At 37.8% G+C, this 72,089-nt stretch overlaps 2 protein-coding genes and 1 pseudogene across 5 annotated transcripts; all 3 read right to left on the reverse strand.

Moving 5' to 3' along the window:
* Positions 1-18,189: 18,189 nt before the first annotated feature.
* Positions 18,190-20,461, reverse strand: LOC145572417 (uncharacterized; annotated as a pseudogene).
* A 1,146-nt stretch (positions 20,462-21,607) lies between these two features.
* Positions 21,608-24,709, reverse strand: LOC145572418 (nicotinate N-methyltransferase 1-like). Its single transcript, XM_081631392.1, has 3 exons — positions 23,810-24,709; positions 23,385-23,449; positions 21,608-22,155 (listed from the first exon to the last, which is right to left on the reverse strand). Exons 1-3 carry the CDS (start codon positions 24,597-24,599, stop codon positions 21,856-21,858), a joined length of 1,155 nt encoding a protein of 384 aa, XP_081487518.1. The 5' UTR covers positions 24,600-24,709; the 3' UTR covers positions 21,608-21,855.
* Positions 24,710-35,060: 10,351 nt separating this feature from the next.
* LOC145572419 (carotene epsilon-monooxygenase, chloroplastic-like) lies at positions 35,061-42,582 on the reverse strand. 4 transcript variants are annotated; one of them, XM_081631394.1, is made up of 10 exons: positions 42,080-42,582; positions 40,997-41,293; positions 40,712-40,909; positions 38,263-38,364; positions 38,013-38,153; positions 37,815-37,922; positions 37,052-37,134; positions 36,729-36,891; positions 35,876-35,935; positions 35,061-35,259 (listed from the first exon to the last, which is right to left on the reverse strand). In XM_081631394.1, the coding sequence occupies exons 1-9, from the start codon at positions 42,554-42,556 to the stop codon at positions 35,882-35,884; spliced, it is 1,623 nt and encodes a 540-aa protein (XP_081487520.1). In that variant the 5' UTR covers positions 42,557-42,582; the 3' UTR covers positions 35,061-35,259; positions 35,876-35,881. The 4 variants fall into 4 exon arrangements, with proteins under 4 accessions (XP_081487520.1, XP_081487519.1, XP_081487522.1 ...); XM_081631393.1 differs by having other exon boundaries at positions 35,061-35,327; XM_081631396.1 differs by having other exon boundaries at positions 35,061-35,376.
* Between the last annotated feature and the right edge of the window lie 29,507 nt (positions 42,583-72,089).

The following is a 72,089-nucleotide window of genomic DNA, read 5'->3' on the forward strand; positions in this document are numbered from 1 at the left end:
AAGTGAGAAGCCATTTTGCCCAATATGGCTTTATTTTGATGAAATGGAGCCAAAAACATAGAAATTAGCTTCTTTTACGTCATTTCAACTCACATTAACTTATAAATATGTAATTATGAGTACAATGAATGTACAATTATGAACTACCCACTTGAGCTCAATATGTAGTCCTCAAGCTAAACTCGTGCTTCACTTCACATATGAATCTATTAAAAAAAACAAAAATTAGCAACGTCACTAATTCTCTAATGTATTCACAATTCTCTAATTTATTCACAACTAATTAAGTGGCAATATCACTATTTCTCTAATTTATGCACAATTCTCTAATTTAATCACAATTCTCTAAATTATTCACAATTCTCTAATGTAATCACAATTCTCTAATTTATTCACATTTCTCTAATTTATTCACATTTCTCTAATTTATTCACAACTAATTAGTAGCAAGGTCACTAATTCTCTAATATATTCACAATTACCCATTAAAACAACCTAAAATTATACATTAAAACATACCAAAATTCAACTAATTAAGTAACATTTTTACTAATCTCTATTATATTCAAAATTACTCATTCAATCAACATCAAAATAACCCATTAAAACATACAAATTTTTCAACTAAGGAACAAGGTAACGCAAAATTACTCTAATCTATAATATGTATTCAAAATTACTCTAAACATACAAAATTACTCTAATCTATGTATTCAAAATTTCTCAATAAACAACCAATGCAAAAATTAAAAAAATTAGGGTAAAATTATATTCAATCCTTGACTTTAATTTGCTTAACAATAATTGTTCAAAATGCTATTGAAAATAATAGAATAACATATTTCAAAATAATTGTTCAATTTTTAACAAAAAAATAAAAACTTACCCTAAACTAGTTGGAGCTGGAAGAAGCTAAGGGGAGGAGAGATTGAGGACGACCCTCGGTGGTGGAGGTAGCAGCGGTGGTGCGCATTGGTGGAGGCAGCGCGGCGGTGGAGTGGTGGAGGCGGTGCGCACTGGTGGAGGCAGCAGCTGTTGTTTTCGAACAATGCTGGTGGAGGCAGCAGCTGTGAAAGAGAAAGAAAGGGGAAAGAGAAGGGCAGGGGAGACTTGAAAGAGAAGGGCGGTGGTTTTCGACAATGCTGGTGACCGGTGAAGGTGGCGGCTGTGGTGGAGGGAAAAAGGGGAAGGGTTCGTTTCTCAGTTGATGAAACAGTGAAGCTAGGAAGTCGAAGAAGGGAAATGAAAGAGAAAGAGAGGAAGGAGAAGGTAAAGGCGGGTTTTTTTTTTTTTTTTTTTTTTAAAGGCACCGGTTCATTTGGCACCGGTTCAAACCAGTGGTCTTTACATTTTTGCCACCGGTTCAAACTGAACCGGTGCCATATGTCTAGCCCGGTTTAAAGCTGCTTCATTCTTAGCCTTTTTGCCACCGGTTTGCCTTGAACCGGTGGCAATATAGGGGTGCCCTTTGCTATTTTTCTACTAGTGCTTGACCGTCGAAATCAGTCTAACCACCACCCCTAAACTGGTGAATCCACCCTTTCCCCCTCCTCAAAAACCACCCTAACCCATTTGGCCCACTGCGAAACCACCCTCATTTTCCCACCCATGAAATGGCCATCAACATCAATCATAGAAATCGACCATTCAAGGGCTACCATGGTCGAATTCGGTCGTTTTGAGGGTGAAGGGTAAAGGATGGGTGGTTTTCGACTGTTTAGGTTGTCGGTTTTCCGGTAGTGGGTGGGGTAGGGCTTCTCGGGTTGGGTTGGGGTGGGGCGGCGTCATGTTGTTGGTCCACTCTGGTGGGTTTCACTGGTGTTGGGGGTGCCAATTCAACGGTGGTTGGGGTGGGATGGGAAGGGGGCTACCCTGGTAGGGGGTTAGGCCACCAGGTGGCCAGTGGTGGGGTGGGGCTGAGATCGAGTTAGGGTTTAGGTTTTAGGTTTTTTTTCTTTATTACATGGTGGGTCCCACTAACGGATTCCATCTAATAATCCATTAATTGGTGTTGAAATCAAATATATGATTTTTTTTTTTTTTTTTTTTTTGTGTGGTGTTATAATAAAAGTTTTGGATTTTGTGTTATATATAATCAACTAGTTGTGCGTTGCATAGATTAAATAGATATTATTTGTTTAAAATAGTTGTCAACATTTTTTTATTCGAAAAAGTATAATTATAATCTCATTAATTAATTTTGAAAGAAGTATTGTATTTATGTAGTTTTGGAACTTAAATTAGGAAGAATTCTTTTTTAAAAAAATAGAGAAAACATAAATGATGATGTCAAAAAATGTTTTGTTTTAGTAATAGTTAATAGATTTTTTGATAATTTTGTGGTGTTATAAGTCAAAATTTCCTAATTTAAATGAATAACATATGAAAAGTCAATTATCATGTGCACAGTAGTGAATTTTTAAATAGATACATATGTGGTATTTAATAATAATAATATTATTATTATTATTATTATTATTATTATTAAAAGGTTTTTTATTTTTTTTTTGAAAAACTTTTTAAAAACTTTTATATTTACGACCACAAAATCTTTCCCACCATGTTCACGTATAATCTATCAATCGTCTTAGAGCTGAGACAAGGTATTCATCCAATAACCACATATTCTTGTTAAAGTTTTATTTTTACAACCCCAAACCACCACTTCACATATTCCATTTAAGATTATGTTAGTGGAGCCCACCATTTTCACGTGTGTCGTGGTAAAAGAAAAATTAAAAATTAATACCTAAAACTAACTCTGCAAGCCCGCCCCACCCAGCCCCACCACCGAGATCCGTCCCTACTTTTCTCCGACCCCAAAACATCTAAAATTGAGGGGAGGTGATGGTTGGGTGTTTTTTGGTGGTGGGGTTAGGGAGGAGGGTGGTGAAGGTAAGCAATAATAGCGGTGACTCTAGTGAGTGTCCGGTGGTGTGGTGGCGAGGGTATATTAATTAAAGTATGGTTAAGCCATTATAGGTTGGTTATGTGAGAATTACTAAAATATTGTCATATTAGAGAAAACTTAGAATTTCATATCTAGGGGAACATAGAAATAGAGTTGTACGCCTGTACGGTTGTACCCCCATTCCCAAAAAAAAAAAAAAAAAAAAAAAAAAAAGTAAAAAACAAATGTTAACAAAGAGAACGCATGTAGCATAAAACATGACTCTTAGGTATTGTTATAGAAACAAAACCGATAACCACTGGCCCAATTTGCTTATATTTTTTGGTAAAATCAAAGAGATTGGTTATTACAAAACCCTGTCTCTTAGATGTTATTCATACTGTATAATTGTATGTTTTCCTTTCCTGTATTCCTTTCTTAAGCTATATATTTCGACTAGAGAGATCGGTTGTTAGACTTGTCACAAACAACTAGTCTTTTAGATAAACTTTTTTCATCCGAATATTTTAGTGCATGGCTTAAGAAGGTACATCAGTCATAACTAAAAGTTACCTTTATATTGACCGTTTACAATAAAATTAATGTAAGTCTACCTTATATAAGACTGATTATAATAAATTATAGTAAAGAGTCTGAAGACACTATTGTGGATGGATTATTGGGTCTACATCATGATCGACATTTTAGTGTATGGCTTAAGAAGGTACATACAGTCGATACGACTAACACACATTATAAACATGTATTGTGTGTAAGCATGTTATTTAACTTCCAAACCAACCAATAAGAAGACCAAGATAGCTGCGTAGTATTGACTCTTGAATAATTAATCAATAACCTTAGCAGTAGCAGCAGGAATAAAGGGAGTCGTTCAAGAATTGTCAATACGAAGTACCACTGTTCAAGTATTAAGTAAATCTAGGCTTGTTCAAAGTTCCTAATTTGCATTTGTAAAAAAAAAAAAAAAAAAAAAAAAAAAAAAAAGAAAATTGCAATAAAAAACCACCTTTTATAACACTTTTTTTTTTTTTTTCCTGAGAAAAAAACAATTTATAAAAATTTTCTTGTGAAAGCACACCTAAAAGCACTTTTTTTTTTTTTTTTTTTTTTTTTGCGCAAAGTAACAACTTAACCTAGTTTTCGGTGTTTGACTTTGGTTTTCAAGCATTGACCCTCACATGAGTCACACGTGGTCCGGTCTAAACTCCTATTTCTTAATTTTTCCCCTTTTTTTCCCTCCAATCGAACTTTCTCTCTCCTCTAATCTTCCAACCAAGCCTCAATTATTCTCAATTGAAGAAGGAAACTCCATTGTTGAGCTCAAATTGCTGCAATTAATTAACTTAATTTCGAGGCTAGTAAGTTTAATTAATGAAATTGCTTATTAATTTTGTTAGGTTTTCAAAATTTCATAAATTAGGGTTTGTAATTGAAAATTTAACTTACTATTTTGGGACTGATTTATGCCCACTAATGTGTTTATGATGAAATTAGCAGTAATTTCGAAGGGCCAATGTGTTTAGTATGCCACCAATATGGCAATATGGTCTTTGATTCATTTTTTTTTATGGCAATATGGTCTTTTTTTTTTTATGTGCTTGTTAATATTGGGCTTCAATGGAGGGAGTGAAGAGGTGGGTGGGTTTTTGGGTGGATGGGGGTGAATTAACCAGACTGGAATTTTCATGGGAGTAGATTTATGGGTGAGATGGTGTTAGTGAGGGTGGCAATGAGGTGGTGGTGAGGTGGTGTTGGCGGGGGTGACAGTGAGGTGGTGTTGAATGTTGATAAGGAAAAGGGGAAAAATAAAGGAAGACAGTTTTATGAGATCACGTGACCCACACATGCAAAGTCAATGCCGGAACACCAAGTCAAACACCAGAAACTAGGTTGGTGTTATTTCGCAAAAAAAAAAAAAGTGATTTTAGGTGTGCTTTCATAAGAAAATTTTTATAAGGTGTACAAAAAAAATATTATAAAAGGTGGTTTTTTGCAATTTTTCCAAAAAAAAAAAAAAAAAAAAAAAAAAATTCCTAACTTGCTATATTTGTATACAGTTTCTCCACAGTAGTCATTATGATGTTATGCCTTATGCTTGTCAACAAAAAGACTTTGACCATTAATAACATGTATGAAGTATAATATATTTTAAAAAATTTAAAACATACATTGAAATAACCTTTTTTTTTCCTCTTAACAACACTTAGAATCGGGAATCTATTTTACTACTCATATTAATAACAATACTTCAGTAAAAACTAGTATAAGTATATAAATAGCGTAAAAATTAAACTGGTGCATTTAATGTGAATTGGGAAAAAAAGGAATTCTATCTCTTTTTTTTTTAATATTTTTTTATTTTTTATTTCTAATTGAAATACTAGTATTGGATTTGGATCAACAGAATACAATATCCTTCTACAACTTTAGTGAAACAGACTGACAGTAGATAGGATCAACAGAATACTAAGAGAAGCCATCAATTCATCAAACAAACACTATTGACCAATTGAAACAAATTAAATAGCACACAAAACAAAAACAAAATCACTCAATTAATAATCCTCTAGAAATTACGAGTACATCGCATAGCCACAGGCTTACAAGTTACAATTATTAGTACATGAGTTGATAAAAATAAAGACAAAAACACTCTTTAACCCAAAACATTTAGAATACATGGCTCTTTATTTTAACATGATTTAAAATTAACTACATTTAGTTTTATAAAAGACTACGATAACAGTATAGAGATAGAAGGTGTAGCAGAGGGAATAACACATAATCTGCCTTGCCCTTTTGAAAATTTCCTCGAGGCCCACTTCATTTGAAGCATGAAGAGATAATATGATTTGAGAGATAGAGAAAAATCGTCGGAGGAAGCGAATAATGCCAAAGGATCCAAGTTGCCCTATATAGAGTAGGAAAAAAGTCGCGATCCTCACCAGATAAGGTGAGAAGCACGGTTCCTTATTTGAATCAATTCCAGCTCAAATTTCTCCTAGTCCATCGTGGACTAGGAGAGGACAAGAAAACATCAACACCGTCACCAGTACCATCCTCCGAAGGAGATAATACCTATACCTCCATCGTATGTACACCCCGGCCAAAAGAGGCCGGGGTGGTACCATGGAGTTATTAGTTGTACGTGGTGAATGAAGAGGTGTGTGTTAGAGGGTTTCTCCATAGAGGGATAGAGTGAAGATATATAAGGGAGGGAGTCTAAGTCTCCCCCTTGATAGGTCATGACAATGAGAGCAATGTAAAAGAGGGTGACAGGTGACTTATGTAGTGGTGTGTAGACACTTTTTGATTTAAAGTAATACATGAAAAAGCAAAGTGTTGAGAGAAGTGGGGTTTGCTACTTAGCATCTTCCCAAGCATATGCCATGCCCCTATGACAACACCATTCTTCCTCTCAACTCAGCATTTGTACTTTATTTCTATTATTATAATTATTAATATTATCATTACTACGTCGTATTATTGTTTGGTATTCTCTCTTTTTTAAATTCTTTACTATTTCAACCCCCCATTATTCTTAAATTAATTACTTGGAAGATCTTAGGATGGATTAGTCTAGGTCCAACATCCATACTATTTTGTTCTTTCTACTACATCCGTTAAATATTAGTTGCAACTTTGAAATATTTTATATATCATAAATAATACCGCAAAGTTGCAACCAATATTTAACGAAGGTAGTAATTTATTTTATATTCATACATATACATATATACCATAAAACCATAACAATTGAAACTAGGGAAAAGTGGAAGTTAAGGGTCTGTTCTGATTTACTGAGCTGAACTGAATTGAACTGATTGGAGCTGAACTGATAGATCTGAAATAAATTGTTTATGAGAGAAGGAAATTAGGAATTGAACTGAACTGAAATTAAGTTGAAGAGAACATGCCCAGTAGAAAGTGGGTCTTATTTGACTTTCAGTGTAGGAAGGAGAATTTTGTTTAGAGGCATTGATTGATATTACTAAAAATGGAATAAGAATTCTTTGTTCACCACTAGATTATGGTGGCATGATTTTTCAGTTCCATTAGATTGTTCAAAACTTCAAATTAGTTAATTAGTGAGATTTGAACTTCTAATTAATTTAAGTTTGTAACGAGTTTTTTAATTGGATTAGATTTAGTTGAAAACATATTTGAATAACACTCCGTAAGTTATTCAATTTGGGTTTAATCATACTAATTTTGAATTTGAATTTTGGCTGATTCGAGTTGGACTAGTTTTATAAAGTCTATTTATCACTAATTAATTAGGAAAGCTAATAAGAGAAAAATTTCATGATCAAGTGAAGTGGGGGATGGGACAAGAAAGCATAAGATGTGGTCCTATAAACTGTAGCATCACTCCATACATAAGTAAAACTAATTATCAAATCAGCTAGAGTATTTTTCAAAAAAAAAAAAAAAACATTTCATAAACTTTCTGCTAAATATAAAATTCTATTTAAAACCTTTTCATCAGCAATTTTTGCTGTTTTTGTTCCATTGAATAGATTTTCTCATTACTTAAGCATATTTTCTGTCGGAACTTTTTTTTATTACTAGTACGAGGGTATATCCTGTTAGTATTTGGTGCATTTCTTGATTACGTAATGACTTATTAATTTAAAAAAAGAACAGAAAGCCCTTGCATTTTCATTAGAGCTTAGACAGTCCATGTGATATAATATATACTGCTTTCTAAAATGTCAGAAACAACCCTGTAAAATTCTAATATGATGACCGATGGCCAATCCAAATCCGGCAGATTATGTGCATCTTTCATTCATCTTTTTATTAAATCAATATAGTACATGTTTTTAAGGTTTTTTTTTTTTTTTTTTTTTTTTTTTTTTTTTTTTTTTTTTACAGAAAACGCGATCATCTAACTACTTTGTTGCCCTTTGGTTAGTCCCATAAGTCATCGTCCAGAAGAAGCATCATCATTCCCTACCTTAACTATTTGAATTTGAAGTTTAAACTGCATTTTATAATATAGCTTTTGCCATGTTTCATGACTTTTTGTTGCTTTCTTTTGACTCATTTGTAAACTACTCTAGCTAGGTATATTCTTTAACTACAAATAAACTACAGAGTAATAAACGTGCAACCTGTGTAACAAGGTTAATTGTTCTATGAAATGTGTTGGTTGAATAGGATTCTACTCTTTGAAAAAAAAATTGTACTAAGACCATTTCTTACCAACAACTACGGTAAATGTACGTGTTGGTTCAATAAGGTAATATAACACTAAATGATGCTTCTTCTGGAATGGTTCTCAATTGGATATTCTAGTTTACATTTGTTATACGAGACTAAAACAATGTGACAATGGCTACGAATGAAGAAGGGCACGCCACAACTAATTCCGAATAAAGGGCAGTCACACTGGATCGAAAGCGTGAAAACAACAAGAACAAACTCAAAGAAAAATAAATCTTCAGACACTGTAATTAACAGTTAAAGTAGGTAAAATTAGTGCCCTTTTTATCCCCTTTGCAGTACAAAATTAGTGCATTACTGACAATTGTGGCACTAATAGTGTAATAGGAGGGGAAAAAAAAGAAAAAAAAAACACAGAATTTGCTAGTACATGCACATTTATTTAACAATTAAGGAAGGAAAACAGCAAGAAGGGGAAAAAAAGTTTAGATTTTGTATATGGTAATATAGAAAATGAAATAGATAAGACAAAATTCAAAAAAATTTCAAAAAAGAAAGGAATTAAGCATCTTTAAAAGTTGGGTGAGATATACCTTGGTACCTTAGATGGCATATTACTTGATACCAGTGGAACCTCTCTGCTTATCGATAATTAATACTAAAATAACAACTGCTGATATTATTTTTTTTTTATTTTTTTAAATTGTGCACATGTCAGCTTTTCCTTAAATTTTTTCCCGCCTAAACTTTTTTTTTCCTCTTCCAATTTTCTTTATTTATTTTATTTTTTATTTATTTTGGAAAAGCTAAATATTGACCGCAAAATACTTTTATCTTAAGTTACATATAGCTAATCTTAAGGAAAACAAATATTAACCCTGTATATATGTGATTACTCCGTCTAATTACAATTCCACTGAATTTTTTTGTAAACATGATTTTTTTTTTTCATTGTACAGAGTACTATTTTAATTTTTGTAGTTTGGTGTTGATTAATACAAAGGTTTTACATATTTTGAGTGATAATATGACTTGAAAATGCATATATACAATTATAAATTCTTTTTATTATATTCGTGCATCGCACGGGAACTAATCTAGTTCCTAATTGTATGCTTTACCAAAAATGTTAAAATTAATTTATCAAAAAATGTTAAGCAAGATTATCTTAGAACTGTCGGCTGAAGAAGGTCATTTTCGATTACACATCTTACAATATAGTACTAGTGTATATATATATATATATATATATATATATATATATATATATATATATATTACTTCTAGAGTCATTAATTAGTTGCAATAGCAATTTGACTAGGCTTAAAGTAGGATTATATTTGCTCTTTTAACAAAAGCCAAAGGCCCAAAACGTCACTATTTTTTATTCTTTCAAAACGTCACTAATATGTGATGGTTCATTGACAAATTACATTTGATGGTATGAATAATACTTAATCGTTCCTAAATACTTGTAACACGTGTTTGCAATTTGCACTGTTTTAGAAAGGCTTGCAGGTATTACAAGTGTGTTTTGATTTATGTAAATTCTCATAAAAAAATTGTTTTTCCATTCTCTCTCATTTTCTGTTACATGGTCATGAAGGGGTTGAAAACAATTTTCAAAATAGTGAAAAATCACACATTATATATGGTGGAAAACATTCCATTATTGTGCATTTCTTCCCTCCTCTTTACTAACATTGTACATCGATTCTCTATCGCTTTTCTTATAAAGAAACAAACAAAGAAAATTTAATTTGTTGCTCTAGTTTTCCTTGAGAATATGTTTTTTTAAAGAAAATAAAACATGTTTTATCGAAAATGTGTTATGATAAACCAAACGAACCTTACATAAATGAATAGATTAAGTTGGAAGTGGGATGAACAAACATAGATATTATTAATTGTTTCTGAGAAAGGAAAATGATGCAAATTAGGCTATTATTCTGATTTGATTAGCAACAATAAGTCTACCTACACGTTAATTAGTCACTTAGTGAAGAGTAAAATAAGGTTAAAGGATGCAAGGAGAATAGCTCAATATTTCAGAAAGAAAATAGAGAAAACAGGCAGAGTAGAGGAGAGAATATTAGGTCATTTCTCATTATTATGTAAGAGTAGTACATGGCAGAATATATAGAAGTTAGAAGACAAAAATAACAGCCAATCCTTATAGCTAATCATTGGCTAGAAAACATTACAAACTATCATGCAAAATATCAAATAATCAGCTGCTATGACTGTGATGCCCTTGAGTAGTATATAGTGACCTCATTACCTCCCCTCAAGCTGAGAGGCAGGTTGAGAAGTGTCTCCCAGCTTGAGCAGAAGATCATTAATTATGCTGGCCAACAGATAGGATCTTGGTAAATATATACATCAGCAAGTTGGATAGAGGAGGAAACATGCTTGGTCTTAATATCTCCAGTTTTAACCATGTCCCTGACACAGTGACAATCAATTTCGACATGTTTGGTCCTCTCATGCGTCACTGGGTTTGCAGCTATTGCCAGAGCAACTTTGTTGTCACAATTAAGAACCACAGGATCCAAATGAGACAGTGTTAAGTCTTTAAGCATAGCTTTAATCCAGGTGACCTCACAAGCAGTTAGAGCCATTGCTCGATACTCAGCTTCAGCTAATGACTTGGCCACCACAAATTGCTTTTTGGACTTCCAAGAGATAGGAGATTGTCCAAGAAGAATGCAGTAACCTATGGTTGACCTTCGAGAAGTAGGACAGCTTGCCTAATCACTGTCACAATATATAGTAAGAGTGGCTGATGATGCTGAAGCAAGCAGAATGCCTTGAGTTCTTGTACCAGCTAGATATCGAAGTAGCATTTTTGTAGCTTGCATATGGACAGTAGTAAGAGAATGTATGAATTGGCTTAGCATTTGTACAGTAAAAGAGATATCAGGCCATGTGGCTGTAAGATAAATCAGTCTTCCAAGTAGTTGCTGGTATGGAGCAGGATTGGGTAGAACATCACCCTTGTCAGCACACAACTTTAGATGAGTATCCATTGACAGTTTTAATGGTTTCACATGAAGCATGTTATAGTCACCCAGCAAGTCTGTGATGTATTTCTTCTGAGATATGAAAATCCCCTGGTCAGATCTGTCTATTTCAAGCCTAAGAAAATACCTTAAGGCTCCTAGATCTTTCATGTGAAACTGAGAGGACAAAAAGGACTTCACTTTATCAATTTCTTGCTAATTGTTCCCAGTGATCAACAAGTCATCAACATAAACCAGAACAGTTGTAAATTTCTTGGAATCAGTCTTTGTAAAGAGACTGTAATCAGCTTTTGATTGAGTGAAACCAAATGATATGTGTAAGGAATATTTCAAGCATCCCACACTTGAGCCCCACTGTGATCATACACTTAAACATGGTGGCGTCCAAAGGGAAGGAAGCTAGAGCAAAAGAGTCGCCAACAAGTTTTAGGAACTTGTAAACCGTTCCCAGGGTAAAGGTTATACCTCTTCACGATCCATGAGATCACTAACTCCATAGTGGTCTGGAACCATGACTGGATATTCGGGGATGAAGGTACAAATCCAACCTAAAAGAGATTGAACCTGCCCTAATAATAGACCTCTACTTTATTCTTCTCATATTCATGTGCGCTTTCTGACTAACATACAATCAATAGATTAACCTAAACCTGTTTAATCTATGTTGGTTGAATATTAATGCACAAACAAAACTATTATTGGCGATCACTTGAATTATAATCATATTATCCTAAACAAGATTATTATTTATCTTATTAAGCGTGATTACAAGTACAAATTCCCTTTAATCCTACATAAAAGGCGTGATCAAGCAATAACAATAATATATATCAAGCAACAATAATAATATTGACAACAAAAAATCATCAATCATAATAATCTCAATCTCATCAAAGCATGATAATATTATTAGCAAGATCCTAGGCATGATACTAACAAGATTAATAACAAATCCTAGCATGTCACTAAACATTAAGAATCAAAGCTTTATCCCTAACATGATACTAACATGATAGAAGAAAGAAATAGGAAGCAACCTAAACATGATATTAGAAAGCAATAAAAGCATCCTAACATGATACTAGGAATTATAAAGACATCCTAACATGGTACTAGGAATTAAAATAATTAAAGCATGACTTCTATATCAAAAGAATAATAAAAGTAATTAAATTACTTACTTCGATGCCTCGTATCTCTTTCTAATAACAAAATACACGCGTTAGTAACTTCAATGAAAATATTAAACAAACAATCAAATCAAATAATTGAAATAGAGATTTGTGACCAAATCCTCAGAAATTATCAACCTTTCACGCCGAGGACGAAGGCAACTTCGAACTTGGCTAGGTGTGTCTAGAACTTGTGAATGTGAAATTTTGTAAAAGGGAAGGTTTAGAAAGAGGGAGAAAGAATAAGCTTCTAGCTTTTAGAGAGAGAGAATAGAATTAGATGATTGTGAATGATTATGAACGGGGAAATACGACCCCTGTTTATAAGAAAATAGTCCGAAATTGATCGAAACAAATCAGAATGTGAATTGGAATAAAACTGCTCCTTGTCGCGAGCGACAGAGTCTGTCGCCATGCGATAGGAATCATGCATGGCGACAAGCTTTATCGTTTGGCGACAGGCTTGTCGTCTTGCGACAATTAAAAGATAAAACGCGCTTTGTACGGAATTCTTTTCTTAATATAATTAAGAAATTAAAACTCCGTTTTAATCAATTTCAAATCAGATTTTATCAAAATAAAACACTTGTTTTTATTTCAAACCAAATTCATCAATTATTAAAGATATTAATCATAAATCCTAATGCTGTTAGAACTCAAAATAACCTTCTAGACTATTCTAGAAGACTATAATCCTAATAATTTTAGGAATAATAATTAATGAGCCCTCTACTAGATCATTGGGCCATAAAACCATTTCAGATTCAAATTAGCATTTGAACCATAACTTCCTCATTATTCATCGGAATTGGGCTTATAATATATCGTTGGAAAGCTCTTTTCAAGCCCCATCCAACTACAAGATTATTGGACCCTTATCATGGACCAAACTAAATTAGACTGGCTATTTTTATAAAATAGAGTAAGAAAAGAAATATTTTCAAAACAGAAAGATTTTTATTAAAACAATCGCATCACATGGCTTTTCACATTTCACGTTGTTCGATAATCAAGCGACGTGAAAAGTATTCATCACTGGGTTTGGTTTTTGGGGAGACACATTTGGGTGTCTATAATATGATTGTATTAAAAGTTATGAAAACCATTGCTTTGGTGCTTGCTTCAATCCATATAGAGATTTCTTCCATTTACACACTAGTTGATCATTTTTGCAAGGACCAGAACCACTTGGATCAACATGAATTCTGTTGCCAAAGGAAGTGTAACCAGGAGGCATAGTCATATACACATCTTTTTGCAGATCCCATTTAGAAAGGCATTGGTCACATCCATTTGAGTGGTGTGCCAATTGTAAACAGCAGCTGTAGACATCTACTTTTGGCCTCCTGTCCCGACAGGAAGTGTTATGACGATAAATAAAACCATCTTTGTGTTGGATCAACGTGAGAAATGCTTATGAACAACTGATTAAGTCACAAGAATGCAAAAATGACTATTCTAACCCAAAACAAAATGAATTAAGGTCCAAATTAACTAATCTCGATCATAATCAGGCTTAAGCCCGAGGTTAAAACCTAATTATGACGGATTTAGAGGTGCTTAGGTTAAAAATCAATGATGTCGCAGAGAAATCCGCACGCATCTCAATGAGTCGTGCTGGTCTGGCGCGCGCAACTCATAAGGTTGCGCGTGACACTCAGCGCAACCTTTAGTGATGCACTTGCGGAAGATTCAGAATTTCATAAAAATATAAAATTGAATCTTACCATAATACCGCGCGCAAGAAATTCAGTTGCGCTGCTCATAGCAGCACATCTAAATCACTTGCGCTGGGCTGTGATGTAGATGCGTGCGACACCTGCTACGGAAGAACACTCAAAACCCTAAACGCATTCATTCCCTATAAATAGAGGCTTAATACGAGGCTTAAACAGACAGAAATTAATCTAAAACTCTGGTAGAAACTTTGTGAACTTGTGTACTCTTAACCCTCTTGTTCTAAACGAAGATCTAGCAAGGAGAAGTGGTAAATTTCCGAGCACTTAGATCAATCACCTTTATTTTCTTGTTTAAATAACTTTTAATTAATTAATTAGTGTTGTTTGATCACTTTAAACGAACTTTTAATCAATTAATTCCACATAGTATCTTGTGTTAAATAAAGAATAGATTTGAATAATTAATTTTTGATTGGTCCCTTAAGTCAAGGCGAATTTTGTTTATTTATTGTTCTTTTCACGAATATTGATTAAATAAGAATAACGACCTTTACAATGTAATTCCTACGTGATTGATGCTTGTTAATAAAATCAACTAACTTAGATTTTAGGTATCGCGTTGCATATATTGTTTGGTGATGAAATTATGAAAAAAGGAAGAGCTAGTAGAGGCCGTACTAGGGCTAGGATAGCGATTCCCCCCTAAAGGGAGCGTTATTTAAGTACCATCGCTCTCGAACTCATTTCTGGTACATGTAGACCAATTTGGGCATGGGTAAACTTATGATTCATGCTAAATATCCCTTGAACTCTACTTGGGAGAAAGACATGAACGAGGTTTATCCTTTGTTTGGTATAAGATAGAAAATTTTGGGTGGAATGGGGATTAAATAAAGTGTTATCCTTTGTTTGGTATAAGTTAGGGATAAAAGTAGAATAAGTAACAAAATTATGTATATACCCTTACTAACCCTATCTTTCTCCTTTATTTTTTTTCTCTTCATTAAGGGTAGAAATATTATTTTAATTATAATCCCTATCCTTCATTCATATTCCAACCCACCCTAGGTATAGAAATTGAGGGATAAGAGGTGATTTAATCCTTGTCCCATCCCTCTCTCCAATCCTAATCCCTAGAAACCAACGTAGGATTTTAATATCCCTTCCCCCAATCCCTATCCCTGTTCATTTATCCCCCTAAACAAACATGCTATTAGAGTTTGGAGCTCTTCACTACCCCTCTCTCTCTCTCTCTCTCTCTCTATATATATATATATATATATATATATATATCCTCTATTGAAGCGTACTCTGATTTCTCCAAACAAGCGACTATTATTACCGCGAAAAACTGCTCTATAATTTAGCAAGTCAAGTCTTTGAATGATCAAAAAATTTCTTAGCACAGAGCTAGCTAGGCGTATCAACCAGGCCAAAAAAGTATATTTGTATCTTAAGAATTCACATTAGCTAAAAATCAATAACAAACTGATTATTACAAGACTGAATAAAAGGTAATTTAAGCGCACCATCTGATACAACTCTCAATCAATCAATCAATCAATCAAAGCCTTAATCCCAAAAGTGGGGTCGGCTAACATGAACCAAATTTGATTATTCCGTGTAGTCATCAACATAAATCTTTCTCCTCCATCCCTTACGATCCAAAACTTCATCCTCACGTAAATCCATGCACTTCATATCCTTCCTCACTCCTTCCAACCAAGTCATCTTTGGTCTCCCTCTTCCTCGTTTAATCCCTCCATGGTCCCACTCTTCCACTCTTCGCACCGGTGCACCCTCGGGTCTCCGTCTTACATGTCCAAACCAACGCAGACGATTTTCCCTTAATTTATCTACAATGCCCGCCACACCTACTTTCTTGCGAATAACCTCATTTCTGATTCTATCTCTTAAAGTGTTTCCACACATCCACCTTAACATGCGCATTTCCGTAACCTCCATCTTTTTAATATGCTCTTTCTTAGAAGCCCAACATTCTGTACCATAGAGCAACACTGGTCTTATGGCAGTCCTGTAGAATTTTCCCTTCAACTTTAAGGGAATGCTGCGGTCGCATAGCACTCCCGTGGCCGCTCTCCATTTAAGCCACCCTGACTTAATCCTGTGGGTCACGTCTTGATCAATGTCACCATTCTTCTGGATGATCGACCCTAGGTACTTAAAACATTCACTCATGGTCAAATCCTTTCCATCCAAACTCACCACTTCATTGCTTGTCCCCCTCTGAGTGCCAAAACGACATACCAAATATTCAGTCTTACTCCGACTTAGCTTAAACCCTCTAGATTCCAACCTTTGCCTCCATTGCTCCAACTTGACATTAACCCCATCCTTAGTCTCATCCACCAAAACGATATCATCTGCGAACAGCATACACCATGGAACCTCATCTTGAATTGGTCTAGTTAATTCGTCTAGAACCGTTGCAAAAAGAAAAGGGCTTAATGCAGACCCTTGATGCAATCCGATTGTAATAGGGAAATCTTTTGTCAACCCTCCGCATGTCCTCACATTTGTTGACACATCCCGATACATATCCTTAACTAGGTCTACATACCTTCGTGGGATACCTTTCTTCAACATTGCCCACCAAAGTATCTCTCTTGGCACCTTGTCATATGCCTTCTCTAAATCAATAAAGACCATATGAAGATCTTTCTTCTTTACCCTATAAAACTCCATCATTTGTCTTATCAAATGGATTGCCTCCATAGTAGATCTCCCAGGCATAAAACCAAATTGGTTATCTGAAATGCTTGTGCATGCCCTCAACCTTTGTTCAATCACCCTTTCCCACAACTTCATAGTATGGCTCATAAGCTTAATTCCTCGATAGTTAGAACAATCTTGAGCGTCTCCTTTGTTTTTATAAACCGGGACCAAGGTGCTCTTCCTCCAATCTTGTGGGATCCTTGTAGCCGTCCATATCTTGTTGAAAAGGTTTGTTAACCAATCAATACCAATCTTACCCAAACACCTCCACACCTCTATCGGTACCCCATCAGGGTCAACCGCCTTCTTAGGTTTCATCTTCCTCAGTGCAATCTCCACCTCTACTCTCCTAATCCTTCGCACATACTCCATGTTGATTTCTTCATCACTCATAGAGGTATCTCCTATCACAACTCCATTACTTCCATTAAATAATTCATCGAAGTACCCCTTCCACCTGTCCTTGATGCCCTCCTCTTGCACTAGGACCATTTGGTTCTTATCTTTGACACACTTCACCATGCCAATATCCTTCCTTGCCTCTTGTCTTCTCTTTGCCATCTTATAAATGATCCTTTCTCCCTCCTTGGAATCAAGCTTTTCATAAACCTCCTGATATGCCTTTTCTTTTGCTTGGCGAACAGCTGCCTTTGCCTTACTCTTAGCCTCCTTATACGCTGCAAAGGTTTCATCACTCCTACATTTTCCTAAGGCTTGATAGCATTCCCTTTTTTGCTTAATTACTGCTTTCACCTCTTCATTCCACCACGAAGTATCTGATACAACTCTATAATCTATTAATTACTCACCATGATCAGGAGGGAAAGTGCATGTCTTATACATGAATTAGTAATTAGTAATATCAGGAATTATAGCCTCAACACTTATAGTTTCACTCTTGGTATGGAAGAAAGCATAACCACGGAAACAAAGGGTCGGGGAGGGGGGAGGGGGGCAAGGGGCAATATAAATAGAAGACACATGCCAAGAGTGACAAGTATTAAAAGCTTGATGCAACAATTACTGAAAGAAAAAAAAATGATACATGATATTATTGGCAAGCCTCCAAATGCAATACTCCACTAATGTTAAAAAAAAAAAAAAAAAAAAGGTGTGAACCATAATCATAAAGTTCAAATTTCAACTTCAGTACTACACAATACAAGTAATATAGTAACATCGTAATATCATATATATAACTATAGATAGTCGGAGAAGCAGAATCAATCACCAATTACATACTACTAAAAGCGAATTTAAGAGATACTTGTCAATGTGTTATTAAAAAAGTTCCCGCCAAAATTACTTTCTAAAAAAAATATTATTACATTAAAAAAAAGATTGCATTTAGATTATGAGTTTTATTTTATATAAAATCTAAAGCAAACTTTCTAAAATATCGATTTGTACGTTATAACTATCACATATTTAAATATTTTCTCTCTCATGTTTTTATTGTTTTAATACGAACTGTATTTCGTACGGTTTAATACTGATCAATCAATTTAGTTTTTTAATATCTAATTATATTTTCATTATAATTAGTCAATATCTGTGCATTGCACGGGGTTTCACCTCGTCTAAACATAAACCATAATTTAAAATTATCAAAAGCCAAATACCTTACAATTCATATCTCAAAATACTTACGAAGCAAAGCCTTGTCTGAATCGCTAACAGCATGATCAGTAATGAAGCTGAGAAATGAAGAAGCCGTGTGAGCATCCGCAGCAAACCCTTTATTTCTCATGGTACTGACTAGTTCCAATGCCCTACTGACATCCTTGCCATAAAGATAGTGTTGTAGGTACACTCATCAGGTGAACACCCTTTGTCCTCCATTTCCTCTACAAGACTAGTAGCTTCATCAAGCAAACCCTCTTTGCAATATCCTTTTACAATTATATTATAACTGAATACATTGGGCTGTAAGCACTTCGCGGGCAGAGAAGTGAAAATATCCACCGCTTCTCTAAGGCGATTAGCTTCACACAAACCATCCATTAGGATATTGTATGTAATAATATCAGGGACCACTCCAGTATTCTTCATTTCCTTCATTAATGCAATTGCCTCATCTATTTGTGCATTCTTACACATGCCATGAACCAATGAATTCCAAGTTATTACATCTGGCTTTAGTCCATGAACTTCCATTTCTTTGAAAAACTGGTGTGCAAGCTTGAGCTGATTGTCTTTGCACAAAGCATCTATAAGAGTGTTGTACGTGATATCATTAGGGGTCAATCCGTTATAATACATCTCTTGGAGCAGACAAAGAGATTTGTCAATCTTTTTAGACTTGCAATAGCCATTGGTTAAGCTGCTGTAAGTAACTATATCAGGTTTGCAGCCATTTTAAACTATCAAATCCAGAAGATTTTCTGCCTCATCCATCTCACCGCGTAAACAATATCCATCTAACAAAGTGTTGTAAGTGATGATATCGGGAACAAATACTCTCTCAGTCATGTGAACAAAAATGTCCTGTGCTTCACCAACCTTGCCATATTTACAATACATATCCATCAACATGTTGTAGGTCTCAATGGTAGGAGTTATGTTGTTCCTCAGAATCACAGTGAGCATTTCTTGAGCCTCCTTCTGTTGCCCTAAAGTGCACATACCTCGAATTATGGTATTATAGGTGATAACATTAGGGGAAATTCCCTTGACTTTCATCTCCTTGAAAAGATGGAGAGCCTCAGGTAATACTGGTCTTTACAGAGACTATCAATCATAGTGCTATAAATGACAACATTAGGCATACAATGTCCATAAGACTCCATATTTCTAAGAAGTTTGAGAGCAGCGGCGTTATCACCGGACCTACAAAGACCTTTGAAGATAGAAGACTAATGTGGATTGGAGGCCAAGCTTGAGAATTTTATCCAACAAATGAACAGCTTTGTCCAACTGATTAGTATGAATGAAGCCGTTGATGAGAGTAGTAAAGGTGACAATATTAGGTTGAAAACCAAGTTTAATAATGTTAGCGAGAACAGAGAACCCCAAATCAACAAAGTTCAAACGACAGTAGCAATTAGCAAGGATGGTAAGGGAGTAATCATTTGGGCGAAGACTCAAGAACTGGAGTTGTCTGTAAAGCAAAATGACAGTGGAGAAAGGAGGGTTGGGTTTAATCTTGGACATGGCACTCAATAACATACAGAAATCAATGATACAAGGAAGAGGTCGTATCGATTTCATATGGTGGAAATGGGAAAGGGGGATTTCAACATTAGTAAACCCTAATTTGGATTGTTGTCTAACAAATTTCAGAAATAATTTGGGGTCGTCATCATCAACATCAACATCAACAGCAAGGAATTTAGAGCAATTGGAAAAACAACGAAATCCAAGTAGAGAGGTGAAGAAATTATAATAATAATTGCAGTAAAGAAGATTACCAGATTTTGTCGCCATCTTCATCATTGCTCAGAGTATCAGAAAGACGGAGTAATTCCTCACTTTCTCACTCGGATTGTAGCCTTATTTTGTGTATGTTTTCTCCGTAGTAAAAAAGAATAAAAAATAAAAATACAAAAAACGGTTACAGTCATCAAAGATCAACGGCCAGCTCACTCCATTTCTTCACAGTTTTTTTTATCAGTTTTGAGAGCTAGGGGGAAGGAATAAGGGATCCCGTCAATTTTCGACCTGGTCCGTAAACTCGACCCGTACTCGATCCGTTTTTCTGAGTCTTGAATAAAAAAAATTGACTCATAACCCGATTTGACTGTTGTTTAACCCACAAAATTTGCGAATCAAACCCGACCCGTCAACCAATAATATGAGGGTTTTTTTTTTTATTTTTTTTTTATTTTTTTTAAGTATAGTTTTGTACAACTGTAGTATTATACACATATACATACCATCAACATTCTAATATACATAATATTTTATAACTAACAACCTTAACATTTTATTACTTATACAATCTAAATTTGCTTTATTTTCTCAAAGAATTGTAAATTTGATTTAAGTAATAGTATGTTTTTAATTAGTTTAATATTCTTGTATGATATTGTGATTACAAAAACAATTATAACGTTATTAATGTTATCTTAATGCATTATCCTTTGAAGCTAAGACTTAATTAAGACATTATGAGAATAATTTTTAAAAATTGTTTGAAGTATATAATATTTTTAGAAATAAATGTTAATTATATCGAGTTTCTCACGAGTTTTCGAGTCGAGTAGTGGCTTGCTCGACTCGACTCATTAGAGTTCCAAATCGAACTTATTCGACTTGAGTGTTGACCGAATATTGACCGAGTAGTCCACGAGTTATCTCGTCTCATAAGCAGCCTATAAAAACTCACGATGATATTTCAAATTCAAATGTTCTCTAAAAAAAAAAAGTTTTGATGATGAACACAAAAAAGAAATCTATTACTGGGCCCCTCACTAAACTTCACCTGACCAAAATCTAAACCAACACCACACTCCCCTACACCTCATGGCATCACTAAGTATCAGGCACCCACTTGCGCACCACCAAAGCTCTCCTATGCTACCCCCATTTGCCACCATTTAAAATGCAAACACTTCGTATAACAAAGAAAATCCTTCTCAAATCATAAGCTTAACTTTTAACACCCATAAATCGAGTTAATGACTCTAGTATCCAAACCCAAGTGTGACTCGCCAACTCTGCACTCTCAAGGGATATTATTGAGAACACAACTACTCCTGGGCTATAATTTATAACAGAATGTTAAAGACTACTTCTCTGTACTTCATCTACTAGGGGTAAAATTAACTATTGTTCGATACTCTGTAGTTAATTTAAGTTGTCTCAACAAAATTTTTTGTTCGTTCACTTTGATTAATTGCAAGTCGTGTTCTTAAGTCCCCAATCAGATTAGTTCTGCACGATAAGTCGATAACAAGTATAGAAACAATACAGAAGTGAAAATAAAATTCAGACCCAAAATAAATTGCATAAAAGGCACTAAATTCATACATTTCACATTGTATACATAAACTGGGAGTGTGATAGAGCCAACTAATCAAGGGACCAATGCTCCAATAGTGCTATGAAAAGATTTATGACTAATGAAGAGGATGACAATACATCTGGTCTATTATTTAGGCAGTTCCACTGTGTACGTAACATCTCTTAACATGAAATGTAACCCCAATTACCTATTGCAAGAATCATTTTTGGAATTCAAGGACGGTGAAGAAGTAGTCAATGTGTACTGCCCTGAAATGTGGAAAACCTGCAGAGATTCCGAGCTGTCGGTACTCTTCTTCCATCCTGTGCCTGCCTTTAGCCCCATAGATTGTCATGACAAATATGTCTCCAGAAAGAAGAGCCCGTGTCCGATGACTGTCATCTGAAGTATCAGGTAACACGGGCTCACAGGCAATCAATTTCCCTCCTGCAGGAAGAGCCTCGTAACAGTTTTTCATGATCAGCTTGATTTCATCGTCACTCCATGTTGTTAGTACCCACTGCACAACATTAGCTTATGCCATATTCATATTCCAGGCCAAGTTTGATCCAAATTAGGAGTATCTTGCTTAAAGCAGGTTATATCATGCCGAAACAAGGATCATATATGTGCATTCTGGTGCATCAATCGCTTAAAGCAGGTTATATCATGCCGAAACAAGGATCATATATGTATATTTATTAAAGGGAGCAGGCAAAACTATCAATTTACAGAGTAGGTGAGTTTGTACAAACACTAAAATTCAGAAACCAAATCATACAACAACAGAAATTTGGTGCCTTTTCATGGAATAAGCTAAATTAGAAATATAAGAACAGTCAAAATTAGAAATATAAGAACAGTCAAATAAGTTAATCACCGCTATATCCTATATCACAATATTTTATACAGATTTTTGGTCCTCATTCCTACATCATGAACTCACCACTTCTACCATCAAAACTAGCAGCCGCAAAGATAAGATATTAAAAGGCAATAGTTCCAACCAAAACATGTGATACTTCGCTAGATTTTCATTTTTCTAGTCTCATTATGTCAGATACTAAACAGTAAGATTTAAATAATGCAGGCAGTGTAAGTTTAAGCATCTAGTTCACCAACGCTGCTGTCAAACAAACTAGTTACACACTTACACTACATGTTATGTCAAATCGAATATCCTATTTTGATTGTAAACGATAATATCCAAGTTTATAACATCACTACACCAAACAGCCAAAAGATTCCATATATGTTGGTTGAACTCAAGGATTAAAGAGCAAATAGCTTTATAGCTAATAGGCCAAGCAGAATGTTAGCAAATGGCATCACCCTCACAGAACTAGACTCGTTTATAAAGAATTCCTTCTACCATGGATACATTGGCGAAACTCCATAGTCTATGATAAATCAAGAGTACGAGAATTATCCTACAATTAGACATCTTACATTTTTCCTATTGTTATTTTTTGAGGAAGTAGATCAACCACAATAAACATACATAAACAGCACACCCTATAGTTAAGCAGTCCCCAAGACCCCAACAGTTTAAAAAGCTTGTCTCTTTCACAAATTGTTCATACCATGGACCTCACTAATATGCACACGTCTAATTTCAATATTAAATGTTGCAAGGACCATGTAATAGAGGTAGACAACTCATGTCAACAAATTTGTATAGATGGAGAAAATTATACAAAACGGATTTTAGTAGTCTGTAAAAAAGAGGTCCAAGGGCAGAATTGATACCTTCATGAAGATTGCATCACCCGAAGGAATCGACTTGAACATGTCTCCACCAACATGCTTCACACCTACAAACTCACAAGTCACAATTAACAATTATCACTTCTTTCGTCGCTTTAATATAGTTACAAACACCATTATGATAAAGTGTAACTATAATGTATAATCCCTTCTTAACACTGCACTATGACACTAAATTTACTTTTTGTGATCAGTAACCCGAAATCGAACTAAATGATTCTATCATTTGATTATGACTCAAATGACTCCTTCAACAAATCAATTTGTCAATGATTCTATCATTTGATTACGACTCAAATGACTCCTTCAACAAATCAATTTGTCACATACATTTATGTACCATGATTAAGACTAATTATCAATTTTTTAGTTTCTATCAATTCAAAGGCTAAAATTAGAGAACCAACCTGGGATTTGAGGAGCTTGAGCAACAACTTCAGGAAGTTCAAAGTTAATCCCTTCTTTTATACAACTATACTTGCTCATAATCATCTTCAAACAATCACCAGCACTCCCACCCACATCCACCAATCTCACCACCCCATCAAACCCATCATACCCACCACCAACAACCGCCTTCATAAACGGTACCGACACCCCGGCCATTGCCCGTTGCATCAGCTCATTCATCTCATCATTCCTCCCGTAGTAATCATACGCCGGCTCCCCATTCGCAACCTCGAACGGAGTCTTCGACGTAGGCCCCACCACCGCATGATCCACCAACGTCCACGCCCGCACCAACGCATCCTGGTGGTGCTGCAGCACATACTCCCCGTACGACAACCCATCACCACCACCGCCGTCGCCTCCACCACCTCCACCGCCGCCGGGGACCAAAGTCCGGCCAACGTCCGTCAAAGAATATCGCCGGAGACCGTCGCCGGCTAGCGGTGGATGCTCGGAAAACACGCCGTAGGTGGTGAGAAGGCGGAGGAGGCGGCCGAGATTATCAGCATCGGCGTGGGGGTTGTTGGGGAGGATAAGAGGGATGATCTCGGCGGCGGTGAGAGGGGTGTTGGCGCCGGATGACCAGATTGCGGCGGGCACTTTGAGTTGTATAACGGCGTTTAATGCCATGGGGATACTTATCATGTTAGCTAGCTCCATGATTTTTAGTCTTGCTTCGTTCCGAGTCTCGGATGTTTCATCAATCTCCGGCTGTACTGCGGTGGTTGTGGGTTTTTCAGGCGACATTATCTCTTTTGTTAACTACTCCGTATGATTTCGTGGGAAATACTGGAAATAGTGTAGGAGGAAGATGTGAAAATGGAATATTACTAATGAACGAAGAAAGAGATTCATTAGATGAGATGATGTAAACAGAAAGATTTTAAGATTTTCGCTCGTGTGAGATGTGGTAATCAAAACAAAATGTTGGGCCTCTGTGTCAGATGGTCAGCCAATAGATGTCACGGATTTACAGTTGATAGTAAAGGTGGGCACGGGCCGTGCCGGCACGCGGGCGGCACGGGCCCAGCACGACTCCGGCACGGCGGCCCACCTGTGGGCCGTGGGCCGTGCCGTGAACAAAAATCCTGGGTCTGGCACGGGCACGGCCCGTGGCACGGCGGGTGGCACGGTGGCCGGCACGCTGGCACGACCCGCCGGCACGGCACGTGGCACGGCCCGGCACGAAGCCAGGCAAGGCACGGCACGGCCCGTGCCTTATGGCCGTTGGAAAGTAGCCGTTTATGGCCGTTTTCCAACAGCTTTTAAACGGCTACTTTTCCACCCAATTGCCCACCCAAATCCCCTATAAATACCTCATATTTTCCTCCAAAATTTTCACAATTCAACTCATCTCTTCTCTCTTATTCTCTAATTTTCTTACTCCCAAATTCTCAATTCTCAAATTCCTACAAATCATACAATCTTCCTCTCTTTTGTGAAAAGAAAAAAAAAATTCCTACTCTCTTATAAATTTTACATTTTTACTATTATTACTTTTATTAGTCTACTACCAAAAAAAAAAAAAAAAAAAAATTGTTATATTTACATTCGGGAAATTAAAAATTCGGGAAATTATAAGTTCGAGAAATTATAAATTTGGGAAAGCATTGAAGCGTCATTGTAAGATCTAACTCAACTTTATTTTAATTTGTTATTGTTATTGTTATTATTATTGTTATTATTATTATTATTATTATTATTATTATTATTATTATTGTTATTATTATTATTATTATTGTATTCTTGGAACTACTTAATTATATAAAAATTACTTTCTATTTTAATTGTGGGTTATTTGGATTGTTGAAATCTGTCTAAGGCGGGATTTGGGCTCTGGACAACGTCGATCCTAACCTCTCCTACCTGGGATCTCATTGATCCAAGTAATCTACTATTATTATAATTATTTTTGAAAATTTAATTTATATAAAAACTACTTACTAATTAATTCTCATTGATCTAATTGTTGTTAATTGTTACTTTGTTATTGTTAGTTGTGTTATTATAATTAATTAATCATGGCATCAAACCAGAACGTTTCCTCCTCCTCTAGAAAAGCCAAGTCAAAACGTAGGGAATCACCAAACCCAAACACTTCAATGTCTATGCCCTCCCCCCCCCCCCTAACATGCCATTTCCCTCTTCTAACATGCCCTTTCCAAACACTTCCACCCCTTTCTTTCATCCCCAAAACACGGGAGGGCAAGAACAAATGGATGATATGGCTGCTTGGACCCAATTTCAACAAACCCATTTTCAACAATATGAATTTCCTTTTCCTCCTCCTCCTCCTCCTTCCCAAGGTAGCCAAACACAAGCCTCCGGGTCGAGTGAACCATCCACCCAAAATCCTAACATATTAGAGTGGTGTACCGAAGAGGATTTTGCTCAAACCAAAAGAAAGAGTGAATGTTGGGCACATTATCTGTAACACCCCAATAATTCTCTCTTTAAACCTGTGAGGACCCTGAACAATATACAAGAGAATTACTGGCGTGCTACCGCCACGTGTTCAAACGTTAAGGCTTTATCAGAAAATAGCAGCGGAAAAACTAAATCAGTTATAAATAAGTTTCAAAACCAACGAATGAAACCAAATTAAGTCATACAACTTGGAACCATTAAGGCCCTTATTCAAAACCCAATAAAAGTAGTAAGTGATTAAATTCAGTGTTCAAATAAATTCAAACCCAAAAGAAATAGTGTCGAATAAAATCGAATTAAAATAAATTCAAACTTGCAAAAGAAATAAAATGCAAACAACCAACTCTCTACTCAAGATCCCACAACCCTGATGAATGCTGCATGTGTAAGAACCTGTGGTAATTCTGCTCCCCAATATTACAAGTGTAAAAATTGGATCGTCACAGGGTCATTGAAAGGCGAAGGCCATGACCAAAGAAAGACACACAAAGCACGCAATCAGCAAAGCTGAGTACATACAAGCTGCAAAATAAATTAAGAAATCCATAACATGCTACTTATAATCAATCATCATGCATCATTAAATTATAGACTCAACACACGACTCAACTATTTATATTACTAAGACTCCATTAATTAATAATAGGTAAATCATTATTTTTATTCATTGGATTACGCAATAGACAAGGTTGTCCAACCCATGCTCCATTTGGAACATCAATAAAAGAAAAACCCCATGCCTCCTTTCGGAAACATCAATAAACATCCAACGACCACGGGCGCGACTCCGTGACCGTAGTTAGTATGAGATCTCACCTAACTCCTAGTTTTGAAAAATATTTGAAATAAGAAACTCGTAGATCAGACGGCCTCGAGAAAAGTACACGGCTAATACCCCATGTACCCCAACCCCTGATTGTCATTACTCCAGAAGTGCACCAATCCAGAGTTTTATTGCTCATCCATCTTGCACTTTACGTGATTTACAGGTTTAGACTTGGTGATGACTCATATGCATAACAATACAATCAATCCAATATCAATTCAATCAAGTAAAACAACTTTTCAATTTCAATTCTTGATTTATTAGTGGCAAGCAACATTTATTATTTATTCCTTTACTACCTCGGTGTATAAACACCTTGAGTGCATAAGGCACCCCAAAACCTCAACCTCGTCTTAGAAGACTTAAATTCTTCCTTTACTCATCCTGCTTGCATAATCATGAATGAGTAATAAATTAATCATTACACCAATCATATACCTTTGCCTCTAAGCGCACCTTGCATAATTAGAGCACAAATAATACTTGCAATATAAAATAGTGCACGTCATACGAAATTCACAATGTATAACCAAACAATTTAACTCAGTCATCCCTATACATGATACTAAGTTCTCGATCCGTCGTCCTTAAACATGCACCTAAAAGAAAGGTTTCGTAACTTGTACGTACCTTGAGCAAACGAATTGGTATGCCACTTTACTAACTAGAAATCACCTTCAATAAACTCCTCTCCTAAGTCAAATAATAACATCTCAATCAATACCCAATCAATCAAATTTACAGCAATACTAACTTACTTTAAAACCTTCAAAATCCAAATCAAACAACACTTTAAAATCTTCCCTTTAGTTAAAATTAAAGGCTTATATATAGTTCTTTAAATTTTCTTCGTAAAAACCTTAAAATACACTCTTATACATGAAATTACAGCAAGTTCAAAGTCTAATAAAAATCTAAAAATTATATAAAAACCCCTAAAAATCTCCCTTTTAATAGGTAATCACACCCTTTTATTAAAATCACAATTATACTACTTTAAATAAAATTCCAGCATTTTAAACTAATCGAAAACCACTTCAAAACTTCATCAAAATACATCTTTATACTTGAGTTATCCATAGAAAAATTAAATTATCTCTTACCCTTTAAACTCAAGGATAAAATTTTAAAAAACTTCGTTAAAAACCAAAAACTGCCCGAAAATCATAATTAGAGGCTGAATTTGGCCACGAGAGGGTGGTGCTCACTACCAAAGGTAGTGAGTCTTTCTTAAAATGTTGTTTTCACATGGAAAACACTACTTTTTTGTCAAAATCGGATGAGTTTAGAACCTGATCGGGATTAAAACGGGATTAATATTAACGAACGAAAATCTAAAAATTAAAACACGAATCTATGTGTTCAAAATAATCTGGAATTAATTTAAACTAATCAGTAGTTATAATCACCAAAATTTCAAAACATCATTACTATCAAATCCCTAAATCAATTGTTCATAAAAACCCTAAAATCATGATTTTCAATAAATTGAAACCCTAGGTTTATAATTCATAAAATATGAAATTTATAACATAAATATAATCTAAAATTTATAATCTTTATACCATTAAAATATAATTTGATACTAAAAATATAATCTTTATACTAAAATCAAAACCCAAAACAATTAAATTAACATTAAGCAAAATAATGAAACAAAGGAGGATGAAAATAAGACTAACCTTTTTGTGTGGGAAATTTTTGGAGATTCATGGGGTATTTATAGGAGAGAATTATTGTAGGGTAAAAAGAAAGATTGGGCCTCATAAAAATAATGGGTCGATTAAGTAAACAAATGGGTTAGGCTTGTGTGATTGGACATAAATTGTAGAATAAAGGTGCATAAAATAATTTGTTCAAATAATTTTCGACCCAGATTAATAATTTGAAACTTTTAAAATTAAATTATGAAAAATAACAAATAAATATTATAAATAAAATAAATTTTCATTTATAAAATATTTAAAAATACGGGGGATTACATTATCAATTAAGTAAAGATGGAAAAAAAATGCAAGTGTCGGACTTGTGGTAAAATTTTCTCGGCCGATACCAAGGGAGGGACAGGACACCTTACTAGACATACAAAAAAATGTGGTGGACCATCTAGTGATCCAACCCAACCTAAAATTTCTCAATTCCATCCACAAGGTTTCATTTACAATTACGAGAGAGATAGGGATGAACTTGGGAGAATGATTGTACATGCAGAACAACCTTTTCTTTTCGCCGAAAATGATGCCTTCAACAACTATATTAACCGAGCACTACAACCAAAACACAAAAAAATCTCCCGAAAAACCGTTCGATCTGCTGCCATGAAGACTTATCTAGAGTACAAATTGAAATTAGTAAATGAATTAGCTAATCTTCCTAGTAGAGTTTCTTTAACCGCCGATGCATGGGATGGTGGGTACGGACTTCACTATTTATGTGTTACTTGTCATTGGTTAGATAATGAGTGGATGTTACAAAAACGCATCATTCATTTCAAAATGCTTGAATACCCTCATACCGGTCTTAACATTTCACATCATTTAATGGAAGCTATTGATGCATATAGTCTTAGGGATAAAATCATGTCTATGACTTTCGATAATGCAACTTCTATGACATATAGTGCGAATTTGGTCAAATCCCAATTGAACGATGTTATATTAGATGGAGATGCACTTCATGTTAGATGCATTTGTCATGTTCTTAACTTGTGTGTGAAGGATGGAACACAAGCAATTGGTCCATTTTATCACAAAATAAGGAATGCTATTTGCACTATTAATAGCTCTAACATGAGATATCAAGAATGGAAAGGTTTTTGCAGGCAACAACGGATAAAAACCATAAAAATAGCACCGGATTGTCCAACTAGGTGGAACTCCACCTATGAAATGTTGAGTCGGGCAATCGAGTACAAGGTTCATTTAACACTTTTTTATAATATGAAATTTCCACAAAATGCTTTACTTGAAGATGATTGGGCTAATTGTGAAAAATATATGCAGTTTTTACAATTACTATATGGTATGACACATTGTTTTTCTTCTGTATATAATCCTTGTGCTCATTCTTTTCTTAGCAATGCATGTTTACTTGCACAACTTTTTGCGGAACACCGATCACAACATGTTTATCGTGGATATCTTCCATCCATGGAGGATAAATGGCGTAAATATTACACCGATATTCCTATGATTTATATTTTTGCTTCTATTTTAGATCCTAGACAAAAATATGATGGCACCTTTTTATTAATTGATATTTATTATAGTAACATGAATTTTGAAGATGATGTTGAAACTTTTAAGAATAAGGTGACGGATGAGTTTTTTAATTTATATAATGTTTATGAAAGTAAATATGGAACCGTGTCTCGATTTGCCCCTTCTCAAACATCCAAAAATGTAAGTAAACGGGCCAAAGGTTTATTTGCACAAGCTGCTAACTTGATGTCTAAGTATTCAGGTACAGAATCATCATCATCTAGGAGAACACAAAGCGATGTTTCGGAGTTGCAAATGTACTTAAGTTACGACTTCATGAAAGGCATGGACGATGAAGAGAAGTTTGGCCTCGACATCCTCGATTGGTGGAAATCACAAGCCGTGAAACATCCAATTTTGTCGGCAATGGCTCGTGATATTTTTGCTATCCAAGTCTCCTCCGTTGCTTCCGAAAGAGCTTTTAGTGCGTCGGGAAGAGTTCTAGACGATAGAAGAACAAGACTAAAACCCGAAACACTTGAAATGTGTGTTTGCTTCAAGGATTGGTTGGATGCCGAAACTTGTTCTCAAGATCGTACTTATGCACAAAACGACGACGATGAAGGAACGTCGACTTCTTTTAGTTCTCATACTTCTCAATCCACTCAATTGGCGGATGAACTTGAACCTCTAGGAGACGAAGACGAAGATGAAGACGAAGGCGAAGACGAAGACGACCAATAATAATTACATGATTACATATTTACATTATACACTATTGTATTCTTTTTGTATTATCGAACTTTGTATTTCGTATAATAAATGAAGTTATTCAATATTCATACACTATTGTACGATTTTTAATTATCATTACTTATTTTGTAATTTTGTATTATTGAATTATCGTACATTCGTACCGGCTACCGTCATATAATAAAATAAGTTATTCTTCAATTTTTTGTGTTTTCGGATTATCGCACTAGTATTTTTTTTATTATATGCATTTTTGTTTTTAATTCGTTTTTTTAACATTTATTTTTTTTTTAAAAAAAAAAAATAAAATAAAGGTAGGCACGGTTTGGCCCGCGGCCCCGCACGGCACGGCCCGCTAGGCACGTGGGCCGTGCCGTGCCGTGGGCTGGGGTGTGCCAATTTCAGGCACGGCACGGCACGGCCCGCCGCGGAGCCGGCACGGCCAGGCACGGCCCGCGGCGGCACGGGCACGGCCCGTGCCCATGTTTAGTTGATAGTACAATTTATCCAAAAAAGCCAAAAAAATATCTTGGTTAAAGAGCTTAAATTTGATTACAATACCGCCCTCTAAATTTATCGTCACTGCCATCATTTCAAGTAAATTGACAATTTTGTCCTTATTTTTTTTTTCCATTTTCATTCTTTAACATTAGTCTATCAACCACAACCGTATCAACCACCATCTTCTACACCGCACATCCACAACGACGGCGAAAGTCGACGAGAAATGGATGTTGATCAAGGTGGCTTGATGTAAAAAGAATCAAGGATCAACCGGAGCTCCACGGTAATCAATTTTGACCTCCGGTTACCGTCGACGTTAACCGGTTTTGGGCTTCGGTTACCATGGTCAACCGGAGGTCAAAACCAGTTACCGTCCACGGTACCCGGAGGCCAAAACCGGTTACCATGGACTGTAATCGGAGCCTGATTCAAAATTTGCTCAATTTTCTTAAAAAAAAATTTAAATATGGTGTGGCTGGTAACCGAAGGTGAAAACCGGTTGCCCACCACCGGTAACTAGAGGTGAAAACCGATTACCGGCTGCGGTCAACCGGACTTGGTCGTCGGTTACCGGTGTTGGCAACCGGTTTTCACCTCCGGTTACCAACCACTTATTTCATAAAAAAAAAAACAAACAAACAAATCGGAAACTACTTACCTCCTTTCCACCCATTCCGCCGTAGCCGTCGCCGCCGCCGATGTCTAAGTCCGCGCCGCCTCCACCGCCACTGCCTAAGCTCACCGCCAATTGCTTCCCGGTAAACCCCAAATATGTGGTTGTGGAGGTTGTGTAGTAAAAAAGGTGGGTGGTTGGTGTTTGAGGAGAGAGAAAAAAAAATAAGGGTGAAAGATGGGTTTGGGTTTAGTAAGGGAAAAATTGTCAGTTTGCTCGAAATGATGGCGGTGGCGATAAATTTGGACGGCGGTATTTAGCATTTCACGTTATAAATTCTAAACGCCAAAATTAAGGTACATGTATCTGTTTCGATGTGTAATGCTATATGTAGACCTTAGGATTATAAATAAGTATTTAATAATTTTTTTATTCGATACAATATTAATATAGGAATGCATGATAAAATCACGCGCAAATCAGTGTAATTAATGTTTAATGAGTATATTCATACTCCATATGCTTTTTTTTTTTTTTTTTTTTTTTTTTTTTTACTCTTCATATACTCCGTATAGCCCTAACTCTCTAAGGGATATGTATAGTATTTTTTATATTATAATAATGTAAAAGTTTTGTATAGAACAAACTCACGTGAATCCGGTCATATAAAGGGAAAAAAACTTGAGGAAAAATAGTTTTAATTGTTAGAAATTAGATAATAATAGTCAGATATTAGATTATAAATATCATAAATATCGAAAATTAGATAATAATGGTTAGATATTAGATTACACCTATCAGGTATTAGATTATAATTGTCAGATATTAGATCTTAATTGTCAGAAATTAGATTATAATGATCAGATATTAGATAATAAATATCAGAAATTACATTATAATTGTCAGTTCATATATATCAGATACTATGTTAGTTTTGCCAAAGCACAGACCCTCCGTTTCTCGGCCGCTAATTCGTCCGGTGTAGTACTGCACGCTGACAACGATGGGAAGACAGCGATTGAGGAGATAGAAAAGGAGACAAAGCAGAGAACAAAGCAGAAGGTAATATGGTATCTGCAATAGCAAGGAGAACAGGAGCAAAAAAAAAACAAAAAAGAAATTAGTAAAGTAATTTAGAAAAACCCACCATGTAAGTTTTAATAGGAAAGAGAAAGTTGGGGGTCCGTGAATTGGTTTTCTTCAATTATGAGAACTTGATGAATGAAGAACAAGGAGTATTTGGGTTCTTGAAATCTTGTTGAATTTAGAGAGTAATGGGGTTTGAGATAATCGAAACTTTTTCTGGGGGCAACTTCAAATGTTCTGTTTCATAATTCAGAGTGACGATAAGTTTGAAAAGCCAGAAAAGGTTTGGGCGGGGGGGGGGGGGGGGGTCGCCGGCACCGGGGGCTGCGAGGGAGAAGGTCGCTGGCAAGGACTGGACAGTGACAGTGGGTAGGGGATGGGAGTTTGCATTATAAATCGAATTCACGTAAAACGGACTCACACAAAATCTTTCTCTATAATAATTTTTAGAATTATGAAATTATTATTATTATTATTATCATTATTATTATTTTTGTCTTAGAGAATCACAAGATCATGTGATAAGAATCGATACTAGAGTCTCTTCAAATCAGAAGGAAAGCTCTAACCAATATTCCTTACATTCACAAAATCAGACAAAATGACAATATAGAATATGAAACGATAAAAAGAGAGTAATGCACTAGTTTTGGTGGCTGTTAATAATTAAAACTAGTTTTGGTTGCAAACGTAACAAATCCATCTTGTTAGGAGTACACAGTATGATTTTTTGTGCAATTGAGCATTTAAAACGTGCATGATCCACAATTTATTCTACACAGCATGCATATACTGATTGAGACACATTGGGTGAGGAGACCAATTTGAACGTTTGAAGTACACACAGACACACTATACCAACTAATTAAATCCAGTAAATATATATTCATCTCTAGAGTAAGTTTTACGTCATTAGCTCAGAATATTTGAGATTGATCTTGATTCGTAGAGAGATTTCGAAAAATAAATGCATCAACTCCATAAATATATGATGTATATAAGAAAATGTGGTCAATTTAGATAGATTATTGAAGAGGGTGTCGAGGATTATAAATTCTCTAATACTTCCTATACCTTCGTTTGTGATCTCTAATGTTTGAAATAAATGAGCACTTGTATTTTATGATAAAAATGTAGCTTCACCCTAAGAATATTGGAGAGAGAAATAATTAAATTGCTTGCAATCAATTTTAGTTCAACATGACAAATTTGGAAAAAGTAATATCCAAAAAGAAATTGTTGGATAATTATAAGTACGGATTATTACATGCAAGCTATAAGGTGGTGTAGCCAACCAATGAGAGCATTTGTAGTTTAGAATACTTTAAATTTCTAAGGTAGCAAGTCAAACGACAATACCTTATACAAGCAGTCGAGTTGACTTCAATGGGTGGAAAAGAAAGGGCTTTATCATATAAGTTGGAATTTCATTGTGAAAACTACTTGAAACAACCCATTGAAAGGGCATTTTCATGCAAGTGTAGGAAACAAACAGCGTGAAAAGTCACTCCCTTGATCTTTCTACTAGGATGAATCTGCCACCTTCGCAAAATTGTGTTTCAAATCTTTGTCCTTGGTGAGTTCAAGCTACGTTCATTGTCTCACGCCTAGTCCTTTAGTCCTTTTATGCTTAGTCATTAATATTTGAGATCAATAAATATGTACGAACTATGAAGATAATGCAAGTAGGATTTTATAATGTACCCTTTATGTCCTAAATTTATATTGTATAAACTATAAAGTATGTACAAAGTATGTCACATTTCTTTTATGTTCCATGACTTGGGAAGACTCAGATATAAATATATAATTATGGCTGAACTATTATGAATGTAAAATATGTATACAAGAATCTTATATTATGTAGTTATTTTCTATTTTTTACACATCTAATCCGTTCGATGGGATGTAATCTCTTATTGTCCTCTAATTCAACTGTTGGTAGTTGAGGTTACTCCGCTTTGCTGCAGCAATTGAGATTTAAAAGCTCCAAACGGTCTGACAACGCAATAGAACACTTCAGTTGTAAGATGGAAGAACAAATGCATTCCACGGCATGAAACAAGCTGTTCATTTGATGAAGAACATCCAAGAAAATGACAAGCTTGACGTGTACTGATCTTCAGCAGAATTGCAGAAAGCAGGAAATAATAAACAAAATAAATGAAATGGAAAGAGAGCTGGGGAGGGGAGGGGGAGGCCAGATAGCACCATGGAAAAAACTATAGTTTTAAAATGCGAGGTGCAAAAAATTGCATGCAGCTCATAATACATGACATACAAGTAGTTGAGATTGTTACATAGAAATGAAACTGAACTACTCATGCATGCACAAATGTAAACATCAGTTTAAATATTATGGAGCTTGATACTCCACAATCAATACTCTAGTGGATCAATTGGCAAGGATTTTTGAACTTTTGTGAGCATTCATGAATCCAATCAAGGGATAAGTGGAATCGTGAAAGATCTAGTGAAATATAATTACAAGTAAATAAGAGCAAGGAATAACTAAATCAGGAGACCAGCACTTTTTCCCTTAGGCATAAGCATATTGATTATTATCAATCTGACATCTATCCACTAGCTCCATTATATAACAGTATGTTATTACCTATAATCATGTAGCAAGTTCAGGTTCTTTTGCACGTTCAGTCACTCTCATGTACAAGCCCTGCAACAGAATTAAATTACTTGTATTAGTCCTAACACAAATGCTATAAATGTCGGGAAAAACCACATAGTTGTAATGAGGGTTTTACACCAAAACTTCACATAAAAATTACTTGTATTTTTAAGATCTTATGAGCTCTTATATAGATCTAATGCGTCAGATATGTCAAAAGACTATAAACTACTGGTTTAACACTCTTTTCCCAACACCAGCAAAACAAAAGACCCCTTATGTTGAGTAAGTGAATACCATCCCACAATTAGATACAAGAATAACATCTTTTGGTAGGCAGTCACAGATAAGGAAGAAGCCGAAGAGCATGATGCTTTATAGGTTACACTGTTAACAGACCATGATACTTCAGCAAGATTTGACCAATCTATGGAATAGTAAGAAACAAATTGATTTAAATAACTGAATAAGATAACACCGACTTACAAGGTTTTTAAATGTGGCTGTAACCAGAATTTTATGGACATACAAGCGTGTAGAGTGCCGAATTTAGTGTCTTTCACTTAGCAATATTGATATATATCAAGCAAATGTTAACTAAGTTTTCCCCAGCAAGGATAAAACATCATCATGCAACTTGTGCTTGGCCACAAGAAAAATATTCTCTGAAAGATATAGTAAGGTCATGCATGAATTAGGTTTTTAGGACAGCAGATGTCTCAGTCACAAAATTCCTGTCTTTTGAATACTAAATTAATAATTATAAATAAAAAAAATAAAAAAAAGTAATTTTGCAAAATGATTCCAGCATGCATATGTATCTATGGAAGAAGAGAATTACATTTGTTGTATGGATAGTTGCTCCAGTGGTCATAGTAATGTCCTGATCTGGGATCAGCTCAAAATCCATGTTCTGAAGAAGGATTGCAAGAGCTACAATTGCTTCCAACAAAGCAAACTGATCACCTACACATTTACGAGGCCCTCCACTAAATGGTATAAATCTGAAAAGAAAGATCAGAAAATGTAATTGCCAAATGTCATCAGTTATGACCAGTGGATTTTGATGTGGAATATACTATATTCTTCTAGCTATTTTTTCTGAAATTTAAAAAGCTATAAGCATTAGAATCATTTTAATGAGAAGGCTAACAAGATGTGTACCTGAAATCAGTGTTTGTTTCATTAGGAACTGGACCCTCCAAATCAAACCTTTCTGGAACAAACTCTTCAGCCCTTTCCCACACCTTTTTAGACAGAACACATGAAACAAATCCAATAAGTAAAAATACTGGATTGCTAAGGAATAGCTACCTTTTTTTTTTTTGAAACCAAAGTAAAAGCTACCTTAATACAGTAATAGCACAAAGTAATACAAAATCACAATTCACATTTTTACCACACATTGTTCAGAAGCAAAGCTGATAGAGTGATAGACATGACCAACTGACCACAAGGAAACAGAAGTTCACGTACAAAGGAAGTACTTAACTTCTATACAAATAAAAATTGTTTACACAGCAGCTAAATTGTTAAATAAATAATAACAAAAGTGCTTCAAATTGATTCAATATACATGGGGTTTGAGAGTGTAAATATGAGTACAATAAGGAGGTTAAGGCTGAATGCATTCTTTCATGATTGAAGTTATAACTTCTCATGCTGAATGTAACTAACTAAAACTCAGAGCTGGAAAGGCTTGATATTTTAATTTCTTAACATCAACTGAAACGGTGTAGCTACTAAAACAGTTAAAGATAGTCCATTACATTAAGTGTGCATTTCCCAGATAAACAAGAAATATAAAATTTAGCTTAACTATGAAAAATTAAATAAAATAATCAAGTGAAAAATTAAATTTGTTGTACTGTGTACATAGAGTAACTGGTGGGTAAGCATTGTCCACAAAAAGAATAATAATCTATACCTGGGATGAATGATGGATATTGTATACTGATATCATTATATCTTGACCTGGATTGACCTTGTAGTTTCCAGGAAGGGTATCATCAACTTGAGCTCTTCTGATCAAAACCTTAACCAACAGTGATGCAGAGAATTCTTTAAGTAGCCTATTTACATATTAGGAATGAGTCTATATTGCATGACCAGATTGAGGACCTACTGGAGGATGTGGATACAGACGCATTGACTCTAATATGCAACGTGTCAAAAACTTGAGTTCTTTGGTATCTTCGTAGGAAGGAAGCCTTCCTTGGAGAACATTGTCGACTTCTTGTTTTGCTTTTGACAAAGATGAAGGATCCTGAAAAAGATTAACAGAATAATTTCTTGATTGACCCCTCAACCAAGTTTGGTCTATAAAAACATTTCATCCCAGATTTGTCTTAAGATAAACAGATGCAAGTTAATACCTTACTTAAAAGATACGCTGTCCAAGTTAACACTGAACCAGTGGTTTCATGCCCAGCAACTAGCATTGACAAGAGGTCATCTCGCAGTTGTATGCTTGATACCTGCAGTCATGTATCATACATGAAACTTGAGAAAGATTGGAGTCCGAAGATAATGTATTAATAAACTGAGGTGGACTTCCAGATGAGCTCGAAAGAATATAGACGAATAAAGCGCTGTCCTTAGTCCATGCATCCAAGAAACTTTAAAAAGCTTTCTTTATACAAGAAGATATCTTCATTTAAAATTGTCATACTCACATTCTGCCTTCAACAGGAACATATTAAATCTATTAACCTTAAGCAGAGCACGGTCATGACAATGAAACTATCTACTGAGAGGACTCCAAACAAAATAATCAATATACCCATGCAGCCATGCCTATAAATATAATGCTCATAGATAAGTAATTTACGAGAAGGGTGGGAAACGAAAAAGTAGTTCACACCATTAGTTGGCGGCTTTTCTAGGGTATATGTATCAAGGAGTTGAAGAAAGAGCAGCAATTAGCAGTGAATAACTTTATAGTATGTTTGGCTCCTAGAGTAATCACATAGTTATGAAAAGAAGAAACCACAAGAAAATGGCATATCGCCTCTAACATTGCACTTATGCCTACAAAATTTCAAGCAACAAAGGTTTCTTGCCTGAAATTAAGAAGATAAATCTGAAGTGTAAAATACTTGAATTGAAGGATTTATGTCTTCGTCATGTGCAATTACTAGATATATAAATGGATCAAATTATGGAGATAATTAAGTTCGTTCTTTTGGATCGTTGTTATGTCATAACTAGAGGTACTAACGATCTTTGGGCTAGTAAAATAGGCCAAAGTCCAATTGGACGGATCCTATAAGGTCACGCAAAGGGCCTAGATCGAGCACGAGAGGACGAGGCCCATGATGGGCCTCATCCCCTATAGTGGCCGGCCATGTAGAGGGTTTAGAGAGGTTTCGGGCTTCCTAACCTAGTCTAATTATAATATGATTATAAATAGACTAGGTGCCTAGGTAATTAGACAGAACAGTTTTACTGTTAAGTTGAAACCCTAATTAGCAAACACAAAACCAGCTTCTCTCGAACTCCTCTCTCTCTCACGGCACTCTCTCTCCTCCTCGGCGAGCAGTGTGGTGGTTCGTGGTGGTCGGTTTAGTCCATTAAAGGTGGTGATTGCGGTTTTCCTCTTTCACTCGACCAATCTAGTATTGGTGGACGGCTCGTCTGAATCCCGTGGACTAAGTAGAGGAGCAACGCTTGGGGCTCTATTCTCTCACTGATTTGCTAGTCGAATTGTTTCGTAGAGATCACGCTTCAAAAGTATGATTATGTATCTTGTGTGTTATGCATGCGATCTTGGGATTAGGTGTTTTATGAATATGATTCATGTTTTCCGCATTATAGTACCTATAAAATCCTACATGAATAACAAGTCATAATTTGGAAAACCATAATCTGATGCACAAAAAAAACTTCAAGCTTCTACAGAGCACTACAGATGTGCCAAAAGTGGCATGAGCGTGCTGCAGGAAATAACTAGACATTGAGGAGTGTGATGCCTTGTTATATGTCTGAATTTAGAGTGTATTTTGGCCTTTATTTTTGTGAGACTCAACCTCTTTGGACCCTTATTTTTCTATTTCGTGCAATTTGTGTTTGTTGTCCTTTGCAGGGTGTTTCATTGTTTTAAGTACAATTGAAGTGTTTGGAATTTTGGATTCACCTCAATCTCTTCTCTAATCAATTTTGAAAGGAAACGTACAAAAAGCATGTGTGCAAATGCGGTAGAAGGAGCAGCAAGCTACTGATTTGAAGATTTTACTTCAGCATGTTTCATAGCTAAGTCATCGCGCCCAAACATACCTCCTGTTTAGGAATAAAAGCTTCTGCATGCCTTCCATGCCCCACTTTTGCACGTCAGTGCTACCTTTGTAGCAGCTTATGTTTTTCTTGTTTTTGCCAACAGAGTTACCAAGAGACTATATATATACCCCTCTATTCTCTTTGTAAAACTGTTGGTATCTTAAATTATTTCTCCTAAAATATCCCCTAAAGTCCTATTTCCCCCATGTCTAATTGCAATCTTGTGATCAGATAGAGTAGTGTAGTCTTTAAATTAGGCTTTCTCATCATTAGAATTCCCATTATTTCCCCAAAAAATTGCTTTGAATTAGTAATTAGTATTAAAAATCCTTTTCACACCATATTTGACTTAGTTTATGTACACAACAGTGTTTGGTGGTTAAGTCAATGTCTTTCATGGGTTCGGCCCTTTCTTGCCCTTACTACTAGTCTACTAGTTAGTGAGACCAAGTTAGGTTATTATTTAATAAGTTGGAAATACTCTATCAAGGAAATAGGATTTTAGAAGCTAGGTAATGTAAGTATGAAAGTAACTTAATATCAACAAACCTCCTCCCTGCTAGCCAGCAAGAAACGTAATATACTTGGATCGGCTTCATTGACATATTCTTCATTATCTATCTTTTCACCTTCAGCTTCAACAATTTTCTTACACTTTGCAATAAGCTCTTCAACAGTGTCTCTGATGATTTCAACTGCTTTTTCAGCTTTTATTTGTCTGGGAACAACTTTACACAAGGCTTTAACCTGTTAGAAAACATCATTAATTTATGGTGGCATACTGTATCAAGGACAGAGGCAAAAGAAAAACAAGTTGCGCAAATAAGAACTTGCCTTCCAATACGGTAGAATATCAGTGGAACGATTCTCTGCCTCTTTTAGTGCAGTGTAAACAGCATCAATGACTGGACTATCAGTAGTCAACGACTCAAAATTGTAGTTGAATAATGATAGGCCAATGACATCAAGTGTAAGTTGTGAAAATACGGCCTCCATGTTCACAGAAGTACCACTGGCTGCACTGGCTTTTAGCTTTTCCACCATCCTTTCAGCACATTTGCAAAAAACACGCTCAACTATTACTGATAGATACCTCTTGTGAAGTGACGGAACAACAGCCCTGCGCCTTGCCTATCAAAAAAATTAGACTTCCATCCTCACGGGTTTGAAATTTTTCTTAAACCACAATTGCCATAATTATATGACTATATATTAGTTGCTACCTCAATATCACTCACTCAACAGCCTCAAAGGTAAGCCGAATTTTAATGAGATCAAACAACATTAAATAGCATTAGCCGTGTATGTTAATTTCCACACCTAACTGTAGAAGCTAAGTTGAGTATGCTTTCACAAAGGACAGATTAATAATACAGGTTAAGCAAAAGAAATCGGTTCCTTAAGCCATCCTTGGAAAAAAAAATAACAAAGGAAGCTCATGGTTTATAAGCTTTTGGACTCTTTAATTTACCTAAGTACCCATGTCAAATCCACAATAACCCGAAATCGGTTTGGACACCACTTCAAAATAGACCATCAAATCCTACAATATTTGATTATATACACAACATTGTAATAATAATGTCCAAAATAATGATCTCAATTCCCATTTACAGACTATTACTACCAGTAAATGTTTAACAAAAACGACTATATATATCATATGTAACATCAACAACTCTTAAAATGTCGGATTTAAGTCATTTTACCAATACTTTCCATTCTAGGATTATAACAAAATTGTCACTTGATACACGGACAATAGTTATCGTAACCACGAACTTTCTCGACTTACATTCTAACTACATTTACGACTCACAACTTAATTACTCAATACTATAACCAAATCAATTAACAATATAAGCTGAACAACTTAAAAATCATCTCACTTAATTATTTAAAATCAGAAAAAGTTACCGTCCAAAGCGAGCCTTCGGCAATGGCGAAACCGGAGCCAAAAAGGAACTCAGAAACCTCAGCAACAAGACCTTTAGCATATTTGGTCCCATAATTCCTCAAAACATGCTTAGCAATAGCAGGATCACTGACAACCACGAAATTCCGGGGGCCGGCAGCTAAACGGTAAATGGGTCCATAAGTATTCATCCATTTAAACAAAGGAAGAAAGAGGGCACCACCAAGAAGCTCAGAAACATCCTCGAGCTTAGCACTGGCAATGGGTATGCCGGAATTGTCTTGAGTGAAGGTTAGTGTTCGGGATAAGGAAGTGAGCCAATCTGGGCTAACCCATGACTTGAATTTGGGTTCGGGTTTGGTGGGTTTTGGGTTAGGTGGTGGTTGTGGTGGTTGGGAGAGGGAGAATTTGATGGGGTGGAAGCGAGGTGAGGTGGGTTTGGGGAGGAGAGAAAAAGGGGTGAAAGAGAGAGAGGACATTGCTTGATTTTTTGTGATGGTTTGGATTGGTTTGGCGGGGTTACATTACTTACATAGTACGAGTAATATTATCATTATCTTTATCAATTCGAACATCTAAACATTTATATGGGGTTAATCTACCACCAACATTTAGATTTGAGCATGCACATTGCACAACAATAGTTGGACATCAATCTCTCCTATCTATATCCCCTCTAGGCTCGGGGACACATTCAATTTTATAAACGGGTTGGGCTTGTCGAATTATGACTACTCAATACATAATAAGACATGTTTCGGGGGTTTTTGGAATCCCTCGGGACACTAGTCACATACTGCTGGCAACGAGACTTAACACCTGCAAAACAACGAATATTCCGTTACCGGAATATTCGCCTCCGACGATTTAGTTAGTAAACGGAAACGGAAAAGCTAGAGAGAGAAATTAGAGAGAAGCTGGAGCTGTTTTGATGCTCTATTAAATGTTATGTCCTAATCCACCCCTCCCATCATAAATGATTGGGGTATTTATAGGGATAGGAGTTTGTGCCCTAAATTTCAATGTCCTGATTAGCTGCGCAATCAGGTACTGACACGTGTCAAATGGGAGCGTCGTTTTGCGGCTTCCTACAGGAATCTCGGGATTTGGGCTCTGATGTAAGAAAGGCCCTTTTTCTCTCATTTCAGGTGCTCTTCATGAGTTTATTACACGTGTCATCTACCCATTGGGACACGTGTCATCCTTTGATTGGGCCACGTGTCACAATGGGATTGGACCACGTGTAAGGGGTATTTTTACCCTAAACATTTGCCCCTCAGAGGGGGTGGCTCGTACACTACTAGCCGCCTCCTCTGATCCTCACCCTTCCTATCTCGTCCGCATAGGAAGATCTAAGGCATATGGTAGAACAGGCAGTCCGTTCGCCTAGGTTAATGGACGACTGTCCTTGGGCCTAAAGCCTATACCGTTCGCCTATTATTCCTCAATTGGACGGTTGAGTCTGGGAATTAGGCGGACGAAATCTGACTCGTCATCTTCTCAGAGGGGAGATCGGACACCCGGCTTTTTAGGATGGTCATTTGCGCTTTGCGGCCGTGGCCTTTTATTTGGTCATGCCGTTTAGACTTCCGTCTCTTTTTCTGTCTGATTTAACGGAGGCTCTTTTTTTACCTTTTTGAATTCTAGGTTAAAATTTTCAAATACTAACCGTTTGAACTTGAAGGCGGGAAAGATGAATTTATCATTCTGCCTCCATAAATTTTGCTTATAAATAGAGAGGGTTTGACCTCATTTTGGCACTTTGGTGTAGGAGTTTATAGGTACTACACAGCGGAAAATCATGAATCATATTCAATCAAGTACCTAATCCCAAGATCACATGCATAACACACGAGACACATAATCATACCTTTGAAGCGTGAATTCCACGTAGCTATTTGACAGGCAAATCAGGGAGAGAATAGAGCCCTAAGTGTTTCTCCTCTACTTAGTCAACGAGGTTCGAGCGAGCCGTCCACCAATACTAGATTGGTCGAGTGAAAGAGGAAAACCGTGATCACCACCTTTAATGGACTAACCGACCACCACGAACCACCACCACCACGAACCACCACCACCACGAACCACCACACTGGCGCCGAGGGAGGAGGAGAGAGCCGTGAGATAGAGGAGAGTTTGAGAGGCTTGGTCTCGTGTTTGCTAATTCGGGTTTGATCAAAGTGATCACTGAATTACTGTTACATGCATACCCTAGGCACCTAGTCTATTTATAATCACATTATAATTAGACTAGGGTTAGGAAGCCCAAAACCCTCCAACCCATTCCATGTGGCCGGCCATACTAGGGGATGAGGCCCATCATGGGCCTCATCCTCTCGTGCCCGATCTAGACCCTTTGTGTGACCTTATAGGATCCGTCCAATTGGGCTTTGAGCTATTTTACTAGCCCAAAGATCGTTAGTACCTTTAGCTATGATAAAATGACGACCCAAATGTCCGAACTTAATTATCTCCATAATTTGATCCATATATATATGTAGTAATTGGACACGACAAAGACATAAATCCTTCACTCTCCCACTTGTCTGAGACAAGTGTGCAATATTCAAATTCCTTAAGTCAATATGTGTCGATTTGATAATATGATTGCATCACATGTCGAGATCATATTAATCTACAAATCGTTTCTTGAAATCTGAGTTAGAATTACAAAACCAAATGATTACTAAGTAATGCATTTAAACGCGGCCACGTATTTTCTGAATTCTCCCTCTTCAAGCGGCCATGACACATTTCCTAATGTAATAGGTAGACTCAATCCAATCTTGTGGAAACAAGGCTCCCACTCAACTTTTGAAATAACCGGGAAACGCCCTTTATAATCTCCAGTTACGGGTGGACGTTTGAGTGTACCACAGCCATAACATCCATTGAATGAAGTCAATGTTCCACTCATGTCAAAGGAATCCACTAATATATCCGGAAGCTCTATACTTGAACTTCAAAGTAGGTCATTAGTTCGATCATGCATCATTCATGCATATCTAAGTGACTGACCGAGCATCACTATGCCCCTATAACCCATGAAACTGCGCTATCCAATCAATCTTACATGCTAGTCCGATTATTGAAATCATTTATGTCCACTTTAATGATTTCAAACTAGGAACTCAAATAATATATAAATTTTGTTCACCTGTGGGGTTTCATTCACCAGGTCATTAACCTAATGAGCCCATCAATTCATAATTATTTTGGACATTTTATTTAATTTCCAAAACCATAATTAAATAAAAGAAATAATAATATCTGTTTAAACATAATTCTGCAAATTAATGCATTCCTTATGTAATATGTTTTCTCAAAACATACACAACTTAAATAACATAACTTGCTTCAATTCAAGTCTTTAATATGACTCTCATATCTTAGTCTTTGGAAGGGGTTTAGTGATTTCTCACTCATAATAAAACATTGCAGATCCTGACATTCCGCTTGTCATTGATCTCATAAATGAGGTGATATCTCATATCTATTTATTTGGATTTGTGACGTAACCCTGACTCCTTTGTTTTGGCAAAGGTGACCTCTTAGTCATATGACAATTTGATCCAAACTTCCTCCTTAACTACTCTTACTGTAGCTAAAACACATATTCTGACATTGAGCATGCAACAGTGCTCTGCTTTGAACTCTTCAAGCTTACTGTCCTTCTCCATACAGACACAAATATGCATTTAGATCAACATCTAAAGTCATCTTGCCTGTTTGAAAACTTGCATCCGTATAACCTTTTGACAACTTGTTTACTTTTAACACCATAAACTAGAAACATTCCTTTAGTCCTTCTTAAGTACTCAAAGATTTGCTCTTCGCAACTTTCAGTATGCTTATTCTGAATTTACTTGGAACCTGCTACACATGCACAAGTCATATGTAACATCTTGCTTTGTACATATCATGGCACATATAATGGACCCTTTTGCAAAAGCATAAGGTACACTATCCATACAACTCAACTTTACTAGCTTTTGAAGGCACTGAGTTTTACTGAGCGTACTACCATGAAACATGGGAAGATATCCTCTCTTAGAGTCTTGCTACAGAAACTTGTCAAGATCCTTATCAACATAAGTTTCTCGATGTTGTCCAATCATTCTTCAAGATTCACTTTGTGGATCTTGATTCCCAATATGTACTCAACATCTCCTAAGTCTTTCATATAGAAACAACTCTCTAACCACTGCTTGACTTATTCAAGTATTGATATGTCACTTCATATGAACTGTATGTCATCTACATACAAGACTAAGAAGACCAATTGCTCCCACTAAACTTCTTGTCTCTACAATATTCCTTTCTCGTTCTTTAAGGAAATCAAATTGTTTGATTGCCTAATCGAAACGAATGTTCCAACTCCCTGATGCTTTTTTCAATCCATTAAATGAATTTCTGAAGTTTGCAAAACTTTCTATGATTTTTGGATTTCAAAATTCTTAGGTTGTATCATATACATATCCTCCATAAAGAACATTTCAAGAAGGTGATTTTGATATCCAATGCTAAACATCGTAATCGAAATCAACAATCACTAGAAGAATCCGAATAGGCTTACACTCTAATAGGTTTGACCCTATTTGTAAGACTATCATGGACTAACACATCTTTACAGATATGGAGTCCATTCTGGATTCTTGAGTTGGCACTTATCCAAAGCTTACTTGTAGGGCATGGATTCCAACCATTTCAATAGGAAAATTTTAGAATCCACCTTTTCTCAGAATTTCAACAAACTGTTTGTTTTGATCCCAAGTAACCTACGATAAATATGAGCAACAATAGAATTATTCTCTTCAACTCTTTGAAGCCTTTCATTCAAGTGGGACGATAGAAGCCTCGCTAGTGGAATTATCTTGCTTCGACATATGATTTCATATGCCTTCGTCTTTGATGTAGTGTTATCCACATCCATTTGTTGCTCGTCTCGAATCTCATCGAGATCTAACTTTACTCCCACTTGGCTTTGTAGGAAGGGATTTATTTCTATAAAGACATTATCGCGAGCAACAAACACATTGTTTTCTACGCGATTGTAGGAATAATACCTCTTAGTTTCCATGGGAAAACCCATGAAGAACTATTTATGTTGATTTAGGGCGTATTATGTCATCTTTATAAACATTTTACATTGATTTCATAACCCTTAATCCTATTTTGAAAAGATAACTTTTTGGAACATTTCCAGTTCATAACTCTTATGACATCTTTTCTACTGCTTTGGTTAAGTTTCCTGTTTAGTATATACGCAATTGTTGTTGTAATGCATATCCTCAAAAGATATTTGTAAATCATTAAAGCTAATCTAGGATCGAACCATGGCAAGCAAAGTTTGATTCTTGCTTTCAACATACATTTTAAATGTAATGTTTCTGGATTGTGAACTAATTCAACAATTTCCTTTTAGATGATCATTGATTTTGAGTTAAATATTTATCACAACAATCATATTGTAGTGTTAATTATTCATGTCAAACTGATTTTAGTTTTCATTTTTGGAATTTTGAACATTTCAATGATTCCATGCTTTACTTCATTAAGTAATTATCGATATAGTTACTTAAATCGTTAGTAAAAGCAATGAAATAGTTAAATCTCTTTGCTAATTTTTTGAACTTATGGTACACACACATCATATGTATGAGTTCCAAAAGGTCATTTTAGCTCTTTTACCCTTTCAATTAAAAGGCAACTTGGTCATTTCACCTTATCAAGCATGACCTTTAATTCTCAAGTGATTCATAATCAATTTAGAATAAGAGTCCATCCAATTGTTACTTTGGATGTGCATATTGGTTGTGTGACCTAATCTTACTTTGTTGTAAGTAAGTTTACTTTAAATCATCTAATTTTGCTTTTGTGATCTACTTTTATCAATGTCATAAAACAAATTAACTCATATCTAGCAAAATGAAAACAATTTATTACCTTGGTTATGGATCAACACTTGTCCAAGCCAAGTAAAACCAAATCAGTATTCAAACTAACACTGAAAATTGTCTCATCAAAACCGAAATGTTCTAAAATCATCATAAAAATTCAGAAATTAAAACTATGAAACTATCTCTGGCCACTTGAACACTTCTAGTGCACCTTTAAGCTCCATTTCCATGCTAGCCTCACTTGTTTGCAGTTCCTGCGCAACATTGATAATGTTAAGCACTGCAAATTGGTATCACATACCTAAGTGAAAGTTAAAATGTGCATAACATAGGATATTAGGTAACTCTTACCTGTCACTTCATCCTAGTGAAGACATCCTTGGTCAAGTACTGGCTTATTCTCCTTTCAGGTAATTCTCTGCATGATTCTTGAGTAAATCAACTAGCTTGACTGCAGAATCCTCACCATCTTGTGAAAGTTTCTCGAGGTCAAAACCATCATGTAGAGAATGCAGAATTATATCATGAACCTGATGATCTTTGTATGGTCTCCCTAACATACTCATGCTGTTAAATAGTTGAACCATCATATCCACATGAATCTGTACTGACTAGCTTGGCAAGAGTTTTCTTGAAATTATGTCGCCATTGATCTTGTAGGTTTCAAACCTAATATTTCCAGTCTAGGAGTCGTCGTTCTTGGGAACCATATTAATGATTTCCTCGACGTTTCCATCAAATTCACCATCAACATGGGAATTCAGTATGTATTCCATTGCAAACATCACGTAAGCACTTGAATAAGAGATAAGGTTCATAGTCCATGAATCTTCTAGCCCAATCCTCTGGAATAGAAGACAACATTACATATGCAACTCTCTTAGAATCTGAAACATTCCTCAAATGCTTCTCAGGAGTCATGCTTGGACTAAATCCACCCTCGATTGGTAAGTCTAAATGAAATTCGAGATTTTCGTTCCTTAGAACACTTCCAAGTTCGCTTTCCCAATCGTTGAAGTTGAGAAATTAAGCCTCGTTTTCATTGTTGGTGGTAAAGCATTATTGCCATCATTGTTACGGCTACCCATCTATGTCAAAATAAGGCTAAGTTTAATAATTATGTTTAATTAAAATTTAAAGTACCATAAACGAATTAAATTGGTAACTTTAAAGCACTTTATTCGACATTAATTGATCCCAATTGAATTTTAAGTGATTCCAAGACTCTTTATTTGTGTAATAGTTGACCGGACTGAGGCCATACCATCAAGCATTACATTTTCAAGGTGAGTAAACTCTTTATTGAAACTCTTGTAACTCTTGGTTGAATAATTAACCATCACATGCTTAATTATTACCCTTTGCTTTAAGGTTCTAAACGCTTTAGGTAACCTTGTTGAGCGTAACCAATTAAATATGTAGAACGTGATCCACCCCACAATACCTAAAATAACAAGTGACGCTCTGCGAAGGGCCACCCATCACTCATTATTCAAGGATTGTTGGGTATCTAATTGGAAAAGTAATCGCAATATTACTGGGACCTAGATTCATTTATGTTGTGATTATATAGTGAACTCTAGCGCATCATCAATCAACATAAATAAAATCTAACATGCATAATCTACTAATGCAATAAAACATGACATAGTATGGCCCCTTAGTCCTAAGAAAACTAGAAATGAAAAGCTCCCACTTGAATCATCACGGATCTCCATCCACCTTATTCCTTTGGGCCTTCACTTCATGAGCTTTTATGGACTAACACTATTTAAATAACTAATATATTTACTTTAAATAAAAGTTACAAAAAATACTTAACGGTACGCAGACCGTATTTAGATTACAAAAATACATCACGATGCGCAGATTGTATTTTAGAATCTATGGGCCATACTAGTCTATATATAGCAACATAATATCGTATATTATAAAAGTGCCATATAATAAATCACTCAACATTCTTGTTTAAACTACAACATCGAATGTTCATAATTAAGGCAACGCATTTCCTAAAATATCTTATATTTTAAATCATAATTAGATAATATCATATATTATTCATGACCAATCATAAAATATCATATATTTTAATTTAGGCATGAGATAGAATCAAATCTTATTTTAATCTAGAAAGATAAATCATATTTAATCTTCCATGATTATCCTAACAACTTTAGGAGATTCTATCCTAATTATTAGCCAATCAAATAATTTTAAAATCAATTATATCCTAATCTAATTATGGGATAATCATATTATTTAAATCAATTATTATCCTTTTGGAATATGCTCAGAATATCCTAATCAATCTTATCCAAAATTAACCACTTTAATTATGGATAATTACCAATTTAACAACTTTAAATATGGATAATATCAAATATAACAACTTTTGAAAGATTTGATTTTATCCTAAAACAAAAGATTTTTATCCAAAATAAAACTGATATTATCCCAAAATAATTTTGTAATTATCTTGAAATATTTTCCAAAAACTGTTTTTTTTTTTGAAAAACCGTGCCACATACACCGACCACCGTGGTTGGCTAGCCGGAGCTAGCCACGGTGGCTGGCTGCTTTTCCAGTAGCCACTGCCGTAAGACAGCAATGTGCAGCATCACCTGCGGTGCTGTAGGCCACCGTGCGTGGCCAGCCAAGGCTAGCCACGGTGGCTGGCCGCCTTACGACAGCCATTGCCGCAAGCAGCAGCAACAGCAACACTGTAGCCGTGGCAACAGCTGTGCAACGCTTGCACACTGCTGCCCATGGCCACCGGACCTGTTGCCCCCCTTCCCTTCCCTCTGGACTGACCACCAGGTTGGCAGCCGCCGCGGCTGCCGGCCTTAATAATTTTTTTTTTTTTTTTTTTTTGGTTTTTAATTTAATCAAACTAAATTTTATTAAAAATTAAATCAAATCAGTCCAAAAATTAAAATTAAATCAACATTCAATTTTAAAATTAGGGTTCATCATAAAATTAATCCTAATTTAATTCTAACTCTTAAAATTAAATTGATGATCATACACAAAACATTTTTATGCATAAATCAATCCGATTAAAATTATGAAACATAAAACAATTTGAATTAAATCAAAAAGCAAGCACAAAACCATATGTTAGGGCTATGAATTTTTGAAAAAATTCGAAATTAGGGTAGGGGGTTCAAAAATTTCGAACATTTTAGGGCTAAATTCGGTCCTCTTCATGGCTATTTTGAGCATAATTAAATCGAATTTAATCAATTCCAAAAGTTTAATCACATTAAATATAACAATTTAACCATAATTAAATTAATTTCTCCCTCTTAATTGATTATAAAATTAACATGAACTTCAAATTAATCGTATTAACATGATCAAACGCGTTCATGCAAGAGGCTAACTGATACCACTGTAGGAGTTTATAGGTACTACGCAGCGGAAAATCATGAATCATATTCATAAAAGTACCTAATCCCAAGATCACATGCATAACATACGAGACACATAATCATACCTTTGAAGCGTGAATTCCACGTAGTAATTTGACAGGAAAATCAGGGAGAGAATAGATCCCCAAGAATTGCTCCTCTACTTAGTCCACGAGCTTCGAACGAGTCGTCCACCAATACTAGATTGGTCGAGTGAAAGAGGAAACCCGCGATCACGACCTTTAATGGACTAACCGACCACCACGAACCACCACCACCACGAACCACCACACTGGCTCCGAGGGAGGAGGAGAGAGCCATGAGATTGAGGAGAGTTTGAGAGGCTTGGTCTCGTGTTTGCTAATTCGGGTTTGATCAAAGTGATTACTGAACTACTGTTACATGCAAACCCTAGGAACCTAGTCTATTTATAATCACATTATAATTAGACTAGGGTTAGGAAGCCCAAAACCCTCCAACCCATTCCATGTGGCCGGCCATACTAGGGGATGAGGCCCATCATGGGCCTTTTCCTCTCGTGCCCGATCTAGACCCTTTGTGTGACCTTATAGGATCCGTCCAATTGGGCTTTGGGCTATTTTACTAGCCCAAAGACCGTTAGTTACTCTAGCTATGAAAATGACGACCTAAATGTCCGAACTTAATTATCTCCATAATTTGATCCATTTATATATCTAGTAATTGCACATGAAGAAGACATAAATCCTTCATTTGGAACTTTGATAATTTTAGAGAGAAGTTAAAGCTTTTTAGAGAGAGAAAGTGATTTCCTTTAAATCTTCGAGAGCTCCGTCGTTCGCTTTAGTTTTTCGGCCAGAGTTTGAGGTTTTCGACCACTATCTAGAACTTTCTACACGGGCAGAGGTAGGTCGACTGCTTTCATTCTTTTACTCTTATTTTCCTTTCCTCTCTTTTATTTTTTTTATATTTGTTATTAAAACTAGCTCTACACTCAGCTTCGTCCGTTTCTCCTCACGAGGCCGGCCATTCGCCTGGGACTGAGGAGTCTAGAGTGGACGGAGACGAGTTGTCTCCTTCATGGAGTGGGTCCATTTCTAGTGAGTACTAACTCTTATCCACCTCTTCTTCTCTGTCCCTGCAGTCGAAGATGGCCCATACGAGACAAACGTACGATAAGGACGCAAAGAGGAATCCGGACGGTAGTCTGGTCCATCCTAGGGTCCCCTATGACCCGTATAGTGTTAACTCTCAAACTGACACTAACATTAATACCGCCTCTACTGGAGGTACTGAATGCTCGGTGGTCGAAGTGACCGCCTCCTTCGAAGAGCGCTAGGACTCAGGGCGGCTCTCCTCTTAAGGATGCGTCCGGGCAAACCCCGGAGCTAAGGTATCCCTAATATGCCAACTCGGTCATGGATCCGGCCGAGTTGCTATCTCAAGAGAGACCTCCTTTCTCTTCTGGGGCGGACAGGGCTGGATCGTCCGTCCCATTTTCTAAACCACCCTATCTCCAACATAGCAGGTCGGACAGGCCTAGGACTAGGGTTATCATCAATGAACCGTCCGACCTGCCACCTCGCAGCAACCCTACTTCGGGAAATCAGGCGGCCGCTGCAAAGGATAAGGGTAAAGGACCCTTAGTTCCTGAGGAGGCGGCTATCTCTGGGGGCGGCCATGACTCCAGAAGCAGGAGCTCGGTTGAGGCTACCGATTTGGACAGAATTCTGTCCTCTGAATCTGGAGCTGCTCCTCACCCTGGGGAAGAGGAGGCAGAGAACATGGCCGAGGGAGAGAACGCGGCCGAGGGCGAGGCAGTGGCCGAGTAGGTCGTTGCCAATGTAGATACATTCAAGGATCCGTACGCCTGTACGGTTGGGTAGCACGGCCTTGGGCTACCTGAATGAAGGCCTTGATGAGTACAAGGCATTTCTCTAGCTGGGAGAAGGATTTGAACTTAAGGCCCCGAAAAGGTCCTTTCGGTGGCCGCCTGGGAAGATGAGCGGCTGTGCGCAGATTATTCAGCGTCTACCGAGCCGCCCTAGAAGTTGGACTCCGTTCCCCTTTCACCCTTCATCCGTACAGTCTTGGACGAGTACGATATTGCTCTCTTCCAGCTGGTGCCAAACAGCTGGGTAAACATATTTGGGTACTTGGTGACGTGCATTCGCAAAGGCTTTAAGCCGGACTTTCCAGTTTTCTAAAAGATGCACGCAATGATCCGCCTAGAGAAGCACACGGACGGCTGGTTCATACTTAGCACCACTAAGGATTATATGGTGGTGATGGATCGTGTGTCAAAGTGGCGAGACTAGAAGAACCGATTCTACCGCATCAAAACAAAGGACACAGAGTTCAATCTGTGAATGAATCGGTTCAATGCTAAGCCGATCCAGCTGGTCGAGGGGATCATAGACCATACAAACCACCCATCCACCCAGACCAAGCTCACCAACTTGAATATTTTAAGGTCAAGAGGGTTAGGCGGGATGGCAAATTGGTGGCCGTGCCCCAAAACTGGATCCTCTTGGCCGACTGGCTCCGGGACCCAATTTTTATGTCCGCATGCAGCCTGTACACGAACTTTCCCCAAGGTGGGGTTTCAGTTCTTTTTGATGTTTGAATTCTTTTCTCTTTGGAAATTATTCTAACTATTGGTCAAATTTTTGTTTTTGCAAAGGAAGCGTACGCCATGTTGGACAAGGAGCAAAATGGGGAGATTGACATGTCCGAGATCGATCTTGCTCGGTACAAGGCTCGGCAACGAGCGTACGATCAGACTAAGGAGGTACGGACTGTTCTCTTTTTATATCCTTTGTCGTACTAGTATATTGGAGGGAGACTCCTTCCCTTTTTGGCGCGAACGCTTTTTTCGTCCGTGCTGCTATACTTGGAGGAGTCTCCTTCTCTTTTTGCGCAGACGTTTCTTTGTGTCCGTGCTGCTATGTTTGGAAGTGTCTCCTTCCCTTTTTAGCACGGTCGTTTACTTGTTTTAATAACTTCTTGCACTAACTTTTTCTTTCTTTCTCAGCTGGCTACTCCTACTCCAAGGGCTAAACGAAAGGCGCTGACCACCTCTTCCAAGGACGGGGCGTCCAAGCAGAGGAAGTCGGTCGCTTTTAAGACCCCTTCGGATTTTGCGGCCAAGACGACGCCGCGAATTGCCACGAAGCAATCCAAAGGAGATCAACCCCAGCTGGAAACAAGTGGGGGCTCCAAGTCCGTGGACCCACAAACCAGGTCGGTCCACGATCTGTCCTTGGGAGAGGACGGCGACCCTGTTCAAAGGGTCGAAAAGTCAGACTGGCAAACGGCTGCCGGTCATACGACTGAAGATTTAACCGACCGTAGAGGTGAAGAGGAGGAAGAACCTCAGCCTCCTCCTTCCTTCAACTTCAACTTCCCATCTCCTCCCAGTTTCTCAACTGGTTAGTCAGAGATTCTACACTTGTGTTTTTCTTGCAAACTTTTCATTGATTTAACAACTTTTGCGGCCGTGTGTAGATATTGGGGAGGAGATGAACATGAGGCTCCCCGGCCAGTCACTGACTGGTGCGGACAGGAAAGTAATAAGGGAGGCCATGGCTAGGGCTGTCCCTCAGGAGCAAAAGGACAAGCTCCGAGGAATCAACGAGGGCTTCCTCGGTCCAATGATAAACTGCAGCGCCGAGGTAACTGTCCGCATCTGCTTGCCATTTTAGCTTTTATACTTACACAATATTTCTTATTTTTCTTCTACTAACAACTCTCTGTTCGCGTGCAGTTCTTTCTCAGGCTTACTGCCTTCCTGGAGTGGAAAGTGAAAGAGAACGAGCGGCTGAAGGAGGCCTGGGTCGCAATTAGAAAGGCCCATGATAAGGTGACGGGGACGACCGCAATCTAGAGGCTCCATCTGGAGACTCAGATAGCCACGCTGACTGATAAGGCGACGCTGCAGGCTGAGGATCTAGTTAAGTTGGGCAAGGCTCTTGAACAGGAGTCTTTGGCGAGGGATACCGTTCGGCAAGAGAGGGACGTGACACTCTTGGACGCCTAACAATGGAAGGAGGGCTTCGAGGCCTCTGAAAAGCTGAAGGGAGACCTGACCCTTGCCCAACGGAACCTGGAGACTGCCCTCCAGGAGGTGGAGGCCCTTGAGGCTGAGGTGGAAGCATTGAAGAAGGCTGTCTCAGACTTAACTGAGCAGCTACAAGTACCCTGGCCGCCCAGCCCCACCGAGATTATTCGCATCGAACATAACGCCGAGGAGAGGCTGAAGATCCACTTCATGAGGCTAAGAAGGCCGGACAGCCTTCTCCCGAACTGGACGTTACTCCGACTAGGTCGGATGAAGAGGAGGATGAAGAGGAAGAGGCAAACGAAGTTGAGGGCGAAGAGGAAAAGGAAGAGAAGCCTGTTGAGGATGCGTCCACTCTCGCCTCGGAGGAGCCTGCCAAAGATGAAAACTTGGCTAAATAGAGCTCAGGTCCTCCATCGGCCGCCTCCCAATTCAAGCCCTCTAGTACTAAGCTCTTTTTTTTTTTTTTTTTTTTTTTTATTACTTATTTTGAACAATTTCAATGCCGCCTGTTTTGAGCGGTGTGTACAGATATTTTGCCGCCTACTGAGCGGTTTTGTTTCAATTTATTTTTTGCCGCCTGTTGAGCGGTTTTCTATGCTTCTTTTTTATACTTGGTGAAATTTTTATGTTTTTATTTGCTTTCGTACGAGTATTGGGGGGTATGCCCCTTTATTCGGCGGTCTCCTAGTCCAGATTTTAAAATGGTTTGATCAACTTGGTAGATTGATGCCTTAAAGGCTATGGATTTAACAAGTTAATCAAATCATATATCATGATTGCACTTGGACTAGGTGAGTGCCGAATCTATATCAAATATTCGGCCATTCTACTGGCTTTGAAGGGCCGTCCATTGAAGTTATCGCTCGGACGTTCCCCGAAAAGTTCAGGTAATATCTCAATTAGAAAATTTTCAAGTCTTAGCCGGGCTAGGGTGCCTTGGCATGCCCTTACTCTCTTTTGGGGCATAAACAGCCTTAGGGAAATTATAGGCAACTTTTGTGCCCTACCGTCCATCCCTTTTGAGGTTGGACGGTTTCTTTGTTGGGATGCCCCTTCCTTCACAATTAGGCGGCCGCTGGGTTATACCCTTTTTTGGCCGAACTTCTATAAATTATTTTATTTGGTATTTTTATTTACCTTTTAAGGCCGAGCTGCTATGTTGCAAGCAGCATCGATTTCTTTTCTACTCGGCATTTCTGTTAAGTATGGAAAAATGGAGATAGGTTAACAATGCTTGACTTTTTCATTAATTTTGTCAAAATTACATCGTTGGGGCCATACGGCCTTAATTACATTGCTCGGTCATCAAGACCTAGCTGTATATACAGCTTTTTGGCTAAGTAAAAAAAAAAACTTTAAACATAATATTTCTTCAGATTGTCCGCGTTCCAAGTTCGAGGAATTGGATGCCCGTCCAGGGCTTCAAGACGATAAGTGCCATCTCGGACTTCTTCTCTAATTTGGTGCGGCCCTTCCCAGTTTGGGGTTAACTTCCCCTCTTCATTTGCTCGGCCGACCGCTTCTATTTTCCTTAGGACCAAATCACCTATCTTCATTGGCCGCTTAGACACTCGGCGATTGTAAGCTCTCGTCATTCTTAACCAATAGATTTCATGTCTAAGCGCCGCGTTGCCCCTTGCCTCTGGAAGAAAATCCAAAGCAGTTTTCATTGCCTCCCAATTGGCATTCTCTTCATACAACATCACTCGAAGAGTAGGCTCGTACATCTCAATTGGGAGCACAGCTTCAGCACCATAAACTAAGAAGAATGGGGTTTCACCAGTCGAACTCTTTGTTGTGGTACGTATGGACCACAAAACATTAACCAACTCATCTTCCCATAGGCCGCCTGCTTTTTCAAGCTTCCACTTGATGCCGTCGGAAATCAGCTTGTTATAGGCCTCCACTTGACTGTTGGCTTGTGGACGGCCGACTGAGGCAAAACAGTGAGTGATGCCCTGTTCACTTAGCCATTCTTTGAGTTGGCAAGTTTCAAACTGAGGTCCGTTGTCAAAGACCATAGACTGAGGCACTCCATAACGAGTAATAACATTCTTCCAAATGAAGGCTGATACGTCCATCCATTTGATACCTCGGACGACCTCGGCCTCTACCCACTTTGTAAAGCAGTCAACAGCTACAAGCACATACCGCCTTTGACCAGATGTTGGAGTATACGACCCTAAGATGTCCATGCCCCATTTTGCAAAAGGGACGGGGCTACTTATGGCCGATAAGGTGTTGGTTGGTTGATGGATCAGGGTTGCAAACCTTTGGCACTTGTCAGATTTTTTCACCATTTTCATGGCGTCCGAATTCATGCTCGGCCAGTAATACCCCAGGTGGGTAGCTTTTTTTAGCTAAGGCACGTCCGCCTATATGAGATCCACAATGCCCTTGGTGGAGGTCGTCTAGCACATCATGCCCTCTTTCTGGAGTGATGCACTTCAAGTATGGTTTCACAAAAGCTTTTTTTAATAATTCCCCTCTCTTCATTTCGAACCAGGCCGCCCTCTTATTCATCAGCCATCTCTCTTTCGGATCGTCCGGGAGTATCCCATCCCTCAAGTATGAGATAACTCCGTCCATCCATGAGGAGCTTCTGTCTATGATTTTCACTGGCTCGGTATCGATACTCCTCTTTTCCTTTACTTCCCAAAACACTGATCTGGGAGTATCACATGACGTCGAGGACGCTAATTTTGAGAGCGCATCCGCTTGATGATTTTCTGAACGGGGGACTTGTTGTAGGGTAAAATGTTCTAGGCCCTCGGCCTCTTCTTTGACCATCTGCAAATATTTCATCATGGCCGGCTCCTTGGCTTCATAGTCACCATTCACTTGGTTGACTATCAGCTGAGAGTTCGAACTTACATCAACTTTTGTTGCCCCTGCCGCCTTACACATTCTAAGGCCAAACAACAAGGCTTCATACTCAGCCTCATTATTGGAAGCTTGGAACTGAAATCTCATTGCATATTCAAATTTATCTCCCTTAGGAGATTGACAAATAATCCTAACGCCGCATCCGGCCGCTGTTTCACTACCATCCACATATACTTTCCAAATTTGGTCTCCAGCCGGCTGCAAGTCCGGCCGAGTCATCTCAGCTACAAAGTCAGCAAAGGCTTGCCCCTTGATTGCCCTTCTGGGTTCGAACGTGATGTCGAAACCTCTCAGCTCTAAGGCCCATTTTAGCATACGGCCACTGGCCTCCAAATTTGCAAACGGCTTTTTGAGTTGTTGGTCCGTATAGACCACAATTGAGTGCGCCAGAAAGTACGGGCCGAAGCTTCTTCGATGCCATATACAATGCAAGGCGAAATTTTTCAATGGGGGGATACCTAAGCTCGGCATTATGCAACACATGACTGATGAAATACACTGGAATTTGATGGCCGTCCCTTTCAGCAAGCAGGACGACACTTAAGGAATGCTCTGAAATAGCAAGGTACATGTAAAGTTTCTCATTCTTGAGTGGGCTCACGAGCTGAGGCAATGTATGTAGATGGCTTTTTAGCTGGACGAAGGCTTCTTCGGCCTCTTCTATCCACTCAAACATAGCTTTCTTCTTAATCGTCTGAAAAAAGTATCGGCACTTATCCCTTAATCTTGATAAGAATCGGCCGAGGGCGGCTAAACTGCCAGTCAATCTTTGCACCTCCTTAATTGTCCTCGGCGACTTCATGTCCAAGACGGCTTGAATTTTCTCGGGGTTGGCCTTAATACCTCGCTGGTCAATTGATAGGGTAAAGTCGTATCCCCAAATCAAAAGTAATTCCTAAATCCTCTAACTAATGTAGATAGGGAAGTAGGGTCGAATCCACAGAGAAACGAGTCTTTCTATTCCTAATTAACTAATATAATCTAGATTATGAGGTAACCAATATATATATTTGAATAATAAACTAAACTACGAAGATCAAGAATAAGGAGAAAATAATATATAAAAGGATCTAGGGCATAGGTTCACCAATAAATAATATTCCAGGGTTGAATATAATAATCATTCATCAATGCATAATTAATCAGATCATAAAGGGCTTTCGCTACGTATTATAATCAAACAATTAATTTACCGGTATTAAATCTCATCTTTTGAATCTCGACTTAACCATTTATAAATTAACCTGCCTATTGAAACTAGACCTAAACATTAATTCTCATCTGTCGAATCTCGAATCAATATTGTCAAACTCATGCATAAAAGATCAGGCTTAATCTAGTCACAGAGCATTAAATCAATCAATAGGAAATTAATCTAGCATTGACAATTAACAACAATAATTTACCCCTTCATATTATTTATGGATCCCCACAAACCCTAGAAATAGAACTACTCACACATAATAAGAACTAAATTAATCAAAGCAATAAAACAAGACATGATCAAAGGAATAAAATAAACAACTAAGATTAAGAGAAGAGAAATAGTTACCAAATAAATCTGGAATTAAGAGTAGATTAAGAACAAAGGTATAAGAGAGAGAAAATCTAAGAAAACAATTAAGAGAGTAAAGAAAGAGTAAAAGAGAGATCCTAAAATCGTATTACGGAGGAGTATTTATACTCCGTACAAATCCTAAACTCAAACAAACTAAAACGACGCTAATCGTCTCCTAACAATAACACGTGCCCGATCGGGCGAGGCATCGCCCGATCGGGCGCGCCTTTTTGCTCTTCAGGTTGAATCTCGCGCCCGGCCGGGCGCGTCACCGGGCACCGACCTCTTTGGCCGGCGGCTCTCTTGGGCCACTAATTGGACTACGATTGGGCTCCAATTCTTCGGGCCAATCTGGGTTTCCTCTTCGGGTCTTGAATACTCGGTCCAAATGCCCCGGTATCACACATACCGAGCCCTTAATCACCGGTTCGATGGCTCTAACCGGCCCTAGGCTATAAACTCTGGTTGTGCTTCTCCAATGCTCGTGATTGCTCCAAAATATCTCGGGAAAATACTCCAAAAGTGTAAATCCCTGCAAAAGTCAACCAAATCTAAGAAAACACTAGAAAACACCAATTAGTAATAAAAGTGGCTCTAAAGAGCCAAAAACACTACTAATTATGACCAAGGGACGGGGGTAAAATACTATATAAAATAGACACATCATCAATCAAAAATCCGAGCAATTTGCCGGACTCAACACCAAAGACACACTTCTTTGGATTTAACATCATCTTATGCCGCCTGAGTTTGGCAAAGGTTTCTCGGAGATCCATTAGATGGTCGGCCGGCTCTTTTGACTTGACAATCATGTCATCAATGTATGCCTCCATATTCCGGCCGATTTGGTCTCAAAATACAGTGTTTACCGGTCTTTAAAATGTGGTAGGGGCGTTCTTGAGGCCGAATGGCATAACTTTGTAACAGTACAGCCCCTGCTCGGTCACAAATGTTGTTTTCTCTTGGTCTTCTTCCCATAACGGGATCTGGTGGAATCAGGAGTATGCGTCCATAAAACTCATGAGGGCATGTCCGGCCGTGGAGTCGACCAGTTGGTCAATCTTAGGCAAGGGAAAGCTATCCTTCGGACATGCCTTGTTGAGATCAGTATAGTCCACGCACATTCTCCAGGTTCCACTCGGCTTTCTTACCAACACCACATTGGCCACCCCAGTAGGGATAAAAGCATTGCCGAATGAAACCAGCGTCCAGCCGCTTCTTCACCTCTGCTGCGGTCGCCTGATTCCTCTCTTCCCCGTGATTCCGCTTCTTTTGTCGGACGGGCTTTATAAGTGGATTAACACCAAGCTTGTGTACGGCCAGGTCTGGGCTGATACCTGGGATTTCACTCACTTCAAATGCAAACACATCCCTGAATTCTCTCAATAAACTGACTAAGTCTTCTCCAAGCAAACCCGCGGCTATAGTGCCGACCTTGACTGTCCGTTTTGGTCAGTTAGGGTCCAATACTACATCTTGGTGATCGCCGGCAGACTAGGGTCTCAGTTCTTCAGGCCGGCCCAGGCCGGCCGACGGTCATTAATTGCTATGCCTGGTCGGCCATAGTCTGCTTTCGCTTTTGGCCGACCTGGTATGTTTGGAGTGGGGGTTCTTCCCCTTTTGACTCGGATAGCTTTCCCTGTCCACGAGTTGTTGGCTTCACAACTAGCTGATTACATTCCTTTGCCATTTTATGACTTCCTTGAATCGAACCAATCTTTCCGTCCGACCGTTCAAACTTTAACAGCATCAGATAGGGGACGATCACAGCCTTTGCAGCATTTAGGGTGGGACGACCGAGTATGACATTATAGCCAGTTAATTATTTCACCACCAAGAATCAGACGACCATGTCCCTTTCTTCCCCTTTCCGTCCAAATCAGACGGGTAAGTCTATTTGTCCGACTGGGTGAATGATGCTTCCCCCAAATCCCACCAAAGGGTGAGTGATGTTGTAGGGAATATTTTAAGCATTACCCCTAACTTGAACCCCACTGTGATCATACACTTAAGCATGGTGGCGTCCAAAGGGAAGGAAGCTAGAGCAAAAGAGTCGCCAACAAGTTTTAGGAACTTGTAAACCTTTCACAGGGTGAAGGTTACACCCTTTAACGATCCAGGAGATCGTTAACTCCAATAGGTCTGGAACCAAGACTGTAAGTTCGGGGATGAAGGTACAAATCCAACCTAAAAGAGATTGAACCTGCCCTAATAATAGGCCTCTACTTTATTCTTCTCGTATTCATGTGCGCTTTCTGACTAACATGCAATCAATAGATTAACCCTGAACCTGTTTATCTATGTTGGTTGAATATTAATGCACAGATAAATCTATTATTGGCGATCACTTGAATTATTATCATATTAGCCTAAACAAGATTATTAATTATCTTATTAAGCGTGATTACAAGTAAATTCCCTTTAAACATGCAAGAGAGGGCGTGATCAAACAATAACAAATAACAATCATCAAGCAACATAATAATCATAAAAATTATAAAAAAAATAATTATAACAATAATAATCATGTTAAAGCATAATATTATTAGCAAGATCCTAGGCATGATACTAACAAGATTAATAACAAACCCTAACATGTCACTAGACATCAAAAATCAAAGCTTTAGCCCTAACATGATACTAACATGCTATTAGGAAAGAAAATAGGAAGCATCATAGAAATCATAATTGATATAAGAAACTTATTCATTACCCTAAACATGATACTAGAAATTAACAAAATAATCTAAGCATGATTTTTATAATAGTAAAGCAATTAAATTACTTACTTCGATGCCTCGTACCTCTTTCTAATAACAAAATACACACGTTAGTAACTTCAAGGAAACTATAAAGTCAAACAATTAAATTAAATAATTGAAGTATAGATTTGGGACCAAACCCTCAGAAATATCAAACCTTTCACGTCTAGGGCGAAGGCAACTTCGAACTTGGCTAGGTGTGTCAAGAACTAATGTATGAGGAATCATGTAAGAGGGAAGGTTTAGAAAAAAGAATAGAGAGAGAGAAAGCTTCTAGCTTTTTAGAGAGAGAATAGAGAGAGATCTGGTTATTGATTATTGATAACGGAGGAGATATGACCTCTACTTATAAGAAAATAGTCCGGAAAGAATCAGAGTTCGAAAAGGAATAAAACACGCTTCTGTCGCCAACGACAGGGCTCGTTGCTAGGTGACAGGCTTCGTCCCCAGGCGACGAAACTGTCGTTTGGCGATGCATAAGGTTTTCCACGCGGAATCTATTTTTCGATAAAATCAAGTCGTAAAATCCGTACAAAGGGTAAAACCATAATTTCATTTAAAACACTTCTTTTATTCCAAATAAAACTCATAAAACATAATTATCAATCCTAATCACTTTAGGATTCAAAAGAACCTTCTAGAAGATTCTAGAAGACTATAATCAATCCTAATTGCATTAGGAATGATAATTCATAATAGGCCCTCCTCTAGATCATTGGGCCGCATATAAGAATCAAACCGGGCCCAGTTCTGTATTTTGGCCATAACTTCCTCATTATTCATCGGAATTGGGCTTATAATATATCGTTGGAAAGCTCTTCTCGAGCCCCATCCAACTACACCATTATTGGACCCTTGTAATGGACCAAACTAAAATGGATTGGATACTTTCATAAAATAGAGCAGGTTTTTGAAAACAGAAAGAAAGATTTTTAATAAAAACTAACCACAACATTAGACTTTCCACACTTTCACTTCATTCTATTATGATTCGACGCGAAAGGTATTCATCACTGATTTTGGTTTTGGGGAGACACATTTGGGTGTCTACAAAAGCCCCCACTTTGACTGAGTTTGGAGAAACTTATGTTTCGATAACAAAAGTCAAAGTAGCGATAGGGACGGAGAATGATTCAGAACGTTCTGCGATCCTAAATCATTCTTGTAACGCCGATACCTGCAAACTAGCGTTAGTTAAACAGATAAAAGAGTTAAGAAACGCGTATCTTGCACCGTCAAGCACACGTCTCTGAAGGTAACCGATTTGTGTTGTTGCATTGTTATTGTGACAACCTTCCACAAGCTAAGGAATGCCATCTTGCTATTTTGATGTTCAGTCGTCTCTGAACAATGGAGCCTTTTGACAGGAATGTTCACTCGTCTCTGAACAATGGAGCTTTTAGACGGATGTTCAAGAGTCTCTAAACAAAAGAGCTTTGATATGTCCACGCGTCTCTTAACAAAGAGCTTTGACGATCTTCCTTAAGCTAGGGGATAGCGCCTGAAGACTGCTACGCTTGTAACTGCCTCCATTTCCGCTGTGATAGTCTTCTGCAAGCCAGAGAATACTATCGAAGATTGCTTCGCCTGAAACAACCATCTACCGTCTTGTGACCATCTTCCGCAAGCCAGGGAACATGATCGAAGATTGCTTCGCTTGAAGTCATCCTCAGTTGTTTGTGACAACCCTCCCCAAGCTAGGGAACGCTGTCGAAGATATCTTCGCTTGAAGTCATCCTCATTTGTTGCGATAATATTCCGAAGAAAATTACCGAAGATCAACGCTTGTCAACCTTTGAAGCTCGCTTGAACTTTGCTTCCGTGATTTTTGCTGAAATTGCTGCGGTGCCAGTACGTTGGCGCTTTTGATGCTTGTGAACCATTATGTCGGTGCCTCTGCTGTTTATGAACCATTATGTCGGTGCCTTTTTAATGAGTCAATGTTTAGGCGCTTTAAGCTAAGTGAAACGATCATTTATCAAGTCGATCACTTTATGTGATTGTAATCGAGCCGATTACTAGGTCATGTGAAATTGCTTATAGGGGTTAACCGGCGTACCAAGGAACCCAAACTGCTGCACGAAGTCCACATGAGCATATTACGAGGCCATACACTTTGTCACCGCACCAGCGCCTGCTGGAAGACTCTATCGCCGCAAATTCAGCTTGTTACCAGACGACAGGCTTGTCACTAGGCGACAATTTCGTCATCTGGCGTTGCACTCGGGATTTTCGAATAAATCTTCTTTCTTCCTTATTTTGCCGTTTGCTGCTGTTATTGTTCGCGATTCGCTCCAAACTTCAATTCACTCATTCTTGCTCATTTCTCAACCAAATTCGCTCAAACTTCTTACAAGTCAAAGCTTATTTCATCTAGTTTCCTAATCTATGTAAGTTTTCTTCAAACTCACTCCGGATTTGCTGAATTTTCGCATGCTATTTCATGAATTTTCTGAAAATTCGAAACATACTTTGCTTAATTTGCTTTGTTTGTTGAATTTTATGCCATGAAATTGCTTGATTATGCTTTTATATTGTTTTGAGACTCGTTTGACTCAATTTGGTGGAGAATCGAACAATTCACCATTGTTGAACCCCTAGAGGTCGTGAGAACAATGCGGCTTGTTCTTCGCGTTTTTACTAGCTATTTTTTGTACAATTTGTCACAATAATTGTCATAGTATTGCAAGAAATTGTTTGATTTCTTCAAAATGCTATATATGCTTGAATTGAATTTGTGCTCTGTTTTTTAGTACTACGTACTCTGTTTTTTTTTTGAACATAGGATCATGTGGCTAGGCGAACCTTAGATACCATAGAGCCTTAATTTTTGCATAATATAGTATGGCTAGACAACGCAGTTCTGGTTCTCGGTCTAGGGACACTCGACGAGAGCACGAGCCTGTCGGTGAGGGCGAGGAGCCATCCACCTCTTTAGGTTCCTTCCCTCAGTGGGATGAGCGCACTTTGTTTTTCGCTCCCGAGCACCACATCTCTGAGTGGGTGCGTTGTAGGATCGTCAGCGGGAGGACTCGTAGCCACGGCTTTGGCAACGAGACCATTGGTGTGTTGTATGACAAATATTTCCGCAACGATGAGGAGTTGCAACTGCTCTAGGAGTCTTGTGGGCTAACTGCCTTGTTTCGGGCTACTCAGGCCATGTACTCTTTCGACGCGAGCCACCACGTGGTTCGAGCCCTGGTGGAGTTCTTCTGGGACACCACCAACACTATTTACTTTCCTTGGGGCGAGATAACCGTCACCCCTGCTGACTTAAGTCTTATCTCGGGACTGGAGTTCCGTTCTGTCGCACTACCATTTGACAGTAGGATTACTGTCCTTTCTCCGATGGTCGAGGAGTTGTTGGGTCCGATTACTATTCGGGCCCGTGCCGAGGCTGAGCCGATACGACTTAGTGCTCAATGTATCCGCCGGTCTACTCTGGTGATGGCTTTTGAGGATGATGCGACCACCAATGAGCGACGGGTGCGCATCTTCGTTCTTATGTTGCTGTCAGGGACCTTTTCTCCTGACAGAGGTAGTCGAGTACTTCTCTACTACCTGCCAGCTCTCCGCGACCTTCAGTTGGTCGGGACCTATGACTGGGCTAGCTTGGCTTATGCTGATTTCTTGCTGGGCTTGCGACGCTTTTGTCGTCACACAGCCTTCACAGGAGATATCGCACTCTCCAGCTTCTGGAGAATCGTAGAGGCATGCTTTATTTCTTTTAAAAATTAGCTCTAGACTTTTATTAGCATTTGCTGATTTTCTTTTGCCTTTGTAGATTTGGTTCTACGAGTATTTTCCATCGCTTGCGCCAGCGAGACCTTCTCCTCGCGAGCTCCCTATTGGCGACTGTTGGGGAGGTCGCATCAGTAGCGAGGCCACTACTGCCCATGTTCGAGAGTTGATCCTCTTGGTATGTTCTTTTGGATGCTTGCCTCTTGTATCGCTTTTTAATAGCCTTTTATCTCACAGACATGTTTTGTGGGGGCATGATGTGGTGTATCGGCCGTGGGACGATCTGGCTGTTCCTGCGCTGGCTGCGCAGTACACTACCGAGCGTCGCTACTTTCAGGGGACGTACGAGGCTGTGGTGTACCTTGGCAAGAGAGTGGATGTCCAACACTCTTTGGATATTTTTGTTGTCCCTGCTTCTCCACCTCGACACATGTTTCATGAGGCGATGCTAATAAACTTGGCGGAGAAGTCTCCTGCTGGTACCCCTTGGCGATCACATGCCCGTCCGGGACGGTGCTACGAGGAGGATTTGCTGCCAATGTTAGCTCCGGCCCCTGTTTTATCTTAGGAGGCGGCGGTATGCTTTTTATCCTTTAGTTTTTTGCTAGATAGCCCCCAAGTGGACTTTAATCACTTTAGATTTGTTTTTTGCTAGGCTGCGCCTACTGTGTTCGTTCCTCCTCGGATGTCCATCAGTTATTAAGGGACATACGGCCCAGTTGAGGAGATGATTCCTCCGGCTCCTGAGGATCAGTGTTTCGTCGAGCGGTCTATTCCTCGTCACCAGACTCGGGTGAGTTACCTGCTTGTTATTTATTTATATTTATCTTTTATTGTTACTGACCTTGTTTTCGATAGTTTTTTCGCGAGGTGGTGACAGCGATGGCGAGGTGCATAGACGCCTTTCGGAGTCAGCTAGTGAGGATGAGGAACCTAGCTTCTTGTCCTCGCGACGACGTTGCTGGGGAGGTATCTCTTTTTCCTTTATATTGTTTATCCTCCTATTTTCCTTGCACCTGACCTGACTTAATTTTGCAGGGACAGCCTATTCCTTCACGTACTCGGGCGAGACCCGAGGCTAGGAGGGAGCCGTCTAGGTCTGGCTCGAGGCGTTGCCGCACTACTTTTGGTGGTCGAGGTGGCCGATCTGATGCTGCTCGGACCGAGACATTGGAGAGTTCAGGTTCTTGGTTTGAGGGTTCACAGACTGGGCCGATGGGCCAAGGAGGGGCGACATCGGCTCCTCCGGTGGGTGGTGGGACGTACGAGTTTGGCTCGTCGTCGCAGCAGCCACAACAGCCTCAGGCTTTGTCGATTCAGTACCAGGGTTAGCCTGGGTGGACTGGCCCTGTGTTGAGGTTCCCACCTACTGGCGAGTCTCGAGCTTTTGAGGAGCATACTCCTCGGTCTGCGATGTTCTTCGATATGATGAACATTCCTCCTCATCTGCGTCCTCCGACACCATAGTTGTACCTGTGTTTTTTTTTTATTTATTTTGACTTTTGTAGGACTTTGCCGATTTGTATTATATGACTCATATTTTAGACATATTGTATATACAAACTACTATCTATTACGTCTGTATTATCTTTGCCTTTTTATTTTTCATTTTATGTGCATATGCGTGTGTGTAAAAAATTTGTGATTAATTTAGCGCAAAATTTCCGTCATTTTTATTATTAATGGAGGGTATCCGACTTTCTCCCCCAAAAAAGAAAAAGAAAAAAAAAGAAAAATAGTTTGGACTAAAATAAGCCTAAATTGAATTAAGCTCGATTAAATCCAAGAAAAAAGGAAGAAATATATTGAATATTTGTGTATAGGGGGATTGAACAAAGGGCATAATCGTAAAGTCATTGTACGAATTCGAATCGTAGTTAAGAAAACGCGGTTTGCATAGCGCGTTGAGCTGGCATTGCGGCGTCATTTGTCGCGACGCTCTGCATAACGTCGCCAAGCGCTGCTTTTGTCGCTAGGCGATGAATTTGTCGTCTAGCGCTGCAGTGCGTTCCTCCTAATCCTTTCAGGAGTCGATCTGCACCAGTTTTGTGCATAAATAGCCCCCTAATCCGCCGATTTATGTATAATTTGAACAGATTAATCATTAATCATAATCTTAGCTTCTCAACAAGTAATTATGTCTTCAGTCACTAAGAGTTTTAGCGATTTTACTTGTGAATAGTGTCGGTCTTTGACTGCTAAAGAGAGGAAAGAACTTGACTTTTTTCACATGGGAGGTATTTATGGTATTAAGGGGGTAGATATTGATATAGACTTTATTCATACTGCCTTAGAATATTGGGATATAGACACGCATTGCTTTAGACTAGGCTGTGATGGAATTAGCCCTTTACCGGAAGAATTTGGTGCCATTCTAGGCTTCCCTTCTGTAGATCTTGCGGTAATTCCTAGAGTGAATGAGTATTATTATAAAGATTTTGAGCGCTTCTTTAATTTAAGAGACAGAGATCTAACAAATATTGTAGATGGTAGCGTAGTTGATCTAAAAGAATTTGCACACCACTATTTTGATAGACCGTATTCTGAATCTTTTCATGTTTATAGAAGAAGGGCTTTCCTCTTTTGCATGCTTAACCAATATATTATCACTAGTGGTAGAAATAATGAGGGTCAAGCAGTTATAATATCTGTCTTAGAAAAAAATGAATTTGGAAGGAATCCAATGCCATTAATTGTTGGAGAGACAATGCTTAGTCTAGATGAATTAAAGAAAAATCCAAAAGCACCTTTTTGGGGCTCTCCAATTTTATTACAGGTAGAAAAATAATATTTTTAATTACAGAAATCAAAAACATATTTTTGTATAGTAATACTAATTATTTGCATTGAATTTTTTTCTTTTGCAGATGTGGTTAATGGAGAGACTAGAAGTAATTAGTCCTCCTGACAATATTGAAAAATTCACTCCAAACTGCTTTGTAAGGCAGAAGAAACGTTTCTCTATAAAGATGGGTCGCCATGAGTGGAGTAAAATATTTGCCTCTTGTAACTTTGCTATCAAATGGGTCGTCCCATGGTGTAAAATTGAGAAGATGGTTGGTGTCAACAAGCAACCCTTCTGCCGTCTTCCAAGCTTAACCAAGATGACTTTTTATTATCCCTGCAGGGTAAAAAGGCAGTACGGCCTGCTTCAAACAATTCCTTCTAGGGATCTCCGTCGTCCTTATGAATTCCCTGTTTCATAAGAAGTAGAGAGGTTTGACACATATTGGAGTGCTAAGCCTTTATGGGAAGTGATTACCCAAAAGGTTCCTCCTTCCTTGCCCAATAATGTGAAGAATTGGCTTCTGAATAAGCCTAAAAAGGACAAGAAGAAAGATCAGAGTAGAACCAATGTGAAGAATCGTCTAGGTGATAAGATAATTCCTGTTAAGGAACACTTAGGTCAAAAAGTTGAATTCAAAACACCTATGATGCCTAAGAAGAAAGACACTACTAAAGGCAAAGAGAAAAGAAAAGCTGACTCTTTAGAAAAGAAAGTTTGGGTGGAAAAGAAACATGGTGTCCTAGCTAAAGGAGAAACTATTTACTCCAAGATTGAATGTAGGTCTTCTAAAGGATGCCTACTAGCTAAAGTCATGGACGATGAAGAAGATGCTGAAAAGAATTGGAAAAGAGCAAAGAAAGAGATGAAAGATTGAAGCATTGCTTAACTTCCAATTTATTAGACTAGTTTAATTTTCAAGTCAATTTATTTTATTAAGCTTTTATTCCATCGATAATGTAATTTTACTTTTATTAATGAGATTTCAGCTTTTTTTTAATTTAAATTAACTTTACATTTAATTTATTAAAGCAATGAAAACAATTTAAATTATTTTCCAGAAAATTTCTCGAGTACGGAAGTCGAAAATTTTACTCGAGAAATTTTCCGAAATACACCGAAATTCGCCTAGATATTCGCAGAAAATCGGCGCCGCGGTTTTAAGTCTGTTGCCAGGCGACAAGCTTCGTTGCCTTGCGCTGCAGTCTGTCGTCTGGCGACAGACTTTTTATTTTGTGCTGATGCTGCGTTGAATTTTTGTTGATGCTAGGATGCGAGATTTGTGAGAATTAAAGTAGCCGCACCCTGTAAAGGGTTGTCTACGTATCCTTTCCTAAGGAATTAGGCCAAACGTAGCTCTCTTGAGTGTGCTACTCAAGTAATTATGGGTAGTACTTTTTAAGTTGGTCAAGGTTCGTCATGTTTGAGAACTCATTGCCATCCATATCCGTTAGTTGTGTTGCACCTCCTGACAAGATGGTTTTGACGATATATGGTCCGGACCAATTAGGCCTAAATTTACCTCTTGGATCCAAAACATTTTTCCTTAATGCTTTTAACACCAAGTCTCCTACTTTGATGTTTCTTGTCTTGACCTTCTTATTAAAGTGTCTAGCCATACGGGTTTGATAGCATTGAGTATGATGTAGAGCTTCTAGTCGCTTTTCATCGAGTAGAATTAGCTCTTCATATATTGCCCTAGTCCATTCGACTTCATCGAGTTTACTTTCCAATGCAATGCGTAGAGAAGGTATTTCTAGTTCTATAGGTTGTACGGCATCCATTCCATAAACCAAGGAGAATGACGTATTTCCTGTTGATGTACGAATTGACGTGCGATAACCCCAAAGTGCGAAATGGAGTTTGTCAGGACAATCCTTGTAATTTTCTGTCATTTTCTTGATAATAGTCCTTAAATTTTTGTTAGCCGCCTCAACTGCTCCATTTGCTTTAGGTCTATAAGGAGAGGAATGATGGGGTTGAATACCATATTTTTGTAACAATTCTTCGCATTCTTCTTGAAAGTGAGTTCCATTGTCACTTATCATCTCATGTGGGACTCCATATCGACAAATAATGTTCCTTTCGATAAAGAGTGCTACATGTTTTGCAGTGAGTTTAGCATATGACTGTGCTTCAACCCACTTTGTGAAGTAATCGATTGCTACTAGAATGTATTCGTGGCCTCCTATCCCTGGAGGGGTAATTTTACCGATGATATCAATTCCCCATGTTGAAAATGGCCATGGTGATGTATAGGTGTAGAGTAAAGATGGAGGAACATCTTGCAAGTTAGCGTATATTTGGCATTTAGGGCATCTTTTTACGTATTGATGATAGTCCCTGTTCATGGTAGTCCAATAATACCCTTCTTGCATTATCTTTTGGACTAACATTTTTCCGTTAACATGAGTTCCACAAACGCCTTCGTGGACTATCCTCATGGCTCTTTGGGCTTCCTTTTTCCCTACACATAAGAGAGCTCGACCCTTAGGTATCCTTTTGTGTAACTTGTTACTTATGAGTACATATTGGGAAGCTAAGAGTCTTAATGCTCGTTTTTCTCTTTTGTTAGCATGAGGAGGATATTCTCCTTTGGTGACATAATTGAGTATGTCTGTATACCACGGTTCTTCTTCTTCTTCTTCTTCTTCTTCTTCTTCTTCTTCATCTTGGACCACTTCGTCGTCTTCTATGGCTTGAATGTAAGCCAGTTTATGCCTTTTCTTTATGGTTAAAGGCATTTGCTCGATTTCCGTAGGAATTCTAACCATTGAGGCTAGTCTTGCCAGGGCATCAGCAAATTGATTTTCTTCTCTAGGTAGATATGTGTATTCTAATTTTTCCAATTGGTTGGTGAGAGTTTCCAGATAAGTTTAGTAAGGGGCTAAACTTTCACTCCTTACTTTCCATCTTTTAGAGATT

The sequence above is a fragment of the Chenopodium album genome, chromosome 12 (assembly GCF_948465745.1).
Source record: "Chenopodium album chromosome 12, dcCheAlbu1.1, whole genome shotgun sequence".
Taxonomy (NCBI): domain Eukaryota; kingdom Viridiplantae; phylum Streptophyta; class Magnoliopsida; order Caryophyllales; family Amaranthaceae; genus Chenopodium; species Chenopodium album.

Excerpts from the sequence above, each read along its gene's own strand:
- LOC145572418 (XM_081631392.1), bottom strand. The coding sequence starts at position 24,599 with ATGTCGCCTGAAAAACCCACAACCACCGCAGTACAGCCGGAGATTGAT. Across the intron at positions 23,450-23,809 it reads TCAAGCTCCTCAAATCCCAG|GTGTGAAGCATGTTGGTGGA; the intron begins GTTGGTTCTCTA and ends GTGAGTTTGTAG. Across the intron at positions 22,156-23,384 it reads GTGATGCAATCTTCATGAAG|TGGGTACTAACAACATGGAG; the intron begins GTATCAATTCTG and ends AATGTTGTGCAG.
- LOC145572419 (XM_081631394.1), bottom strand. The coding sequence starts at position 42,556 with ATGTCCTCTCTCTCTTTCACCCCTTTTTCTCTCCTCCCCAAACCCACC. Across the intron at positions 40,910-40,996 it reads ATATTCTACCGTATTGGAAG|GTTAAAGCCTTGTGTAAAGT; the intron begins GCAAGTTCTTAT and ends GTTTTCTAACAG. Across the intron at positions 35,936-36,728 it reads CAACTATCCATACAACAAAT|GGCTTGTACATGAGAGTGAC; the intron begins GTAATTCTCTTC and ends ATTCTGTTGCAG.